This window comes from Podarcis liolepis (assembly GCF_965112155.1).
Source record: "Podarcis liolepis genome assembly, chromosome: Z".
NCBI classification, from domain to species: Eukaryota; Metazoa; Chordata; class Lepidosauria; order Squamata; family Lacertidae; genus Podarcis; species Podarcis liolepis.
Window position 1 is genome coordinate 22,893,336 of NC_139570.1, and position 72,089 is coordinate 22,965,424.

Here is a 72,089-nt window from a genome sequence, read left to right on the forward strand (position 1 = left end):
AACCAATAAAATCTTTAATAAAAACATTTTTTAAAAAATGAATTGTTTGCTCAGAAGTAAGACCTAATTTATACAACTGTACTTACTTCCAAGCAAGTGGGTAGTAAGTTACAAGTTTAGAGCCTGAGCCTGTACAAATTTACCCAGAAACAAGTCCTATTGATTGCAATGGAGCTTCCTTCCAAGAAAGTGTGCAGAGGTTTGCAGTTTCAGCCTATCTCTGAACAAAACCCAGAATTCAGTGTCCTTGGGTTGTATCCAAACTTTGTCATCCTCAGAGTAGACCCACTGAAATTAATGGGGAGCCACTGCAGAGAAGGCCTGTTCTTGTATTGCCACCCTCTGAACCTCTCACGCAGGAACCACACAAAGAAGGGCCTCAGGTGATGAATGCAAGGTTCATATGAGGTTCATATGAGGATAGGTAGTCCTTGAGGTATTGCTGTCCTGAGCCATTTAAGTCTTTATAGGTCAAAAACAGCACTTTGAATTGCATCTGGGAACTACAGTGGTACCTCGCAAGACGAATGCCTCGGAAGACGAAAAACCCGCAAGACAAAAGAGTTTTTCGTTTTTTGAGTTGCTTCGCAAGACGAATTTCCCTATGGGCTTGCTTTGCAAGACGAAAACGTCTTGCAAGTTTGTTTCCTTTTTCTTAAAACTGCTTGAAGAGGTGCAGTTGTGACTTGACTGTGCTTCGCAAGACAAAAAATTCGCAAGACAAAAAAACTTGCAGAACGAATTAATTTCGTCTTGCGAGGCACCACTGTAATTGGCAGCCAGTGTAGTCAGACCAAGGTCGATGAAATATGCTCAACCACTCTGCACCAAATGAAGTTTCTCTAGTCAAGAATACACCCCAGTAGCAGTCATAAACTGTCTCTTGATATTTCCTTCTATATGCTGTGGAGGAGGCAGACTGGGGGGGTGCAGGGAGGGATTAGTATAGACATTCCTTTACTGGAAAAAACTATATCATAATTTACTTAGGAAAATTGCTTTCTTATGATTCCAAACAAATGTAGCAATGTATGCATTGGCTTTACACAGACCACCCACACAAGAATACATACGTGATTTATTGTGAAACAGACAGTCTAATACTCATACTGATATCCCTGCAGGCATGGTTAATTTAACTATATATGCTTTGTAAATATACTGTGGCGTTTGGTGTTGATATTTCTTACTGTATCCTTTATAGCTCAGACGGTAGAGTGAGAGACTCTTAATCTCAAGGTTGTGGGTTCAGTCCCCACGTTGGGTAAAAAGATTTCTGCACTGCGGGGGGTTGGACTAGATGACCCTTGTTGCCCCTTCCAACTCTACCATTCTATGGTTTTACAATAGCAAACCCCTGTATTCTACTTGTGGACTTCCAAAAGGCTTCTGGGTGGCTATGGTGGAAAGCAAGATCCTGGGCTATAAAGGCCTTTGGCTCTTATCTGTCAAGGCTCTTAGGGTCTTATCTGAAATGCTGTGCCCCTTCCTTGAATGTCATGTCCCTGAAAATAATTCAAAGAGATTTTGGGTGCTCTAGATCAGATGGGGGATAACACTTCTTTATAGCTTTTGCTTAGGCGAGGATTAGTGCTGTACCAAAATCAATTTTCCAGTTTCTGAAAAATTGTTCTTCCTCCTTCTTGGATAACTTGAGGATTTCTTTAGAGTTTTAGTTCATACCAGGCAGGGCCTCTTCTTTCTTTTCCAGTTGGAACTCACTGGAACTCAATTCTGGCACCTCTCAGGTGGGCGCCATTGCTATTATAACAGAACAAGGGAGGCGGTCATGGTGAGTTCTGGCCCTCTCTTTTTCTAGAAAAACAGCACCGATGCCAGGTTTCAAACATGCCTTATCATTGCAAGATGACTAAATGCAGTGGGTGTTTCCCATCAAACATTTCTCCGGCATTCTGCAGCTTCATAGACTAACCATGCTTCCTGGTTTCCAAAAGCCCCATGGAAGTAGTAACCTCATGATCCCTTCCCATGGACTTTGATTGAAGTGTCGTCACTCAGAAAGGCTACAGAATGCAGACTATTTATGAGAAAATAGTCTCATAAATGTAGAATGAGAGGATGCTCACAACCATCTTTCACCCCATCTGCAAAAGGCACATCACAAATGATATACCCAACTCTTGAGAATTTCATTCTAATTTTCTCTTCCCCTTGGTAATTTTCTAATGCAATTTCTTTCCTTGTTAATAGATGGAAAATAGGGTTTAAAACACACACAAAAGAGAAGAAGAAGAAGAAGAAGAAGAAGAAGAAGAAGAAGAAGAAGAAGAAGAAGAATCTTTCTCCACCGCTGTTGTAAATACAGTGGTACCTCAGGTTAAGAACTTAATTCATTCTTGAGGTCCATTCTTAACCTGAAACTGTTCTTAACCTGAAGCACCACTTTAGCTAATGGGGCCTCCCGCTGCCGCCGTGCTGCTGGAGCATGATTTCTGTACTCATCCTGAAACAAAGTTCTTAAACCAAGGTACTATTTCTGGGTTAGCAGAGTCTGTAACCTGAAGCATCTGTAACCTGAAGCGTCTGTAACCTGAGGTACCACTGTATTGTGCATTTATTAGTCTTATTCAGCAGCTTTCTTCTTGCCATTTCTGCCCCTATAATTCAGGGGTGGGAAATATTTCTCAGATTGCACTTGCATAAGAACATAATAAGATGATACTGGATCAGGCCAATGACTCATCTAGTCCAGCATCCTGTCCCCACAGTGGCAAAACAGATGCCTGTGGGAAACCAGAAAGCAGAATATGATCACAAGAGAACTCCAGCAACTGGTATTCAGAAGCATTGCTGTCACTGACTGTGGAGGCAGAGCATAGCCACCAAGCCTAGTAGGTATTGATAGCCCTCTCTTCCATGAATTTGTCTAATCCTCTTTTAAAGCCATATGGGTTGGTGGCCGTCACTGCCTGCTGTTGAAGAAGAAGAAGAGTTTGGATTTGATATCCCGCTTTATCACTACCCTAGGGAGTCTCAAAGCGGCTAACATTCTCCTTTCCCTTCCTCCCCCACAACAAACACTCTGTGAGGTGAGCGGGGCTGAGAGACTTCAGAGAAGTGTGACTGGCCCAAGGTCACCCAGCAGCTGCATGTGGAGGAGCGGGGAATTGAACCTGGTTCACCAGATTACGAGTCTACCGCTCTTAACCGCTACACCACACTGGCTCTCCTTCCACTATGTGAATTCCACTATGTTGTGTGAAGATCTGTCCTGAATCTTCCAACACTCAGCTTCATTGGATGTCCACAAGTTCTAGTGTTGAAGAGAGAGGGAGAAAAGCTTTTCTCAATTCACTTTCTCCATGCATACATAATTTGAAAAGACCTTTCCCATGTTGCTTCTGGGCAAGCTTCCAGGAACCATATGCCAGCAGTGGACAGAGAGCCAGAGGCAAAACTCAGTAGAGCAATGAACGCAAATTTTATATTTGTACAATATGTTAGTTTCTACACACATACTCACACACCACTCAGCTACATTAGTCAAAAAAACAGCATTTTAAATGTGTTATAAGCATACAATACCAGATGGAGATGTAAGCACAAAACTTTTCAATGCAATTTTACATAGCCTTTTTTTTTTGCTTTTGTTATAACAATTTAATATATGACTTATTTATAGCTTTCCCCCCTGTGTGTAGATCCACCCTCTATCCCAGATGCACTGATTTACATTATTTTAACAAGGCTGCACATGTTCTGTGGGAGAGCTGAGGAAGGGAGCAGCCACCATTATGGGCAACTAGTTCACCACCTCAGAATACTTTACATGATGCCTGTTGTCTCCTCCCAGAACCCTTTGGAACGTGTTAGTGCAGTCGTACCTTGGAAGTCAAACAGCTTAGTTCCTGAACGTTTTGGCTCCTGAACGTCGCAAACCCCAGAAGTGGCTGTTCCGGTTTGCGGACTATTTTTGGAAGCCGAACATCCAACGGGCCTTCTGTGGCTTCTGATTGGCTGCAGGAGCTTTAGTTTGCAAACATTTTGGAAGTTGAATGAGCTTCCGGAACGGATTCTGTTCACTTTCCAAGGTACGACTGTAATGAGGTTTCCCTAAAGTTTTAAAATAAGTTATGAATTAAGCCAGCAATGTATTTTTCTTGTTTGTTATGTTATATAGAGCCAGTGTGGTCCAGTCATTAGAGTGTCAGACTTGGACCTGTGAGCACAGCATTCAAACTCCCACTTGGTCCTTGGGCCAGGCACTATTTCTCAGCCTAAGGTTGTTGTGAGGATTAAAAAAATGGGAAGGCAGAGAACCATGCATTTGGTTTTATTGGAGAAAAAGGTGGGGTACACAGAAGTTTGGCCAGCCACCCCACCTCCACCCCAGTTCATGGGCATTGCTATTCAAATTGTGTGCGTGCACTGCATCATGTGATTGATTATGCAGGGCTTGGCCTACCTGGCCTCCCCCAATATTTTATTCAATAAAACTCAGGAACCGATTCTTATAATGACAAGCTGTAGGGCCGGCTCAATACAGTGGTGCACATCCCAGGGGCGTGGCGCACCGCCCGCAGGGGCATGGTGTGCGTCCTGGGGGCATGGTGTGCCACCTGTGGGGGCGTGGCACCCAGCACGGGGTGGGGGGCAGCCATGATGGCACCCCACCAGGATTGTGGTGCTGGGGGAGATGCGCTCCCCCCACCCCCTCTTCCTGTCAGGAGCTCGTCCTACACTCGAGTAGGACCCTGGGAGAGACACATGCCTGACTGGCATGTTCTCTCCCTCCTGGTCGATTGTTTGGGAGCTTCAAAAGCTTTATTCTGCCTGAACATCACAGCGACCGATGCCAACAGACACCAACACACTTAGGGATCCTCAGCGTCTTCAAAGCTTGCGTAACAGACCTCAGCAACTCAGCATTTTGGCTAATCTACTTTATTTACATATAAACACACATGGAGCACTGCAACATGGCTCCCTCTCTCTCTAGCATCAGACAACAACAAAACAAAAAAACAAAAACAAAGGACAGTAGTCCTACTTCATGGAACAAAGTAACACAAACATCCTGTCTCCATCACTTCCCAATCTGTGGAGTCAAAACATACACTGCCATGTGATAGACAAAAATCCCATGACTGCAATCACGGAGCAGGAATTCTAACACTTCCTCCACCAGTATCTCAATACCTTCTGACACCTGAGGCAAGATGTATTACAACCCTGCCTGCCTCCTAATGCCCTAGCAAGGTAAGAGTAGACCAGCAGAGTCCTGGCAAAAAGGGAGCATTCCATGAGGTGGTGCTGCTGCTCTCCCTGGCTTCAGCTTTTGGTAAGTTGAGGAAGAGTTTGAAGCCACCACCACCAAGGCCAAACCTGGATCTTGCACCCCCAGTGGGATATGCCAAGCAAAGCCGGTCACCTCAGGTTGCCTTGTTGGTGCACCAACCATGCTAGGGCAGCAAGCTAGCTTGAAGGCCACAGGGCAAGCTAAAATTCTAGCCACTTTCCACTCCTCAGAATTTGCTTCCTGAGGCAGCTACCTCACTCTGCCTCATGGTAGGGCTAGCCCTGACCAGCTGGCATAGTTCAGGGGCAGAAGGTGCCTGATGGAACTGGACTTTCAGCAAAGCTGATGGAAAGAACCCTGCTTTCCATCTCTCCTACTAAGATAGTCTGATGGATGAATGGTACATAGGGACAGAGGAAGCTGCCTTATACCAAGTCAAAATATCAGTCCATCTAGCTCAGTATTGTCTACACTGGTTGACAGGGGCTCTCTAGGGTTTTAGGCAGGGGTCTTTCCCCAGCTCTTCTTGGAGATGCTGGAGATTCAACCTGGGACCTTCTGCATGCAAGGCAGGGGCTTTCCCCCTAATATGTGGCATACAGGGGGCAGTCATCCTTTTCTCTATACCCAGGGAGGGGAAGTGTGTTGTAACATTACCCTGGTTCTAGGAACTTTTTCTTCAGAAGTTTTCAACAAGCATGGCAAGCGCTGCATTTTCTATCTATTTCAAATGGTTAAAGGAAAGGGAAGGGAAAAGGGAATATGAAAAAGCGGAAAGGGGAAGGAAAGATTCAGGGATGCTTTCAGACCACCTCACAAGCAGTTGGAGCCTGGCTGGCTGAGAGAGCTCCAGCCAATGGATTAACTATTGTCTCAGTACTGTATATTGAACCCAAATCTGTTACATGGTGTCAGAAGTGAAGGCCACACATATTACAGAGGTTAACTGTGCAGTCCTATATATGGTACTCCTCAGATGCAAGTCCCAATGAAACCAGTGCAGCCTAAGGGTCAGCTTACACTGCTAGATTTTGCTGTAACTCCTTTACTTTTTTTAATGTACTTTTTCTGTCCATGATTTGGCCTGGGAGAGAGAGGGCACTGTTTTCTTTCTCTGGAAATTCTGGGTTTAAAATATTTTGTTCTGGGAAGGGATTAATTTCCCCATAACTGCCACTTTTCATTTCAAACACTGCTTGCAAAAAGCAGATGGCCAGTATCTCATATTTATTTTTAACTGTTTCTTCCTTTGCACTCAGGAAATCTTAATAATGACCCCCAAAACATCACTATTAGTCAGACCGAAGGGTGGGAGAGTACAGTTTATAAAAGCAGGGGGGGGGGTTGCTCATTACTTTTCTATTTTAAGTGGAAAGAGCATGGGGGGCAGGCTTACATATGATTTATAGACTCAACAAAATACTTTTTCCTCTTTGAAAGAGTATCCATGTGAATGTATGAAAACCTGAAGATCAGGTAGTAGCAGTGCTTTTTTCTAAAAAAAATAGGTTTAGGGGTAGCCCTGCTAGCTGCTATAGACTCTAAGAGGAAGGGAGCTTTGGGGACCATAAAAAGGACAAAAAGCAGTGTTGGAATATATATATATATATATATATATGGGAAAAGCATGTTTTAGGATAATATTAAAATAATAGTCTTAAGGCCCTTCACTCTCATTTTCCTACTCATATTAAAATACTGCCCCTTAATGAGACCAAACTTAGATTCACAAAATGTTTAGGGGTATATGTACCCCTGTGTCCCCCCAGAAAAAAGCACTGGGTAGTGGGGAAATGAATGAGTTATCCTGGAAAAAGCTGACAAGTGGGGTCCTGCAGGATTCTGTCCTGGGCCCATTGTTGTTCATCATCTTTATAAATGCCTTGGATGAAGGAACTGAGGATGAAGGAACTCATCAAAATTGCAGATGACACCAAACTAGGAGGGATAGCTAATGCTACAGAATACAGAATCAGGATTCAAGATGCCCTTAACAGATTGGAGAGCTAGGCCAAAACTAACAAAATGAATTTCAGTAGGGACAAATGTAAGATTCTGCATTTAGGCAGGAATAACCAGCTGCACAAATATAAGATTGGGGACACTTGATTTACCCATAGTACATGTGAAAAGAATCTAGGTTTTTTAATAGACCACAAGCTTAACATGAGTCAACAGTGTGAGGCAGCAGCAAAAAAAAGCAAATGCATCAACAGAAGTATAGTGTCCTGATTAAGGGAAGTAATAGTACCACTCTATTCTGCCTTGCTCAGACCCCTAGATCCTTTTCACATGCACTACTGGCACATCCCTGGCTAGGGTGATCAGTTGACCCATGACTGGAAGGAAGTAATGCTTATTCACCAGCTTGTAGGATGACTTCTGCCTCAGTCATGAAGCAGGGTCAGTATGAAGAAGAAGAAGAGGAGGAGGAGGAAGAGGAGGAGGAGTTTGGATTTGATACCCCACTTTATCACTACCCTAAGGAGTCTCAAAGCGGCTCACAATCTCCTTTCCCTTCCTCCCCCACAACAAACACTCTGTGAGGTGAGTGAGGCTGAGAGACTTCAAAGAAGTGTGACTAGCCCTAGGTCACCCAGCAGCTGCGTGTGGAAGAGCGGGGAAGCGAACCCGGTTCACCAGATTACGAGTCCACCGCTCTTAACCACTACACAACAGGGTGGGAAGAGGGATGGTCCAGTCCAACATCTGTGAGGTGTAAAGTTTTCCCATACCTGACTTAAGGGGACGATTCCAATTTAATTAACTGTACCTGAATATGACAAACCTCTATGTGAGTCTATTATTCTGTCTGAGGAAGGGTCATAACTTATTGGTAGCGCATTTGCTCTGCATGTGGAATATCCCATGTCCGTATGTCTCCTAATAGGTTTCTACCTTTGTATCCTGCAGCTGTTTAAAAGTGTTTTATTGCAGGTGTTTTCTTTCAGGGGTGGTGAAACTCTGGCCTGGGGGGGTGTCAATTTGGCCAGCAAGCCTTTTATCTCAGGTTAAGAACTTAATTCATCCTGGAGGTCCGTTTTTAACCTGAAACTGTTCTTAACCTGAAGCACCAATTTAGCTAATGGGGCCTCCCGCTTCTGCTGCCACAGCACCGCTGTGCAATTTCTGTTCTCATCCTGAAGCAAAGTTCTTAACCCAAGGTACTATTTCTGGGTTAGCAGAGTCTGTAACCTGAAGCGTCTGTAACCTGAGGTACCACTATATTTTTATACCACATCCACCTGCCAATCAGCCAACATCACTCCAATGGACAGGGGAGCTGAATTTGATGTTGTTGGGAACAAATACCGTATTTTTCGTCCCATAGGACGCACCGACCCATAGGACGCACCTAGTTTTTTGGGGGGGGAATAAAGGGGGGGAATTTCCTTTATTTCTCCCCCAAAACCAGGTCAGGGAATCCAAACCAGGTCGGGGAACAGCGGTATGGCGGCGCTCCGCCTCCCCGCTGTCCCCCAAGCTTGTGGAGCTGCCCGATATCTGCCCAAAGCACGGGGCGCTCCGCTTCAGGGTGCCCACGCGCCAGGCAGCAGGCTGCTACCCGCAGCCTAGGGAGCCCTGCAAGAACTCCCGTGGGCTCCCCAGGCTTGCTGATAGCTTCCTGAAGCCTGGAGAGCAAGAGGGGTCGATGCGTACCGACCCCTCTCGCTCTCCAGGCTTCAGCAAAAGCCTGCATTCGCCCCATAGGACGCACACACATTTCCCCTTCATTTTTGGAGGGGAAAAAGTGCGTCCTATAGGGAGAAAAATACGGTACATACAGCCAAAGCAGCAGGATTTAACCCCCACTCATTCGCTGAGGTTCAAAGAGCAGCAAGGGCTGTTTGAAAGCTCTTTTGCAAGCAGCCCCACACAGCTCTTTAAATCTCTGAAAATCTGAGATTCAAAGAGCAGCGCTGGGATATTTGCAAAGGGATTTTCAAACAGCCCTGTGATGCACTTCAAAATCGCAGCAGTTGAGGCTTCCAAGCACAGCATCACCTGAAATCACTGTAATTAACAGCCCTCCGGGGTGGCAAGATAAGCATGTGGCCCACCAACCAGCAAAGTTTCCTCACCCATCATATTAGATTGGCGTGTGGATAATTTGGATGGGTAAGTGGAGCATGTCAATCTCAGAGAATTGGTGTTTCTGGACTGATTGCTGTTTTAAAGGGTCAAATAAAATATATAGTTTTCTGTAACATGTCTAGTGAAGACTGGAAGATGGATTATTATTATTATTATTATTATTATTATCATCATCCCCATCATTTTATTATTGTCCTGATTTATTAGCTCTTCCCAACCCTGGCGCCTCAGTACTTCCTTCTGGACAGCACTACCAATTAGTGCTTTTGCTCCTTAGCCCACAGCCTGACATCAATATCCTCCCGAGTCCATTATGCGGAGGTTTTTTTCCTCCCCTCTGGCCTTTGCTAATTGAATTGCACAATTGCAAAGTCTGAAGATGGAAAAGAAAAGGCTACCCAAACCAAGTCCTTTCCAAGAGATGTTTCGTCCCCATGGTCATGTTTCAAGCAATATCTCTGAGAATCTAATAAGATCTTTATACATTGTGGCTTAGTCCACTCCACAGGGAGGTGAGGAACCTTTTTAGCTCCATAGACAAGATTTGTGACTTGATGTCACAATAATGTCAGATTATTTGGCATTTTGATGTTCCAAAGTTGGGACTCCAAAACACCTGGTGGGCAACACAATGCTACTAAAATGGAACAAACAAAAACATTTTATTTTGGCAGGGGTTTCAGTGTAAACCACCTTGTGATCAGGAAGGGCGTTGCTCATCAGCTGGTTAGTGGGAGGTTAAATTCTGCATGCACACACAGCCAACAGGAAAATTGAACCCCACCCTGTCCCCCAGCTGATGTCAACTGCCCATCAGAGTGATGTCAGCTGATTGACAGGTGGGTGTGGTTTTGGAAAATGGCCTCAGGGCCCAATTGGGACCCCTGGCAAGTTCAAGATTAGCTTGCAGGCTGAAGGCTGCCACCACTTCCTTAGCAGAAAGCATTTCTGCTCATACAAGAAAGCAAGGTATTGAAATGTTGTCAATCTCTCCTATGCACTTATGCCTCCCACCTCTGGGACAGTCTGGGATGTAGTCAAGCACATAGGGGTGGAGGTGATGGGTGAAAATTGGATGCTTTGCTTGGCACAATTGGAAGCACTTTCTGCTAGTACAAATTTGCCACTGGAGACAACCCACTTGTTCGAAACCATGGGTCACTTGTTCTCTTTCTCCCTTGCATGCCACTACTGCTCCACTCTGTTTAGATCTATAGAGCCAGTGTGGTGTAGTGGTTAAGAGCGGTAGTCTCCTAATCTGGGGAACCGGGTTCGCGTCTCCGCTGCTCCACATGCAGCTGCTGGGTGACCTTGGGCTAGTCACACTTCTTTGAAGTCTCTCAGCCCCACTCACCTCACAGAGTGTTTGTTGTGGGGGAGGAAGGGAAAGGAGAATGTTAGCCGCTTTGAGACTCCTGAAGGGGAGTGAAAGGCGGGATATCAAATCCAAACTCTTCTTCTTCTTCTTCTTCTAAAAAGGAGGCATGTTAATTGACCAAGTCTGCCATTGTTGCCACCAGGTAATTGCCCAAGCACTTAAGAAGAGACACCACTTACCTATGAAGTTTACATTTTGTATTATGGTATTTTAATATTTTGTTGGAAGCTGCCCAGAGTGGCTGGGGAAGCCCAGCCAGATGGGCAGGGTATAAATAATAAATTATTATTATTACAGGCCACCTCCTCACCCCATAACTAGTCATCTGCTAGACCAAAGGGCACTCCTAATACTTTCCTGGCTTCTCCCTTTTCCGGAATAGATGTTTGATAGTAGCCAGGCAAGCACTCCTCTTCCACCTCTTGCCTTCTTGCCAGGTTCAAACCTGCCTCAGTTCTTGGAAGGATGAAGATGAATGGAATAGGGTCCAGTTGGGATATGTGGGTTCATCGGGAACTTGGGCACCATGTCCTTGAGGATGAATAAGCTGGGCTGCTGTATGGTGAAAGCAGATTCTTCAGGGCCCCCAGTTGTACCAGAGGTCTTTGCAGGTTCCACAACTCTTCCTCTGTTGAGGGGAGCTTCCAGTCTGTTCCTATTATCTGGTGGGATTCATCTCATACAGGCAAATTCAGGATACACAATTGTTATTGATTAGGATGTTTTGCACAAAATACCTGTGTCCTCAAAGGATCAGGCTTTTTGCAATAAGAGAAGTGAAGAGAAAATGCATTGGAAAGAGTGGGATAGCACCTGCTGTGAAAAAATGTTATCTAATCTGCTTGCAAACAAATCAGGAGAAATGCTCAATAAACTGTCTGGAAGTGGTCATAGACTCCTCAAGATAATGTTTGCACTAGATCCTAACAGTTAGTGGGGCTTGTGAATTTCATTAATTGTCCCTCTACCTCCCCCTCCCATAATCTGAGTTCTGAAATGCTCCACTCATCACAGCACAGAGAATATAAACACACCTTTCTGTTATAACATTCCCTGTACATGTAATTATCTTAGTTATGTTGAAGAATCTAGCCATGAATATCTCTGTGAGAGCTACGTTCTCTTTCTGATTTAACTGACCTTGTTTTTAGGCCAAGATGCTTGGGAATACAATTCTTTTGATCTTCTTTTAGCTTATTTTCTCTGAACTTGAATCACTCTTCCTCTAAATGCCCTCCAACAGCACTGTCGCCTCACTTCTGACTAACTCCAGTGAGAAACTTTTAGCTCTCTTCTTTCCATTCAGAATTGCCAACTGCTTTAAGGGCCAAGTAACAGACAATTATTCCACCACAGTCCTTTTTTAGTCAAGTAGAAGAAACTAAGGCAGATGGCTGTCACCATCCCTAGCTTGTTTATAGAACCATGGTTGATCCAATGGGCTTGTTAAAAATAACTGTTAATATCTCAGATGGTGCTCTCTTCAACTTCACTGAATCTAGTACTGTATTCTCAATTATTCAAGAGTGATTTTTCAAGTAATTCTCCAATGTAATGATTCAATGACGCCAGCTTAGACTGTTCTCATGATCTACTGTAAATAGCACCTGCAATAATTTACAAAATTGCATTATTAGTTCATCTATAGCAACTCCTCAACCTAGTGCCCTCCAGATGTTTTAGACTATAACTCCCATCTTCTCCAGCCATTGGAAATCCTGGTTTAGGCTGATGGGAGTTGGGTGTCCAACGATATCCGAAGGGCATTTTTTAATTATTTATTTATATCCCGCCCGCCGAAGCCGGGCTCAGGGCGGCTAACAACAATAAAACAGTATAAAAGTATAGCATAAACAACACTCTAAAATCATTCATTATAAAATTAATTAATTCAGGCCACTGGCAACCATTGGGCCAGAGCTCCGCGAAGATTGCCGAGGGAGGGAGTCAGGCTGTGCCCTGGCCAAAGGCCTGGTGGAACAGCTCTGTCTTGCAGGCCCTGCGGAAAGATTTTTGGCTCCCCTTCCTTTTTAGAAACAAGCAAACACATAAAAAATTGCCAGCTGCTGTTTCTTACATACTCTTTCAAGCACTTCTGTCTGTCTATCCTTCACTTGCCCATTCTAGGGTCATTCCACAGCTATTAAGAAACTTTATTCCTTTGTAATACTGCAGAGGGTTGGGCTAGATATCCATTGGGGTCACTTCCAACTCTGCAATTCAATGATTTTATTACTCCAGACCAGCCTTCTCAACTCTGGGTCCCCATGTTTCCTTGTACTACAACACCCACAATCCTTGACCACTGGCCTTGCTGGCTCAGAATGATGGGAGTTGTGATTGCAGCCCGACAACATCTAGCAAAACAAGGTTAAGAAAGGCTGCTCTAAACAGTCATTAGGTTAGGCAAAACTTCAACAACCATTTCCTCTCAAAGAAGGTCTGGTCCCCAGAAGAGTTCTATATAGCTTACAGCTATTGCTGAGAATGATGGGGAAAGAATGTAAACAAATGTAATGAGGTCGTTCATCATTCACTATTTACACATTACAAAAGTATATTTCCATGGCTGATACGTGTTTTTCCACCCATAGCTGCTTTAAAAAGCTGCTCCAGCTAAATATTACTGTACCAGTATTACCAAGACAAAGGGCAGTATTTGCTTCTTCATATGCTCCCAGCTACATCTCTAGTCCTATGGAAATAGTAATCGTTTCCATTTCTGAGCTTCTTTTAGGCTGCTCAGATACACAAGATAAAGACACACACATCTAAGGTCCTCTGCTTAAGGATCAGCTTGTCCTTGCTAGTTTTCTTTAACAAATAGCCTGTGTGTAGCAAATAGCATGTGCGCGCGCACACAAACCAGAATGGCCAGAGGGAGGGGCTTTAATCCTTTGGCCCCAGTGTGCTCCTGATTGTAATGGCTGTTTGTCCTACTTTATAGAGCACAGTCCTCTGTTTCATTTCTTTATATATAATTTATTTTTGCATTTTCAATTTTACATACAATAAGCAAAAGAAAAATAAACAAACACAATAAAAACGTGAATTCCCCTTTGTGGATCCTCATATAATGATTTTCCCTAACAAAGCCTTAGAAATAGTGCAGAACAAATTCCTCAGGAAAGTGCTATTGCTCCCCAGCTGCTCTTCTCTGCATGGAAGCGGATGTGACAACAATACAGGCTAGAACTGACTATCTGTGCCTAAACTATGTGAAAATACTTCAATCTCTCTTGGAGGAGAGATTCCCCACCATGTCCCACACAGAACAGGAACAGACCAAATGTTGGAAGGAGGGCATCCAATGTCTCTTCACCCAATATCGATTACAAGATCTTCAGGTGATCATGAAGATGGATAAGAGGCACTTAAGAGATTGTCTCTTCAGGTCCGATGCATAAAGGGATTTAACCACGATTGCCTATATGAAAAGTTCACCATGGTTCCCACTTATCAAAACGGAACACATCTGAGCTAGTTATCTGACAAAGCTCCCATTTGCTGTACTAAGAATCGCTTTTACAGAATTACGATTCCAATCAATGTCCTCGGAGGTGGTGGATGGTTGGTATGGCAAAGTTTAGTACAAGGAGAGACTTTGCCTGTGTGAGCAACCTTGCGTAGAGGACCTGCACCACTATTTACTGCAATGCCCGCTATATATAGAACCAAGAGACTGATTTATAAAACCCCTGCTCACGAATGGAACACACTCAAACCGGGTGGAAAGTGTGAAATGGCTGTTGAGTGATACTGATGACTTCGTAACTTATAAAGTAGCACCATATGCATTGGCAGCTAAGAAGATCAGGAGAAAAGATCTAGATAAAATAGTGGTCAATTGCAAAGGTGATTCAGACATTTAAGCTGGCATATTCTACCTGAGAACCCCCTGCTATTCTATCGTATGCAACAAATAACTTTTAGGAGGGGTAATGGTGGTTTATTGTAATTGCAGTGTCTGATTTTTTATGGTTTTTATTGTTATTGTTGCTTTTTCTTTTGTTCCCTTTGTGAATGTTGCCATGGCCTTTGGCTGGTGCAATAAAGTTTATGATGATGATGATATAATGATTTCCCTCTGCATCTCTTCTGTAACTCTATTGTTATAAATCCTTTGCCAATCCATAATTCAGTTTTTTACTACGTTTTCTGTCAAACCTACCAATGAATGTAAGCGATTACAATATTTTTTTGAATAAATTATGAACTTTCTCCATTCTTTATTAAAACCTGCCTCTTCCTGGTTTCTAATTCTTCCTGTAAGTTTTGCCATTTCAGCATACAGTGGTGCCCCGCAAGACGAATGCCTCGCAAGACGGAAAACTCACTAGACGAAAGAGTTTTCCGTTTTGGAGGTGCTTCGCAAAATGAATCTCCTATGGGCTTGCTTCGCAAGACGAAAATGTCTTGTGAGTTCCTGCGGGGTTTTTTCCCTTCCCCCCTTTTTCTAAGCCGCTAAGCCGCTTATCAGCTGATCCGATCAGCAGATAAGCTGCTAAAATCCGCTAAAAACCGCTAATAGCGCTAATAGCGCTAATCCGCTAATCCGTCAATGGGCTTGCTTTGCAAGACGAAAAAAACGCTAGATGAAGAGAATCACAGAACAGATTATTTTCATCTTGCGAGGCACCACTGTAGTTCATCAATTTTATCTGCTCCTCTTCCTTGGTTTGAATTGTGCCTTCTTTCCATCTCTGGGAAGATGGGAGTATCCGGGCAGCCAAGGTTGTGTACATAAATAGTTTCATCTGAACCTTTGGGATCTCTGCGCCTAGAATTCCTGAAAAAAAAGTTTCTGGTTTCTTAGGAAAAGTTATTTTCAGCAACCCCCCCCCCCAATTCTTTATATATCATTTTTCAGAAATCAGTTTGGAGGGCTGTCTGGTTCAAGTCTGGAATCAATCAGAAGGGAATCAACCAGAAGGGAAAGGAGGAAGGACCTTGTAGTTGGCAGAAAGTGAGGAGGAATTAAAGAACCTCTTAATGAGGGTGAAAGAGGAGAGCGTAAAATATGGACTGAAGCTCAACATAAAAAAAATAAGATCGTGGCCACTGGTCCCATCACCTCCAGGCAAATAGAAGGGGGGGAAATGGAGGCAGTGAGAGATTTTACTTTCTTGGGCTCCATGATCACTGCAGATGGTGACAGCAGTGATGAAATTAAAAGACACCTGCTTCTTGGGAGAAAAGCAATGACAAACCTAGACAGCATCTTAAAAAGCAGAGACATCACCTTGCCGACAAAGGTCCGTATAGTTAAAGCTATGGTTTTCCCAGTAGTGATGTATGGAAATGAGAGTTGGACCATAAAGAAGGCTGATCACTGAAGAATTGATGCTTTTGAATTATGGTGCTGGAGGAGACTCCCATGGACTGCAAGAAGATCAAACCTATCCATTCCGAAGGAAATCAGCCCTGAGTGCTCACTGGAAGGACAGATCCTGAAGCTAAGGCTCCAATACTTTGGCCACCTCATGAGAAGAGAAGACTCCCTGGAAAAGACCCTGATGTTGGGAAAGATGGAGGGCACAAGGAGAAGGATATGACAGAGGACGAGATGGTTGGATAGTGTTCTCAAAGCTACCAGCATGAGTTTGACCAAACTGCGGGAGGCAGTGGAAGACAGGAGTGCCTGGTGTGCTCTGGTCCATGGGGTCATGAAGAATCGGACATGACTAAATGACTAAACAATAACAACAACAGTTAGCAGACAGAGTTTCCCCACTATGCTGAGATGTATTTCTGATATTTCTATTTAAATTATAGTAATGATTTCTAAATTTGCATCAATGCATATAAGTTATCATAAGCAAACATGTGTCCTGGGCAGCAGACTGAGCAGGCTTATACACATGCCCTCTGCCCCATACATTTTAAGTGATATCATACCACTTTAAACAGTCATGACTTTCCCCCGAAAAAATCTTGGGTGCTATAGTTTGCTAAGGGCGCTGGGTGTGGTTAGAAAAACCCCTTACCCCTCACAGACCAGAGTTCCCTGTGAAGAGGGACTGACTGTTAAGCTGCTCTGGGAATTGTAGTTCTTTGATGGAAATGGGGTCTTCTGACAACTCTCAGTGCCCTTAACAGCCTACAGTTCCAAGGATGCTTCGCGGGACTGTTTAAAGGGGTATTATATTGCTTAAAATATATAGTGCAGATGGAGCCTAAGGCACAGACTGCCCCCCACCCCAGTGAGATGTGTTATATTTCTATTTAAATGAAAGTAATTATACTAAATTTGCAACTATACAGAAGATCAGCATAAGCTATTTTTATGCAAATATCCTCCTTTGTCCTCCTCTTTTGGGGGAAGGGGTAGTACATTCTATGTTTTAGTGATGCATAAGTGACCGCCCTGATTGGAACATATATTCACACCCACAGGCCCAAGTCCCCTATTTGCAGTGGGATGCAAGCTACCAATGAAGAACGCAAGTTCATACCCTCCAATGTTTCTCGATAAAAATAGGTATGTCCCATTCCATAATGATAATTTTACTATTTATACCCCACACATCTTAGTGGGTTGCCCTAGTCACCCTGGGAGTTTCCAACATCTATAAAAACATAATAAAACAGTAAACATATTTTTTTAAAAAACAATTCCCTCTACAGGATTGCCTTCAGATGGCTTGAGGATCAGGTAACTCCATAACCTCCAACATTACACCAATGAAAATAGGGACATCCTGAGGAAAAGTTAGTGACATTCTGGAATCAAATAAGATACTGGGATGGCTTCTCTAAATCAGGGATGTCCCTGGAAAATAGGGACACTTGGATGGTCTGCACGTGCAAGAGGTAAAACCACAGGTTGTTTAAGAAAAACAACTAATGAGAGACAAATGTGGGTTGCATATACACCATAATTTAAAGCATATTCACCTCCCAAAAAGAATGCTGGGAACTGTAAGGCAAAGGTAAAGGTAAAGGACCCCTGGATGGTTAAGTCCAATCAAAGGTGACTATGGGGTTGTGGCGCTCATCTCGCTTCAGGCTGAGGGAGCCAGCATTTGATCACAGGCAGCTTTCCGCGTCATGTGGCCAGCATGACTAAACCACTTCTGACACAACGAAACATGGTGATGAGTGCCAGAGTGCACGGAAATGCTGTTTATCTTCCCGCCACAGTGGTACCTATTTATCTACTCACACTGGTATGCTTCTGAACTGCTAGGTTGGCAGGAACTGGGACAGAACAATGGGAGCTCACCCCGTTGCACGGATTCAAACTGCCAACCTTCCAAAGAGATTCAGTGGTTTAGAGTCAGACCACAGTGCCACCCGCTCTACCACTTACATAACTATGACTCCAAACACTCTTAGAAAACTACAGCTCCCGTAATTCTTTTTTTTTTGGGGGGGGGGTAAAATGTATGGCATGTACACAGCCTATGCGATGAGTTTTCCTTTTTGCTTCCAAACACCCCTCAAAGATCTATGCAGTAGCAAATTTTTGCAAATGAATGTATTTCCTATCACCCCAAACTTCTCCAAATGTAAAGGAGTGATTAAAACATCCAGCTCTGGAAACCGCATGGCAACACCCACATTTCCCTTGATGAGCTGTAATTTCTTTTTGCCCTAAGGCTGTGCAGAGGAATTGCAGGTACGGAGGATTCCTGCTTCTTGGCAGATGATGACTAGGTGTATTTCCAAGAAATTCAAATTAAAGCTTCAATCATGCCACAGGCAAAATGAAGTCAGACCGTTTGTTTCTTGCTGGTGCTGACCTGGTTTCAAGAAAAATCTAAGCTGTAAAGATCTAAGACTTGCCACAAATCTTTTTTTCAGGGATCTTGTAGGGATCTAACATTTTGTGAATATTGGGCAGGCAAACGTTGTCCTGATCTACAAAAAAAGGGGGGGCAGAGAAGACTCAGATAACTACTGACTGGTGAGCTTGACATTGATACCAGGAAAGGTCCTAGAACACATCAGTCAATAGCCAGTCTGTGAACACATAGAAAAGGATGTTGTGATTATTAAAACACAGCATGGGTTTCTCAAAAATCTCATTTCTTTTTTCTTTTTATGAAGTTACACTCTTGGTGGATTAGGAGAATGCTGTGGACATAGTGTGTATCTTGATTTCAGTAAGGCTTCTGACAAAAGTCCCCCACGATATTCTTGTAAGGAAGCTGGTAAAATGTGGGTTGAACGAGGTAACTGTTGCTGGTTGACTGACTGGACTCAAAGAGTACTCATTAATGGTTCCTCGTCATCCTGGGGGGAAAGTGACAAGTAGGGTCATGCAGGGTTCTGTCCTGTGCCCATTGTTCAACATCTTTATAAATGACTTGGATGAAGGAATTGAGGGGATGCTCATCAAATTTGCAGATGACACCAAACTTGGAGGGGCAGCAATGCCTCAGAAGACAGAATTGGGATTCAAAATGACTTTAACAGATTGGAGAACTGGGCCCAGACTAACAAAATAAATTTCAATAGGGACAAATGTAAGGTTCTGCACTTAGACAGGAAGACCCAGCTGCATGTTCTATGAACATGAAGTCAAGATTTTAACACATTAACTTGGAGAAGAAGCAGGAAGGAAGCAAAGGCTAGAACACAATCTACATGACAGGTAATTATTGAAGAAGGAATCAGCAAGGGGTGAATAGTTTGCTTTTCTGTCTATCCCTCCTAATTGGTCCAGGTAACTTATTGCAAGCATTTTTCAACACCCAAAACTACTCCTACACTCTAGCCACAACATAATGCATTTGTCTCCTCTTGGCTCCAGGGTGCAAGAAACAGGTTCAGAATACTTAACTTCAATGTTCACATACATAGGTAAATGTAAAGGGACCCCTGACTGTTAAGTCCAGTCACGGACGACTCTGGGGTTGCGGCGCTCATCTTGCTTTACAGGCTGAGGGAGCCGGCGTACAGCTTCTGGGTCAGGTGGCCAACATGACTAAGCCGCTTCTGGCGCCATTTACCTTCCCACTGGAGCATATATATTCATATATCGTCCAAAACCAGTTTGAAGTCCATATCGTGCTGTTTCGTGGTTTTTGACCTGGCAATATGTCACAAATCATTATGTGCATTGGGGCTGGACAATATATCATCCAAAACTGGTTTCAAGTCCATATCATGTTATTAGTTGCATAATTTCTGAACTGTCAATATATTGCAAATCATGATATGTGTGTATGTGTGCTATGCAAAAATCACAATGTGGGAAAAACCATGAAGCCCACCAATGCATCTACATGGCTCCATCCTTATTTGACATTGTGATATATCAGTATATTACGATGTTTAGGTGGTGATATATCAAGTTGAAAACCAGCTCCATCCTTATTTCAAACATCGTGACATAGCAGCATATCACAATGTTTAGCAGGTGATATATCATAAAGTTGAAAACCAGATATCGCCCAGCCCTACTGTTTGCATGGATGGAAAGATGTGTAGGTGCGTCCAAAAAACTATTGATTTCTGGGGGGTTAGAATACAGACTCTTGTGTGATTGTCACATGCATTGCTCTGCCTGGTTCTTGTGTCTGGCTCCTCCCACCACTGACATGTGACCCCCACCCCACCAGTGTATCCCTCCAGCATGCCTCAGTGCAAGACTCTGACCACTTTCGCTTGGATCTCTCCATGGCCAGAAATAGTTGTGCATGAGCTGTTACCGACTGCAGTCACTTAGGAACATCAGAATTCCTTATGGGATAACAGAAGCAAAGGAGCTGACTGCTTTCACTGTGACAGTTAGCCTTTCTGCACATAATTCCTTGGAGTTGTGCCTTCTCTGAACTTGTAAGGCAAATAGACTTGGAATACAATTATAGTCCCACAGAAAATGTTGGAGGACATGGGTTGGGGTCAAAGCTGAACATGTCAGGGATAGAGGAAAAGGATTACATTTTAACTGAGAGCTTATCCTCTTGAAAGGGATCAGGGGGGAAAGTAGTTATGTTCTAATTAAGAGTTTACCCTTCCACTGGGGATAAAAGGACAGCTGTAGAGGTGACAGATTAGGAAAAGATATGGTATTGTACAGGAGAGCTGGAGAGATATATTTTCAGTCTGAGAACCACAGTACCACACAGACAACTTTATTGGGATCACATGTCAGTTGTGGGCAGGGACTAAATTAGAATGCAGGCTAGAAACAGGTGTGACTATAAGCACCAGCCCCTATGCTGCACCAACAAACACAAAACAAGCCCTCTGCAGCACCACAAATCCAACTCAATGGTGTAACGTTGGCAAGTGTCGATCACTTCTGCTACCTGGGCAGTTATCTTTCCACAAGGGCTGACGCTGATACTGAAATCCAGCATCGCCTGAGCTCTGTGAATGCAGCTTTTTCCTAATTGAAGTGCAGAGTGTTTGCGGACTGGGACATTCACAAGGAAATCGAAATACTTGTTACAAAGCTATTGTACTACCAACCTTACTGTATGCTTGTGAAACGTCATCTCCAACTTCTTGAAAGATTCCATCAACGGTGTCTCTGAAAATTTTACACATCACTTGGGAAGACAGGCAAACTAATGCCAGTGTACTAGAAGAAGCAAAGATCACTAGTGTTGAAACAATGACTTCGTTGATCATGTTGTTTAGATGCCTGATTATCATCTTCCAAAGCAACTACTCTATTTATTTTGAACTTAAAAATGGAAAGCGTAATGCTGGTGGTCAACAAAAGAGGTTTAAAGACTGTCTCAAGGCAAATCTTTAAAAATGTAGTTTAAACACCGACAACTGGAAAACACTTGCCTGAGAGCAGTCCAATTGGAGAACAGCCTTTACCAAAGGTGTCATGGACTTTGAAGATGCTCAAGCTCAGGACGAAAGGGAGAAACGTGCTAAGAAGAAGGCATGCTTAGCAAATCCTTAACTTGATCAACTCCCACCTGGAAACCTATGTCTCCACTGTAGCAGGACATGTGGATCCAGAATTGGCCTTCACAGTCACTTATGGACTCACTGTTAAGACAGTGTTCATGGAAGACAATCTTACCCGGCTTTGAGTGATTTCCAAAGAAGAAGAAGACATGCAATTATTATCCCAGACTTCCCATTTCATTTTTCCCATCATTTTTCTTACTGCAAAAACAGATTTGGCAAGAATGCCAAATCAACTTTAATAGCACAACTTGAATTCTGTGGAATTGAATCCTGTTCAAAAATAGCAACTGACTGAAAGTGCTCTATGCAACCTCTGTAGTGTTAAGAACACTAATCAAAATAAACAATGCCTGCAAAAGAACAATGGCTTGATGAGAACAATAATCTTCTAGGCCTCAGATGAGCAAAATGTGGTTTGAAGAGAAGCTGGGGTCAGAATGACAGGGTTCCTGAGACGGTGGAACATTTTGCTTAACTTCCTGACACTTCCCACAAAAAAGCAAAAGCAAACTTTTATTTTTCTAAGGCTTGCATCCATATTTGACTTGCCCCTTTCACTCCAAGCTTCCTGTCATTTGCTTGCTCATTGTGCGTAACAATTGTTTAGCTGGGAAACTTCCTGTAAAGTTTTTTTGTTTTTATTTTAAACCAATTCAAGTACCTTAGTTTGTTAGTAAATTGCAAAACAGAGTTGGCAATGTTGCTTTGTGTTTAATAATTCTGATGTTTATTTCCTTAAAAACATGGAGACACATTCTTAACCATGAGTGCTCTGTTTTCATACCTTAACAAACAACTATATGTCATGCAGATTGCAAAGGGTTAAAGGAAAGAGAGTTTAACCCTACCCCACCATGCCACAATAACAAGGCACTCGTTTGCTGCATCTGGGCACAGCAGCAGGAAAACTTCCCTGCCTAGGCAGGAAAGGCTTCTTCTATATGCCAATAAGCACACCAGTTCTTTGTTTGTATATTTTATTTCTGATTGGAGGCAGCATCCTTTGAGACTGCTCTTTTTGTAAGACCCAAAAGAGGTCTGTGTGTATATGGGAGAGGTCACATCCATACTGTACATTTAAAGCACATTTATAGCATACTCCTCAACTGTCCCAGGACAAATGGGGCATCCCATTCCCCCCCCCCCACGAGAGCACAGCAGCCCATTTTGGGTGCTGCAATTTGGCATCGTGGTCTTACCTGGGGGGGTGAGCACTTTTTCGGGGCCGCAATCTTGCACAGGTCATGTGACTCATGCAAGAGGACAGCCCCATAAGATGCCATCCTGGTTTTTGCATCATGGCATGTTGGAGGGGATGTTATACCATTTTAACAATTATAGCTTCTTTATAAAGAAACCAGAGGCCTTTCTTCTTGGAATAACGGGTTTGGAATTGCCCAAGAAAGATGTTAAATTATTTTTGTATGCCACAACTGCTGCTCGAATATTACTAGCTAAGAAGTGGAAAACGCAAGAACTACCAACTGTGGAAGAATGGCAGATGAAGATGATGGGAGCTAGCCAACCTGACCGGAAGAGTCCGCGCCCAGAATGAGGAGGAGTATCAGGAAGAATGGAAGGAATTTAATGATTATTTAGCTAAATACATTAAGTTAAATTAATTGGAAAAAGCTTGCAATTACCAGCTAGGCCTAGGATTTAAATAAGTAATGCGAGGAATTATTATATTTAATGCTGAACTGGGAAGAATGACTGATGTTAAGTGATTACCTTAAGACTTTAAGTACTTTGATTTGGAAAACCGTTAAAATGATATGCATTGAAATTCAACTAGGGGGATACGAGGAAGTCGCTTAACAATGTTAAGAAGATTAGTTTTAATAAGGTTGTGATTTATGTTTGTCTGTTTATTTGTTAGTGTGTTTTTTAATTTTGTGAAAACCAATATTTTTTTTTTGAAAAAAACAAACAATTATAGCTTCTTCCCCAAAAGAATCCCGAGAACTGTAGTGTACCCTTCACAGCACTACAATCCCCAGCATCCTTAACAAACTACAGTTCCTGGGATTGGGGGGGGGGGCATGTGCTTTAAATGTACTTTAAATGTATGGTGGGGATGTAGAAAGAAAAAGACAGACACAAGAGAGATACAGATGGTAGCTAAACTGCCTTATCCTATAATCCACTGTGCTTGAGCTTGAAATTTGCACTTCTCTGAATTTGGCAGTGCAGTGCAGTTCACCAGCTAAGTAACATGTGCAAAATGCATATACTATATAGTAAAGTGTGCACAAGCATGTATAGATTAGTAAAAATAACATACAGAAAGCTAAAGCAGCCTTTCTCAAGCTTGGGTCCACAGATGTTGAACTACAACGCCCATCATCCCTGACCACTGGTCCTACTAACTAGGAGTGATGGGAGTTTTAGTCCAACAACATATGTGGACCCAAGCTTGAGAAAGGCTACCGTAAAGGATCACAGGATTGCATCCAAACACAGTTAAATTATCTGGAAATTATCTGGTTCCAATTCTTCCTGCATTTTTGTTTCTAAAGACATTTGAATTGTAGCACCAAAATCTTTCAGGCCTTCGTTTTAGATTTTTTCCCCTCTGGTGTCCAAAGAAGCACATATGTTCACTTGTCCCAGCACAGGCCATCTTTGGATTTTATTTTAGTGTGATTACTATCAACAAAAGTAAAAATATGAGCACATTTCACCCTTTAGAGCCATATAAGCCCAAAATACACCAAGAAAAATAATTTGGACATAAAACATCTATTTCTCACACTAGATACATTAACACAACTTCAGCTCTCAGTGTTGCTGCAAATACTTATAACTTTTTCACATAGCAAAATTATATGATAAAATATAAATCACTTTCCCAAAGTCTTGATGTCTTTCCAAAGATATTTCACCTCTTTTTTCCCCCTCTCTATTTTCCTGACAGATCCACATGTCTTTAAAAGTTTTGTGTCTGGCAATTTAAAAAAAAAAAGTGGAGATTTCCCCCATCACCAGATCCCCATGCCATTTAAAAATACAGTGGTACCTCGGGTTACATACGCTTCAGACTACATACACTTCAGGTTACAGACTCCGCTAACCCAGAAATAGTGCTTCAGGTTAAGAACTTTGCTTCAGGATGAGAACAGAAATCGTGCGGCGGCGGCACAGCAGCAGCAGGAGGCCCCATTAGCTAAAGTGGTGCTTCAGGTTAAGAACAGTTTCAGGTTAAGAACAGGCCTCTGGAACAAGGTATCACTGTATTAACAATTGTAAAGAAGTCACACAATCATGAGGGGGCCAACAAGTTATCTGGGTAACTCAGCGTGCATGTCCACAGAATGGAAGATGTCAGGCCAGCATTCCTGCCCTGATTCCTAATGTTCTTTTTACGCTGCATTATTTGCTGTGCTTCGTAATTGTTAATTGTGACATTTGGATCAATACACTGCCATGTCATGCCCCAAATTTCATATTGTAATTTTTCAAGTTAATGGGTTTGCAAATGGATTCCCCACCTCTCTTCTTTGCTGGAAGCAATTAACACAGAAATGAGAACTTCCACTAGATTCTGCTAGATTTCCAGAAATCTAGCACCTGGACATGCAGGCCAACTGGTCAGAGTCTACCCCACCAAGGCAAGATGTGTTGCATCTCTACTTAAATTATAGCACATGCAATTTTTAGGCAAATCTGTTGTCTTGTCCTTTGGCTATCTATCCACAGTGGCATAGTGTGGGTTGCTGGTGCTATGGGTAGGGCAAGTGCTGTGCCCCCTGGTGGCCTGGGCAGCTGGGGTGGGGGCACTCCAAGGGTCACATGAGGGGCACGTGCAGAGGGTGAACAGAGCCCCCCTCCAACAGGCTCCTCACCCACTGCCTCCATCCACCTGCTCACTAGACCTCCACTGCCAGGGTTCCATGTCTGCCATGAGGGTGCCTACTTGCACCCCATCAAAAATGTGCGCCTGGAGCCATGCCCCCCCCCTACTCCTCCATGCTATGCCTCTGGTGATGCATCCCCCCTGAGTGATGCATAAGTGGGCTTTGGAGCAGCAAGCTTCCTTTCCAAAATGCCATCCTCTTCAGCCTCCTGTCTGCTGATGTATCAGTACTCTGCAAGGAGGGGTGAAATTATAATCACCATACAGTGCCAGGAGATTAACTTTGTTTAAAAAAGAAGCAAAGTGAGAGGTCATTCTTCTAATTGCAGCAAGTAAGCAATTTAATGCTATTAGAAGTGCTGTGCGTCTGGGAGGAAGTAGTTTAAACTGTGCTGCTTTGCATTGCAACAAATGGCCTTATCTGGTCATTTAGCACTTTTGAAACACACACTGCGGGTGACCTACAAGCATTGGGGAGAAGCAGAAGAGCTGCTACAAGGCCTTTGGTGCACTAAGCAAAATGACTTGATGGCCAAAAAATGGCATTGATTCAACACATGACCCATGCCGACTCCAAACAGCTGCCGGAGAAGCATAATGGTTTGCAAAAGATAGCACTTGGGTAATGCATGAGGTATAGCTGGCTCTCAATTAGGTTAGGGGAAAGTGCTCTTCAAGCCATTCTTCTTGCCATGTTACTGTAACTGAAACAATGAGCACTCAAGATGATCATCCTTAAAACAATTTATTTGTAAAGAAACCTGTTAACCCTCTGCTGGCTGATTAGGAACATTTTTGTGGAAAGTCAAGCCACTTCTGTTGATTGCATAGGAACCTAGGAAGCTGCCTTATTCTGAGTCAAACCATTGGTCCATCTAACTCTGTATTGCAGACCCACATTCAGTGACCCCTGACCAAGGGAGTGGAGGCCTAGACAAAGATAGGTGTAGCAATTTTTATTGATTACAGATGTAGGTAGGCTTTGGCACAGGCATTAGGTGTCTGTCCATTATTAGCCTCTAGATGGAACGTTCCTGGGATTATGAGACCTCCTCAAGATGCAGGCCTACTGAGGTGCCCTCCCAGGCTACTGCTGGAAGCTCTATCACCTGTCTGCCCCACACTTGACTTCTAGACAGAGACTTCCCACTAGAACCCCCCCCTAACGGAATACCCTAAAATCGCACCTGTTTCAGGTTGGATGATGCACCACCTCATATTAGACTAAAAGATTCCACCCAATGCCTGGCCTGCCAAAAGTTGTGAATACAGTGGTGCCCCGCAAGACGAATGCCTCGCAAGACGAAAAACTCGCTAGACGAAAGGGTTTTTCGGTTTTGCGTTGCTTCGCTAGACGAATTTCCCTATGGGCTTGCTTCGCAAGACGAAAACGTCTTGCACTTTTTTCTTAAAGCCGCTTGAAGAGGCGCAGTTGTGACAGACCGTGCTTCGCAAGACGAAAAACATCGCAAGACGAAAAGACTCGCGGAACGAATTATTTTCGTCTTGCAAGGCACCACTGTATTGCTATGAGGAAAGCAAAACAGGCTTGTTTGCAGGCAAATTCCTTCCTGGCTCTAAATATGGCAACCATCACTAAACCATAGCAAGGTCAAATTGCATGGTGCGGAAGGAAGGTAGGTAGGTAGGAAGGAAGGAAGGAAGGAAGGAAGGGGGAAGGAGGGAGGGAGGTCTAGTTGAGGTTCCTGTATTGCAGGGCGTTGAACTAGATGACTCTTGGCATTCCTTCCAACTCTGCAATTCTATGATTAAATCTTTTTTCCAAAAATGGCCCATGTCCCAAGTCCTTAGGAAAGGCTTTTGAACGAAACTTTTTTTTTTATAATATGTGAAAATATTTCCTCTTACACACCAGTGACTGATAAGAAGTCTTTTAACTAAACAGTTTTATTTTTGTTGAAAGGTGGCTATCTATTTACATAATTATATGTTAGTATGTCACATATTTTCCCTTTTTTGTAGCTGATTAAAAAGGCTATAAACTTACCCAGCATGCAGATGAATTGGTTGAGAATATCCGGTCAGTCATATAAGAGGATTATTGGGACACATTCCCCAAAGAAGATTATTTAGAAGACCTTTCCCAAATACTTGGGACTAATTAGGGCATATTTGAAATGCCTACTCACTGGGTACAGCAGTGGGTGAGGTTTGCAGCTTGGCACGCGGTCCACCATCCTTCCAAAGCCACGCCGTTCTGCTTACCATTGCTCCTCCCCCCTTGGTTGTCATGGTGCCTTCTGGGTTCCTGCCAAACCCAATTTCAAATTGTCCAATCCGTGGCGACCGGGGCTAGAGGAGTGGACTGTGAGTGAGCAGGCTTCACTCTTGTCCCCTGCTGATGCCAGCAGCACAGTCGGCCCCGGAGCATCCAGTCGACCCAGCCCTCCCTCTAACTGTATCATTCCTTACAGGCTAACTTTTCTCCTTTCCAGGTCCATTGGTTTTTGCTACAGTTGGATAATGGTTGCTGTCTTTTCAGAGCCAGGAAGGAATTTTCCCTGCTCTGCAGGTTTTGCCTTCCCTGTAGCAATTGTCACAACTTTGGCAGTTTTAGGCCATGAGCGGAATCCTTTAGTCCAACAATCAAAGAAGGGGTGGTGTCATGACTCACCCCTTTTGTGGAGGTGATATCAGGGTTCCTCGTTAGAGGGATCTTGAGGAGAGTCTCTGACGACCGCGGAAGGGGGCCAGCTGTGTAAACGCATGTTTTGCAGTGTCTCCATATTCCCCATTGACCTTGTCTTGCCTCATTCCCCCAGCGGGGTGCTGAGAAGGATGCATGCCCAATGCCTAAACCAAGGTTTCCTACATTTGAATTTTTAATAAAGTTGTGGCCATTTTAATCCCAAATATGTTGTCATGTGTTTCCCTTGATCTGAGGTCCGGCTCCCGGAATGTGGGGGAGCTGCAACTGGGCACCAAAAAACTTTGGCTGTATACACACCACAAATTTGTAGCAACCACCCTGCTGCAAAAAATATATAATACTAGCAACTAATAGTTTATCCCTCACAGCGCTATTCCCAGCACTCTTGACAGACCACAGTTCCCAGGATTCTTGCAGAGGGTACTTTAAATGTTTGGTGTGTACACAGACTTAATGGTTGGAACCGATCTATAATGGGTTATTCCATAGCATTATTTCTCACTGTGCTATTTGTTTTGTTGTCCATTGCCTTATTCTCATGTGTTTGTTCTTTGAAGCATATTAAAAGTATATGCTATCCTATATATGGATCTTACTGCTGCTTGTGTTTGATACACAGAAATCTTTACTACATATTATTATCTTTATTTTTATTTATGCCTCACTTTTTCCCCTGACAGGGATTCGAGGCAGTTTACAGCTAAAATAGAAACAGCTAAAAACATAGGGAGTGGGGAAGCAATAATTTTAAAAAATTAAACATTAATTAGAATATATATATGAATATTATCTATTAAAACATACAGATAAAATCCTCACAACATCCACCTTTTCCTTAAAAACAATCAGTTCCCAAAGCTTTTCGGAACAAGAAAATCTTCACCTGCTGGTGGAAAGACCAAGGAGTAAGTCAGTCCAGCTTCTCTAGGGAGGCAGTTCCAAAGTTTGACCTTGTGAGGATGGCAGGACTGAGAGAAGGGCCTTCCGTGAAGATGTCAGAGCCTGGAAAAGTTCATATGAGGGAATAAGGTCTTTCAGATAGCTTGTACCTAAGCTGTACAGGGCTTTATGAAGCTCTGTATGTTGAATTGTACTTGGAAATGTTGAATTGTACCTGGAAACAGACCGGTAGCCAGGAAGGTGTTCTAGCAAGGGAATTGTCTGCTCCTTAGAACCAGCCCCAGCTGACAATCTGGCTGCTGCTCTTTGAGCCAGCTGAAGTTTCTGAGCACTTTTCAAAGGTAGCCCCATGCAGAGTGTGTTACAGTAATCCAGACAGAATGTAACTAAGACTTGGGTGACCATGGCCAAATCAGACTGTATCCTAGAGTTCAGCCTTGCCCTGACTTTGAACCTGATATGTTCTCCGAAGAGAAGCAAGGAAAGTGGGACCCTTCGGCACTGGCCCACTGCCAACGATCCTCAGGAGCTTGGCATTCCTGCCTGAGGACTGGAGGTCTCCACACCAGTTTCATAGGCTCTCAGGTTTAGGCTTCTCCCCCTTATCTCTCCAGCAGCAGCAGGAACAGAGGGGACAGCAAACAAGGCAGGAGTGGCAGAGTTATTATTTGTGCCCAGTTACATGCCTTTGAGGCTACACAGGAAGAGAGTGAATACAAGATAAGTGTGTACAGATGGGCAGAAAATGTGGAATTGCAAAAAAATAATAAAGTTGTGCAGTAATGCGCAGCTTGAAAAATTTGGGGGAAATTAGAGATGTTGGACAAAAGTGCTTATTAAGGACTCAAAAGCATGTACCCAAATTATATGAGGGTAGAATGCACTCAGTTTCTATACTTTAAATAAACTGCCCAAATGGTATTAAAACCCTTCATTTGGGCCGGAACCTCCTCTTGCACACCTTCATTATTTTGGGCAGGAAATGCCTTGTTGCATCCTTCTAAATACCCTTAAACCACTCTTGATTTTGTGCCTGTTGGTTACTGAGTGAAGGCAGATTCATAAATGAACCATCGCTGTATAGCAGATAAGAATCACTGATTCCTATGAAGAAACAACCACAGACAGAGCGTGTAAACAAAGAGCAAAACATGCTTTCTCTTCGTTCAGATTTCATTTGGCTTTTTTAAAAACATAGCTTGGGGTGTCTGGTGGGGAATTTGTGGAGTTGGAAAATCTGCTTTGAAAAAGAACAGCCCTAGTTATGCACATGGAAACACTGGTATGGATCAGGCCTGATTGAGAGCCAAGAAGAGGTAGATCCTTCAGCTCATATGCAGGTTCCCAGGCTGAGCTGCTGCTTCTCTGAAGCAATAGCTGTCAATTAAGCTTCAGTCAATCTCTGCCCTGAAAACAAATGCCTTGGAATTCAGGAAATGTGTGTCTCTCTCCTTTCCACAGCATGTTTGAAAGTCTGTCTGTCTTTATTCTAAGGCCCCAAGTCGTGTAAGACTTTGTACATTATTTGTTTTATGAATAATATTTATGTATGTATTATATTTTTATACCAAACCGCCAGTCAGGTTATCCCCGATGGTTTACAAAGACATTTCAGTGCAAAATACCAGTTCACTCTCTCGATATATCTTATTTCGTAGTTACTCACATGTTCCAAAATGGCAGTTTTTAATGTTTGTGTGAGTGAATCAAGTATGTTTCTCAAGCACATTTAACCCAGGGCCTTGAATTGTGTCGGGGGGGGGGGGGGCTGGTTCAGCAGTTCAGGAGCATTACCAGCCTCTTTCTCTTAGCCTGCCTAGCCCAACCCAGAGGGTTGTTGTGAGGGTCAAACCTAAACTCCCTGGAGAAACAGTGCAATTATGAATAACAGGGAAGTAAAAGCGGCTGGAGCAACAATTAGGAAAAGCATGGGAGGGCTGCCTCTTCTGAGGAGTCCTTTTATTGTCTAAAGAAAGATCCTCCCTTCATTTACATGTGAATGGGGCAAGCATGAGATAAATGGCCTGTTATGTCAGGTTTGTCCATTAGAACCAATTCATATGGTCATTCTGTAAAGAGAGCAAAGATTGCAGAAGACCCTTAAGTCTCTAGCGCTTTATCACCAAAAGGCAATCAAACCCAGTCCATGGAACTTTCCACTGCTCAGAGTAATGTGTAGCGCTGGAGTTACTGTGGTGTAGCAATTACCAGGCATAAAACGGTGAGCTGGGGAATGAAACAAGATGGAGTAAATGAGAACATCACAACAGTCTGCAGAAGGGCATAAGAAGCTGCCTTAATGCACATTGGGCTATTGATTCATCTAGCTCATCATTTCTATATCGGGGTTGGGAATCTGTGACCCTCCTCAAAGTTTGTTTTTAAATACTTCCTGCCAGTGGTGAAATGGGCACAGAAAACCCACATAATGGATCCCAATTCTTCTTACAGAGAAGGAACTTATGATGGTAAGTACCAACATTCACATCCCTGCCCATTGGCCATGCTGGTTGAGACTGATGGCAGTTGAACGACGCGTGGAAAGCCACAAGTTCCCATGCTTGGTCTACACTGACTAGCAGCAGCTCTCTAGAGTATCAGGCAGGAGTCCTTTCAACCCCAGGCCTACCAGGAGAAATCAGGGATGGAGCCTGGGACTTTCTGCATGCAAAGCCAGCTGTCTGTCTCTCTCTCTCTCTCTCTCTCTCAGCTATTACCCTTTCCTTGAATATTATTTAAAAGCAAATAGGAAAACAGAACTATGAGTCTTGATCATCAGGAGGATGTGCCTGTGGAGGCGAGAGTCTTGCTAAAGCAGGTCAAGACTGGCCCAGACTCCCAGCTATGGAGCAGCCTGCTAGGACTGGATGAGTTCGATGTGAGCAAACCCAGATCCTGTGATCATCAACTATGGCCCTTCTTCATGTGTCCTTTCACAGAAAGTCTAGAGGATGGCAACACAATTGGCCTTTTCAGTAGTGGCTCCACTCTTGCGGAATCCGTCAGACAAAACATATTTCTTTTTCTGCCAAGCCTGTCACCGGATGCCAGAAGCAGCTTAGTCATGCTGGCCACATGACCTGGAAAAACTGTCTGCGGAAGCGGACAAATGCTGGCTCCCTCAGCCTTTAAAGTGAGATGAGAGCCACAACCCCAGAGTTATTCGTGACTGGACTTAACTGTCAGGGGTCCCTTTACCTTTACCTTTGGGACGCGGGTGGAGCTGTGGTTTAAACCACTGTGCTGCTTGGACTTGCCGATCGGAAGGTTGGCAGTTCGAGGCCCCGCAACAGGGTGAGCTCCCATTGTTCAGTCCCAGCTCCTGCCAACCTCACAGTTCGAAAGCATGCAGTGCAAGTAGATAAATAAGTACCACTTCGGCAGGAAGGTAAACAGTGTTTCTGTGCGCTGCTCTGGCTTTGCCAGAAGCGGCTTAGTCATACTGGCCACATGACCCGGAAAAACTGTCTGTGGAAGCGGACAAATGCCGTCACCCTTGACCTTTAAAGCGAGATGAGTGCCACACCCTGGAGTCATTCGCAACTGGACTTAACTGTCAGGGGTCCCTTTACCTTTACCTTTAAAAACAGGGTTGTCTTTTACATTTTTCTTTGTTTTCCTGTATGCTACTATTAAGGTGTGTGTGTGTGTGTGTGTGTGTGTGTGTGTGTGTGTGTGTGTGTTGTTTGTTTGATTGTTTATATATTGTAAGTATTGTGTATATATTATATATTTGAGCTACTTCAGTAAAAGGGGAAAAAGCGATCAATAAATTTAATAAAATAATAATACAGAATGTGGTGGAGGACCGTACTGGGGGATGTGGCTGTCCACATTCTTAGTCTTTGGGGGAGCCTGTCAGCAAGGATGAGAATGAGATATTAGAGGCAAATTTTCAGGAATGGTAAAGGTGTTAGAAAAAGCAGTTCTGAGAGCTGAAGGATGCAGCCTTGAGAAATAATGTCTTGTAATGTGATACCAAAGAAGAGAGCGCGCAGGAGGAAGCAAGAACAGCCCTGTTGGAAAGCAGTGACCTGGAGGCAGAAAACCCTGGAGTGAAGAAAACCCCTTTGGCCTTCGTGCCAAGTGAAGCTCCGGTGAAGCTCTAAATGCTGTACTCTATCAGCCCCAAGCAGCATGGCCAAGGGCCAAGGATCAGAGAAAAAACTGGGCTTTAAACACTGTTTGGCACACACACCCCATGTGTACACATACACAAGCTGGGAGCCTCAATGATGTCCCTCTGGAGGCTTTACCCAGGGCAAAAATAACCTGGCTAGCCCTCCCCCCATAACTACAGCACTGCCAGGGATGATCGATGTTGCATCTGGAGGATGGTGAGTTCTGTGCCCTTGCTTTACTAGGTAGGACCATGGCCCTATAGCTGGTTTACCCCAGAGGCAGACCCCAATATCAGACGTAACCCCGAAGTTAGAAAGGAAGGGCACTCACTCATGTTTGGGTGAGACGTGAGTACTTGGGGGACTTGGCAGACAGTGAGGGGAAGTGGGTTTTCTGGATGAGACAGAAGGCAATGGGGTTTGGGCAAGCTGGAAGGAGGAGGGATGATATGGGTGAGGTATAAAGGGAGGGGAAGAAGGAGTTGATGAGGTGTAAAAGGAGGGGAGGGACGCGGGTGGCGCTGTGGGTTAAACCACAGAGCCTAGGACTTGCTGATCAGAAGGTCGGCGGTTCAAATCCCCACAACGGGGTGAGCTCCCGTTGCTCAGTCCCTGCTCCTGCCCACCTAGCAGTTCGAAAGCACATCAAAGGGCAAGCTCTGGCGGGAAGGTAAATGGCATTTCCATGCGCTGCTCTGGTTCACCGGAAGTGGCTTAGTCATGCTGGCCACATGACCCGGAAGCTGTACGCCGGCTCCCTCGGCCAATAAAGCGAGATGAGCACTGCAACCCCAGAGTCGGTCATGACTGGACCTAATGGTCAGGGGTCGCTTTACCTTTACATTTTAAAAGGAGGGGAGCTTAGTCATGTGCAAAGGGAGAGGGTTGGCAAGGGACTGGGTAGGTGGGATGGAGAGTGAAGCAAGTGAGAGCAGCATCCTTAGTTCTATATACAGGTGGTGCTCTGGTCTAAACCACTAAGCCTCCTGGACTTGCCGAAGGTCGGTGGTTCGTATCCCTGTGACGGTATGAGCTCCCATTGCTCTGTCCCAGCTCCTGCCAACCTAGCAGTTTGAAAGCATAGCAGTGCAAGTAGATAAATAGTACCAGTAAACGGCGTTATTGTGCGCTCTGGTTTCCGTCATGGTGTTCTGTTGCTCCAGAAGCAGTTTAGTCATGCTGGCCACATAATAGTAATAATAATAATAATAATAATAATAATAATAATAATAATAAATTAATATTAATAACATGACCCGGAAAGCTGTCTGTGGACAAATGCCAGCTCCCTCAGCCTGAAAGCGAGATGAGTGCCACAACCCCATAGTTGCCTTTGACTGGACTTAACCATCCAGAGGTCCTTTACTTTTTTCCTTTTATATGAAAAGAGAATGAGTAAATAGAGCTCCTGAGTCCTAATACTGAAATGGGGGGGGGGTATGAAAGTACATTGTAGAAAGTGTGTGACAAAAAGTATTTAGATTATTATGAACCCTAGCAATTGACATGTTCTTTCATGAGCTGGCTTAACGAGTCTGCCTCAACCCAGATTCTTCTGAGATTTTTCAGTCCTAGCCCACTGGCAGCATTTATCCCCGTATAATCAGTGCTCTCTATCTTAAGATAGCATAACTGTGACCATTTTTGTAACTTCCACACTGTGGAAGTAGTAGCAACCACAAATGGAACAACAATTAAAAGCCAGGAACGAGCATACAATATAAGGCATACAAGCGCAACTGCTTTCTGTTTACTAAGGACACATAGTATTATAATTCCTTTTTTTGAAAAAGAAGAAACAAGGCTTGGTTAATCAAACAGTTCATAGTGGACTTATTTGCATTTTTACCAACTAGGGAGGACTTAGCCCCTCCCTTGCCAAAGAATCTGGGGTGGGACCTTTGCAGGTTTTCTTTTTAAACGTTATGCTCCAGGCAGCGGAGCAGAAAGGGTCTGTTAAGGCAGCTGGGATACAAGCAGCAGCAGAACATCTATTGCATTTCAAATGCTTTTGCTTTCCTGCAAGCCTCAGAGATTTAGTCAACTTTTCATCAGCATTTTTCTTCAGAAGGCAGGATACACCTTTTCCTCTTTCTAAAAGAAGGAACTGATCTGCCTGCAATCAGAAGCAACTGCCTTGAGTATCACAGTTTTTGCTACTTGATTTGTGATACATTTAGCGCAAGAATTCTTCACCGGAATTATCCACTTTCCTTGATGATGAAGAAAAGCTTGTAAGTAGCTAGCCTGATAATTTGCATGTAAGTTTTGGTATGTTAAAAAGTCAAAGAATGTAAATTTATGTGAGCAAATTTGTTGTATAGTCTTCTAAAAGGCTTCACAGCCGGGGCTGATTTGTGCAGTGGTTACGTTGCCTCTCTGTAGTTTGCTCTTGCAATATATATAAACAGACCTGTGCCATAAACCCTTCCTGTCATATGACATCTGATATGTGAAACTCTGAGTGATGCAACAAGCAAGGTATTCATAAAGCAGAAATCTTTTCAATCTTAGCTGACTGACCAAGGCTTTCCCTATATTTGTTTTTTCTCCATGTTCCGAGGAGGAAGAGAAGCTCATTACCAGAACAATTATTAACTGCCATTTCTGACTGAGCTGTGATAAGACAATTGAAATGTGCACCTTTATCATGCTGGGATCTTCATCTTGGCAAAACCATGTGAGCATTTTGGGATTTTCATGCCTATATATCAGAATGTCTGAGATTTACTACAGGATTACAACTATTCACTAGCTTCTCAGCATCAACACCATGCATTTAAGGCATTCAAATGTCACACCAAATATAACACTCATATAACAGTCACACCTTCCCCCAGAGAAGTCAGGGAAATCGCAGCTCTCTGAACAACTCTCTGTGCACTTGACAAACTACATTTCACAGGATTATTTGAAGAAAGTTGTGACTGTTTAAAGTGGTATAGTGGTGCTTTAAATGTACGGTATACTGTCAGTGTGACCCATATTGTTATGGCTTCTGCCCAGCCACTCTTAATGGCTTATCCATGCTTTAAAGCTCTGTGTCCAAGCACTTTTCTTTTTTCTTGCTTACTTTCTTTTTTGCTCTGGAGCCTTCCCCAAGAAAACCCGCTCTTTACTGCTGAATCAGAGCAAACAGCAATCCGTGGAAGACCCAAATTTCCATTTGGTGTGCTTCTGCTTTAAAGACTGTGGTTTTGTGGGGAAAGCGCCATGGTGGGGGGGAAAGAGAGCGCTTAGACACAGAACTTTAAAGTGCAAACCTGTGTCTGGAAAGCACAGGGCGAAGGGTAAGTATGAATAAGCCCTTATATTAAGCACCTTACTGGTCCATAGTCAAGAATGATCATGGGGACGCAGGAAGCTGTCATGATATAGACTTAAGATCATTGGTCCCGAGCACCACCTGGAAATGCAAGGAATTGAACCTGCAAAGCTGTGACACTAGGTGTCTCCAAGGCAAGGCAAGAAGTGAAGTAGCTGCACATAATTGTCAATGGATGTTTCATCAGTGAGTCTTATTAATTAGGACATGGGTTCTTGGAGTTGGGGATCTTGGTGTGTTTGGATGTGGTACCCATGGCACTTGGTTGGATCTATTCCCATATTGATCTTTCTCCAGATCTAATGTGGACCAGTGGATCTGTTGCATAGCAGGACTGCCTTTTTGCACCTACATCTGCTCTATTTGTGGATCCACAAATGAGGCAACTGGAACAAAGCCAGTGTAAGTCTCTCTCACCCAAAGGAAACCAGGCCAGTTAGAATTGGCCCAGAACTTTCCATTGACGGAGGAAGTGAGAAGCACATAACCATCTTTTTCTCTGCATGTACCAATTGCATTAGAGTGCTAATTCCCAGTGGTACTTGCTTAGCAAGCGGACTGTCATTCTTCATTTTTTTTGCTTCACATGAGACTTAACAGAGCTGCTCATGAATAGCAAGGACATCTGTTGTTTTTCTAACAGTGTTGCATCAAATAATCTCACTCAGCTGATGGTAAGGCTTATGTTGAACAATGCCTTCTCCATGCTGTCACCTCACTATCACCCCTAAATTTGCTCTGGAGGGTTCTCTAGTCCTTCTGGGCCAAATTTAGGGAGGGGTTCAAAGGACTGTGGAGGTAAATCACTGAAAACAAGTTCCCAGAATTCTCAGCGAAGAGGGAGTGGTTGTTAAACCGCTCTGCACACTGTAGCTCTGTGAGGGGGACAGGTGTCTCCTAACAACTCTTACCACCTTTAAGAAGCCACAGCTCCCAGAATTCCTTGGGGAACTGATGACTGCTTAAAATGGTATGATACTTCTTTAAATGTAGAGCGTGAATGTACAGTGTGTACAGGCTGCCCAGTGTCTTCCTTCTGTGTGGAGGAGGTGATACAGTTTTGCCTACATAAGCAACAACACTTGGAGAATTTGGTTGTTGTCCTTATTTTTAATGATTTTAATACTGGTTGTTTAAAATATAACACGAGGGGTGTGTGAAAGAAGCAATGTTGGCTCCCATTACCAAGAAGAATATTCCATCAAGAAAAGTTAATAATAATCCAACCATCCTAATTTAAATATATACAAGAATATAAGCTGTCCATAGGTCCAAGATTAATGATTAAAATAAATCCATTCAAATTTAGAAAGAGCAGTGCAATCCGACCTTGAAGTATAAGTCTCTTTGCAACCACAATGGCTCGTTTGTGAGTTCCTACATCATAGGAATGTAGTTTAAAAGTGTGTGAACTTCTGTGGATATCAAAGATATTTCCAAAAGGAAGTTAATACAAAAAGCTGTTTCTGGCCAAAAGTGAGACACCACAGGGCACTGCAACATCATATGTTGCAATGAGACATTATCATCATTACATCACCAGTGTCTGTCTGAACCAACCCTTCCTGTAAAGACACTGCTGAGTTCAGTATACCCAAAATATCATTGTTGTGGTTGCTGAAGAAGTCTCAATTTTAAAACCAACATTAGTGTAGATTCTAATGTTGTTCCTTAAGCACTTTGAGTATCCACTTTAAGACATTCCGATAAATAATTATTTTTTAAAAACCAGCAACTACAGGTTTAACTTTCTGTAATGTAGGGTTGCCATATTTCAAAAAGTGAAAATCTGGACAGAAAAGTTATTGAGCTGTTTTTGCAAAATCACAAAGAAACTGGACATTTTAAAGCTATTTTTGAGGAAAACACAGGGGGAAGGGAGACACTGCCGACATTGGTCGGCATATGTCCGGATTTTCCCAGGCATTTGGCCGATTTCTGCAGTATTCCGTGTATGTCCAGGAAATTCCGGACGTATGGCAACCCTATAATGATCCAATTATTCCCTCCACCAATGCAGCAGATTCTGAAGCTGACAGTCCATAAACAGGCACCAAAAGGTGCTGTCACTGAAGATATTACCATTCAGCCGTGGTTATAGTAGTCCCTTTCTTCTTATATTCGTAGACCTTAGGAACATCAGAAATAGAAAAACAGAGGTGCTTGGAGAATTAAGTTGGAAATAGAAAACAATGATGTCTCCTTTTAGCACTCCTGTAAACATTCTTAAAATAGCAAGGATGTGGAAGGAGATGTGCAGAGGTATCTTTTGTAACACCTGGAGGCTGATTTGTTAGGGCCCATCAATCTCAGTCTGTCCTTAGCCAGCCTCCACCTGTCTGCTGTTCTTACATTCACTCCAGGGGGTGGTACTGAATGTCAACTTCCTCCTCCTAAGTTTCAGCATTCCTGTTTTTGAGCTCAGTAGGACAAAGGCAAAACAAGAGTTAGTTGCCTCTATTTTTCATTAGCACTGTCTCCAGCTACTGTTGGCATCTCTGCTTTCTGCACTACCAGGGCTCAACCACACTTCCACTTGTCCCATTCCTAGAAAGTACAGGTCCAATAAATTTTCCACTTGCCCTGCATCTTTTCCAGGGAAAACCTACCCTTTAGCCCTAAATTGGAGAAAACTCGAATTGCCATTTGCTCCGATTGAGCACTAAAGAGCAGTTTTCCCTGGGGGAAACCAGCAGTATAAGTGGAAGTGTGAATAAGCCCCCCATCTCAATGGGTCCCAGCCACCACTGCCTTTGTTTGGTGGGGGTGTGCATGCATTTTGCATTAAAAGAGCTTTGAAGGGAAGAAGGATCTGGGTAAATAGCTTGCCATCTTTTCATCCATGGAAGCCGCGTGCAGATGGTATAATGAAGTGGGAATGTGGTTGTGCCTGCTAGTCCTGGACCCTTGTATTAAGTTATAGCATCTGTAAGGAGGGCAGATGTACATGGATACCAATGTGCAACGTGATGGATTGTGTGATCTGTACATTGCAAATTATGTGATGTAAAGATCACATCATTCCTTCCAAGTCCCTCCTTTGTGAGGGTTTATAATGAGTTACTGACATTCAGTTAATACAGTATCTGTATTTTTGTTCTATTATGGTACAACTTTAACTGAGTTTGTAGTGCTTTTAATTTTGGTGCATTGGATGCAGAAAAGTATAGATATAGATAAAGAAGCAATGCATGCGAAGTGTTCAAGGAGGTGCGGCTGGCAGACATGATTACTCCTCATATTGATTATGCAGGGCTCTACAGGGGATTAAAATTTGCCCAGGAAGAAATCTTTAGAACAATCCATCCCATAATTTTATATATATATATATATATATATATATATATATATATATATATATATGCACCCATGTTTAACTCTCCCATTGAAACAGCCAATGAGACTTGAGTATGTTGAAATTTAGGCTTGAACTTGTCCCTTTTTTCGGTGATAACTGAGTGCATTTCCCCAAGAAGCAAGTTAGTTCCTCAGAAGGGCATGTGAAGGGCAAGTTCCTCTTACATGAACTTAGGAAACCGTCTTACATAAAGTCTGACCACTAGTCCATCTAGTTCAGTGTTGTTGACACTTGGGCTTATCCACACTTCCTTTTGCCCCACTGCTTTCCCTGGGGGGGAAACAGCACTTTAGCACTCATTCAGAGCAAACAGCAGTTCAGGTTTCCTCCAGATTGACGTTTGCTCCCATTTAGAGCTAAAGATCAGGTTTTCCCTCAGAAAGGAACGGGGCAAGAAGGAAACTGCTTGGATCTGTGCCTAGAAAGCATGGATCAAATGGAAAACCACCGGGCTGTGCTTTCTTGGCATGTGATAAGCAGAAGTGTGGATGAGCCCACTGATTGCCAGAAGAAATTGATAAGATTTCACATAGAGGTCTTTCCAAATCCCACCTTATTGGCAAAAAACTGTGGTATAAACAATAAATCCTGGGAGGATGAATGCTCTTTGATTTGGTGGTTCCCATGTGCTGGAGACAGGCAAGTTACCCATTCTGTATGAGAATGTGCTCCCTCTGAAGGAGCAGGTATGTAGCTTGGGGGTACTCCTATATACGCTCTCTGCCCACATGTCCTCTCTGTCAGGAGCACCTTTTACTATCTTTGTCTGGTTTGCCAGCTGCAGACATATCTGGGCATGGATAGCCTGACCACTGTGGTTTGTGGGCTGCTAATTGCAAGGCTGGAATACTGGAATGTGCTCTATGTGGGACTGCCCTTGGAACAGGTGCAGAAGCACTTGCTGGTGCAGAATGCAGCAGCCATAATGCTGATGGGGTAGCGTGGTCAACAATATGCATCACCATTGTTAAAACATCTGCACTGAGCCAGGTTCAAGAGCCTTGTATTACTATACAAAACCCTAAATAACTTTGGTCCAAGATATCTTAAAAAGGTAAAAGGACCCCTGACCATTAGGTCCAGTTGCGGATGACTCTGGGGTTGCGGCGTTCATCTTGCTTTATTGGCCGAGGGAGCCGGCGTACAGCTTCCAGGTCATGTGGCCAGCATGACTAAGCCGCTTCTGGCGAACCAGAGCAGCACACGGAAAGGCCGTTTACCTTCCCGGTGGAGCGGTACCTATTTATCTACTTGCACTTTGATGTGCTTTCGAACTGCTAGGTGGGCAGGAGCAGGGACCGAGCAACAGGAGCTCACCCCATCGTGGGGATTCGAACTGCCGACTTTCTGATCGGCAAGTCCTAGGCTCTGTGGTTTAACCCACAGTGCCACCCATGTCCTGAAGCCTAATATCCCAGCTCAACCTCTATGAGCTTGTATGGGAGCAATGCTGGCTGTGCACTGAGTTGGTGAGGCTCACATGATACTGACATGAAATTGAGTTTATATGGTCACTGACCCAGCTCTGTGGAATGCTCTTCCAATACAAACTAGGCAGGCATTTTCTGCCTTGACCTTTAAACATTTGCAGAACACTTTTCTTTAGTGCCAGTCTTATGCAGGCAATTCAGGCGGGCACTTCGGTAATAGTTAGTTGGTGATCTGGTTGGTTTTTACGGTATTTGGTTTTTTAAAAGTGGCTTTTGCCATTTGTTCTGGCTCAGCAGTAAACAGCCAGTTTTCCTGAAAGAAAGCGGTGGAATAAGCAGTGTGGACGAGCCCTATAAGTTGGTCAACTCTGGGGAAGTTAGAAATACCAAAAGCAAAGGAATTTCACTACAGATTTGTATAAATATTAAGCTATCTTTAGCTCCGATTCTTGGATTGCAGGGAGTTGGATTAGATGGCTCTTGAGGTCCCTTCCAGTTCTACAATTCTAGGATTCCATAACTAGGCACCCAGTGGAACCAGCATAATAAAACCAGAGGTGACTAACCTGTGACCCTGGATTATAAATTCTGTCATCCCACACCCTGGACCATTCTGGCTGGGTCTGATGGGAGTTGTAGTCGAACAATGTGTGGAGAGCCCCAGGTCCCGTGCCCCCCCCCCCGAGACAGACCCTATCCTCAATCAGTGATTACTCATTATGAGGGCAATTTGGAACTTCCATGTTTGCAGGACTCCACTGTGACACAATACCACTGAATACCAGTTGCTGGCAGGTGCACAATGAGAACAGCTATTGCCTTTAACATAATGATGGGAGACTGGGACACCTATAGTGTTATGTACTGAAGTTCTCACCCTGGGCCAGCAGGGGGATACTGTAGATAGTTCAGGTCCACATATGCAAATAAGGGATCGAAAGTGACATTCAGTGATTGGATAGTTACAGAAAGTTGTTACAGTTGCATTGTAGTGGAGCTCTATATAAGCAGGCTGGCTGAACCCTTCAGTTCTGTTCTGGCCTGTGAATAAACAAGAGCTGTTTGAAGAATCGCTGTGTCGTCTGATATGTTCACCCACAACTTAACATGTAGCCCTCTAGATGATGTTGGATTGCAACCAGTGCTTTTTTCTGGGGATATTCAAAGGTACCCAATACCGACACACACACCCCGTGTTAAAAGTGGCACTTATTGCAATGACTTCATGGTGAGTATTAGCACCTTTTTTTCCCTTTTCCTTTTTAAAAAAGCACTGATTGCAACTCCCATTATCCCTAACCATTGGTCATGCTGGCTGGGACTGATGGAAGTTGGAACCCTCTTCCGAGCTGAAACCTTACAAATCCTCCTAGCCAGTAAAAGCCCTATACGGCCACAGTATCTTTACTGAAAAACTATCTGGAAGAGGAAGGTGTTTGCCTTCACATTAAAACACTTCCTATCACTGCAGCCGAAGAAAAGTTAGCTGTCGTTTGTATGATTTTTTGTTATCATTACCTAGAAATTCCACTGATTTTTATGAGGCCTTAAAAATGGCCTCATATAAATGGAACCAGAGAACATATAATATAGAATAGCTTTCATAGCTCCACCACTGAAGATATCTACCGTATATACTTGAGTATAAGCCAACCCGAATATAAGCCGAGGCACCTAATTTTAGCACAAAAACCTGGGAAAACTTATTGACTCGAGTATAAGCCGGTTCACCACACCACAAACCAGGTGGTGGTGGCAGCAGAGGAGGAAGAACAAGCAGCCTGAAGGGGCTCCTTTCAGGCCGCTTGTCCCTCCACCGCTGCCTCTGCCACTCACAAGAGCAGGCATAGGAGCTACGGTTGGGAGAGGCGCAGTGCAGCACAGTGCCTCTCCCAACTGCGGTGCCTGTGCCTGCCCTTGTGAGAGGAGGGGGCCGCTGGCAGGACCAGCACCAAAAAAGGGCTCCATTCAGGCCACTCATCTCTCCACCGCTGCTGCCTGCCTCACTCGAGTATAAGCTGAGGGAGGCTTTTTCAGCATAAAAAACGTGCTGAAAAAGTCAGCTTATATTCAAGTATATACGGTAAGTTAATACGTGCAGTTAGACACCACCCTTCTAACACTCAAAATGAATATTATTCCCAGATTCATTTGTATCCTGAGAGGACTATAAAAACTGGGTTTTTATATCTGGTTCATATTAAAAAGAAATAAATTCATTTTTTAGGAAAGGAAATGCCTTTGGGGCTCAGGAACACCAAGAATATCCTTGTAGAAAATGAAGCTACAAATTAAAGAAGACAGTTTTGAAATCCCAAATTTGGAATTATATTGCTATGCTTACCTACTGTCAAGTACTAAATTTAGGAATCCCACTGTTGGCCCTAATTTTCCAATGTGGGCAACCCAAAGCGCCACCCGCGTCCCAATATGGAATATATTAGCTAATAAAAACAAATTTGATCCATTTTCACATGCTGAACTTACTCTGTGGTGAAACCCCACACTAAGAATTGCAAAAAAGATGGTGATATGGGAAAATTGGAGGGAAGCAGGTGTATTGGCATTGCACCAACTGATAGATGGGGAAGATGGAATTTTATACTTTTGCTATTTTAAGACAAAAATATTGTCTATCAGATGCAGCCCAATGGCAATATCTTCAATTACAACATCTATTACAACAAGTGTGTTTGAGCCGTTCGAAAGCACGTCAAAGTGCAAATAGATAATTAGGTACCACTCTGGTGGGAAGGTAAACGGTGTTTCCGTGCGCTGCTCTGGTTCACGAGAAGCAGCTTAGTTATGCTGGCCACATGACCTGGAAGCTGTACGCCAGCTGCCTCGGCCAGTAAAGCGAGATGAGCGCCGCAACCCCAGAGTCGGCCACAACTGGACCTTATGGTCAGGGGTCCCTTTACCTTAAGTTCAATATATCTTAAGTTTACCTTAAGTTCAATATACAGACTGTAAAAGATGATTGGAACTTTCATTATTACCCAGATAGTGGGAAAATGTATTAGCTTCAATACCTAAGGTGTAATTAGTTTTAAAATTAGGACTAATGCAATAGAAAATAATATTTAGAGTTTATTGGACCCCTTTATGGTTGTATAAAAAAGGGTTAGCTAAGATAGCTCAGTGTTGGAGATGTGGCAAGGACAATGCCTCTCTGAAACACATGTTCGTACAGTGTTCTTTACTTAACAAGTTTTGAGAGAAAGTGCTGCACTGGGTAACTATGACTGTGCAGAAAAAGTTAAATCTTTCAGCAGAGAATCTTTTATTGAACTATATACCTGCAGTATGGAAATTATCAACGGGACAATGGAAATGGATTTCCCGTGCCCTAATGGTGGCCAAGATATTGATACTGAGGAAGCCAAGATATTGATATTGAGGAACTGGAAAAAGAAAGATATGATACTCCTTCAATCAATGGATTGATATGACATCACTGGCAATTTATGAACGGATTGCTTATTGGTGCAGACTCTGTATGGATAAATACGATAACATTTGGAATGAATTTATACAAAATGTAGTAGGCTATTAGCATTTACATCAGCACTAGGACAATAACACTATACCAATTTATTCAAAAATGCATGGGAATGTTGTATATTGCTCTCTTTTTTGTATATTTTCACTTTTATATGTATCTTTGTTGTTCACTTTTCCTCCTTTTTCTGTATCACTTTATTTCTTTTAATGGAAATCACCTTTAAAAATTATAAATATTAAAAGCATCCTTCAAACACTATGGGATCCATTGGCTGAAATCTCCACAGTGTGAGAGGTTTCACTTAATCTGGAAAATGCAGTTAGTGCACAACGCTGCGCCACGGTTGCTGACAGAAGTAAGAACCTTTCGGCATATAACACCTCTGCTTGGAGATCTGCACTGGTTCCCAATTCATTTCAGGACCACATTCAAGGTGTTGCTGTTGGTATACAAAGCCGTTCATGTGTACTTGCAGGATTGCCTTGCCCCATATGTGCCCACTTGACCCCTTTGATCTGCAAAACTAGACCTGATACAGGTGCCACTCATTCCGTAGTTGTAAGAAATTGGTCTTTTAGTGTGGCCGGTCACACTGCCTGCCTGTAGATGTGAGGCAGGAGCCTTCACTGCACTCTTTTCTGTGCCTGCTTAAAACATTTTGCTTATTCAAGCCTATCCACCCAGGCAGATGTTGGCGTGCTTTAGCCTTTCTTGCTGCTAATTTTATTTATCTTTATTTATCTTTAATTTATTTTCCTTGCTTTTCATGTTGACAGTTTTAATACTTCCTGTAAAGCGCTTAGCAGTTTTACTGCAATCAAGTGGTGTAGCAATTTTGTTAAATAAATAAGCATATATATAATTTGGTTAAATATTGTTGTGGACCAGAGTCCTGGTTTCTCTGTTTCTCTCCCTCTCTCTCTCTCCCTCTCTCTCTCTTCTATGTAGGTAGACAAGAGACATGATCAGAGCAGGGGTGGTAAGGGGTGTGGCTTAGGGAGACGGGTTGTGCTTAGGGAGGGAATGCTGAGGGCTAGATAGAGTAGCTTGAGGGTCCACATTTAGTCCCTGTGCCTGAAGTTGTCCAACCTTGCAACAGGTGGATAGGATTAGGAAAGATAAGTGTGTGCAAAGAATATGTATAAGAGTGTGTGAGAGAGTGGAGTGATGTTAGATGGTGAACAGGACTTCTTTTAGTACTAAGAAGTAGTTATTTCCAATACATTGTTGGTAAGGCCAGGCGCAGATTGGGGGCTGTGCCAGTGGTGTCCATGCACCCAGTTCTGAGCCAAGGGGGCACTGTTTCAAACCCAGGTTAGTGAGGCATTGTGCTTTGGGAAGGAAGTGTGAGGCTCTGACAGAGTCCTAGAAACCTCCTTCCTCCTTCTCAAAGACTAGATCCAGAGGACAGGATCACACTTCAAAATGACCTTGACAGATTAGAGAACTGGGCCAAAACAAACAAGATGAACTTTAACAGGGAGAAATGTAAAGTATTGCACTTGGGCAAAAAAAATGAGAGGCACAAATACAAGATGGGTGACACCTGGCTTGAGAGCAGTACATGTGAAAAGGATCTAGGAGTCTTGGTTGACCACAAACTTGACATGAGCCAACAGTGTGACGCGGCAGCTAAAAAAGCCAATGCAATTCTGGGCTGCATCAATAGGAGTATAGCATCTAGATCAAGGGAAGTAATAGTGCCACTGTATTCTGCTCTGGTCAGACCTCACCTGGAGTACTGTGTCCAGTTCTGGGCACCACAGTTCAAGAAGGACACTGACAAACTGGAACGTGTCCAGAGGAGGGCAACCAAAATGGTCAAAGGCCTGGAAACGATGCCTTATGAGGAACGGCTAAGGGAGCTGGGCATGTTTAGCCTGGAGAAGAGGAGGTTAAGGGGTGATATGATAGCCATGTTCAAATATATAAAAGGATGTCATATAGAGGAGGGAGAAAGGTTGTTTTCTGCTGCTCCAGAGAAGCGGACACGGAGCAATGGATCCAAACTACAAGAAAGAAGATTCCACCTAAACATTAGGAAGAACTTCCTGACAGTAAGAGCTGTTCGACAGTGGAATTTGCTGCCAAGGAGTGTGGTGGAGTCTCCTACTTTGGAGGTCTTTAAGCAGAGGCTTGACAACCATATGTCAGGAGTGCTCTGATGGTGTTTCCTGCTGGGCAGGGGGTTGGACTCGATGGCCCTTGTGGTCTCTTCCAACTCTATGATTCTAGTTAGCACTTTCCCGGCTTTCGGAGGCAGGTGATAGGGCTCTAGGACCCTCCCAGAACCTTGCATCTCCTTCCCAAAACACAGTGCCCCCTTACCTGGCATTGCACAGGGCACCATGGTACTGAAGTCTGCCACCGTAGAGCAGACGGCCTGATCCGCACATAGTATGCTGAGCTACATCCCGTTGGCACCCTGTTACTCAGACTAAGCCCTGACAACAAAGACCAGAATGCCGTTCCCCTCTGAACATCAACTTAAATTTGCTTCTATAGATATAAATTAGCATGTGGAGATTTTATGCAAAATTGTGTCATGAGCTTGCAGCCCAATGTAGGTATTCATGCATCTGCCTCAGAGGCCATCACATGAATTCATTCATTCAGACAAGATTTAAGTGTGGAAAATGAAGCAACTAGCATAGGTCCAAACCTGATGACTTACAGGTTATTTACAACTCTCTAATTCTATATGGGCCACCCAGACAAAGATGCACAGACCATGCCTCCATTTGTTGGGAAGTACTTTGAGAAACAGAATTGCTCTGCCTTTGAACAGCTGAATGTGAACTTCCTGAGTGGTAAAAATGACAACCATCTCAGGCACAAGTGCCTAGTGCCTTTTGGGATTGGTAAAATGCCAAGAGTAGGCGGAGCCGGGGCCAATGACAGGCAGGCCCAACTAATCCTAGTGAATTGTCTCTGTCCATAAAGGCTGGCTGCACAAAGACTACGGAGGAGGAAGCTGGCAGGCAGTACTGGACTGGTTGTAGATAAGGCAAGCAGGTGGGAGGAGCTTGCTGAGGACTAACTGTGGTGTCCCATTCACCCTAATGGATCAGCCTCTACTGCCAAGTAGTGGCTCTTCAGGGTGACTTGCATAGAAGAAGAGACAAGTTTTTAGTCCATTTATCAGCTCTGGCTGCATAAATGTTCCTACTCTCCCACTTCTAAAATTTCTTCCACGTCATATCCCTCTTCTCCTCTCAGAAAGCCTGTTAACCTTCACACGGCCTGTCCTGCTTGCAAATTTATAGGCTGATTGGGAAGAGGTTTCAGAGAGTGCTCAAGTTCTCTGGAATCTCAGGGGCAAAGGGCACATAGCCTACTGAGAGGATGCTTGAAAAGCCTCTGATATATGATTCAGCTTCTATGTTTGTTGGATCCAGGCCACCAAAGACATAAACAGCAACTGAATTTCACATCATAGGCATGGACAGTTATAGATATGAGGGGAGGCTACACATGTTTCTGGGCATGCTTTCCCACTGAAAGGATTTACAGTTGTTGCAAGTTATTTTCTCAAGTAAACATTTTCAAGAACAGCTCCAGGGACATTTCCTTCCCTCTGTCATTTTGGCCAGAACTTTGCATACCTTGAGCCACAGAACCACTCTCCTAACATGGGCATCACTGCAGCTTACCTGAATGGGGCTTAAGTGGGACAGATTGGGGCAATCTCAAATCATGCAGCTGATCCAGTAGGAACACTGGATTCTATACACCAGTGCATCCACACTGGACCCAACTTCTCACCTGTCTGTCACCTCTCTCCCACTCCCCAGCTCAGTGCAATCTAATATTTATATTAGAAGTCACTTTGACCACCCATAAAGATGGTTCTTTTTATTGTTCTGCTCTTAGTTATACTGTAATTCTTCTCCTTCATTTCTATTCTTTGTATAAATCACCAAATACTTTATTATTAACCACTGGTATGAAAATTGTTTTAGCTTCATTGTAAAAGATATTTATTATACTCTGCTTCAAAGTGAAGAACACAGTGGGCTTATATCAGAGTTTAAAACTAAGTTACAAAAATAAAATCAGGCTGCAGATAACAACAATAATAATGACCAGATGATATCAGTTAACAAGTGGAAATTAACTAGCAGAAATAAATTATGATATGGTAAAATGCTCCACTTAGTGAGTGGAGCCAGGAAGGTTTTTAAAACTACCAGGAAATGTTTTGTAGCTTTCCCCCCCTAGATAAGTTCCTGATAAAAACTAGGGTGGTTTATGCAAATTTACTGAATCTCAGACTTAATTTGAGTCATATCTTGTCACAGTTCAGACCTGTATCATTTTAACAGCCCCAGGACTCGACTGGGGGTGGGGGCATCTGTCCTACTTTACATAAGAACATTTGTTGTTGTTGTTTAGTCGTTTAGTCGTGTCCGACTCTTTGTGACCCCATGGACCAGAGCACGCCAGGCACTCCTGTCTTCCACTGCCTCCCGCAGTTTGGTCAAACTCATGCTGGTAGCTTCGAGAACACTATCCTACTATCTTGTCCTCTGTCGTCCCCTTATCCTTGTGCCCTCCATCTTTCCCAACATCAGGGTCTTTTCCAGGGAGTCTTCTCTTCTCATGAGGTGGCCAAAGTATTGGAGCCTTAGCTTCATGATCTGTCCTTCCAGTGAGCACTCAGGGCTGATTTCCTTCAGCATGGATAGGTTTGATCTTCTTGCAGTCCATGGGACTCTCAAGAGTCTCCTCCAGCACCATAATTCAAAAGCATCAATTCTTCGGTGATCAGCCTTCTTTATGGTCCAGCTCTCACTTCCATACATCACTACTGGGAAAACCATAGCTTTTACTATACTGACCTTTGTTGGCAAGGTGATGTCTCTACTTTTCAAGATGCTGTCTAGGTTTGTCATTGCACATAAGAACATAGGAAGCTGCTATAGACCATTTTAGACTTTGGGTCCATCTAGCTTAGTATTCTCTGCACTGACTGGCAGAAGCTGTCCAGGATTTCAGGCAGGGTTCACTCCTGGCCCTACCTGGAGATGTCAGGGATTAAACTGGGGGGGGGGGTCTTCTGCATGCAACACAGGTGCTCTACCACTGAGCTATGCTCCTTTCCCCTACTTCAGAGACAGCAATGCTCTGGAATAGCTGTCAAAGTCCAGGTCCAAATATAAAGAACCCTAAATAATGAGAACAGAAGCCTTGAAGTTACCCATCACCTGAACAGCAGACTGAATAGGCACACAGCTCACCTGGCTACAGCCTTCCTCAGCCTAACTAGGGTATGATACAATCCCATTGAGCCTCTGCGTGACCCCCACCCCAGTCATCACTCAATATTTCTAGGATTGGGCGGGTGATCTTTCAGACCAAATGATATGACTTCTGGGGGGCGGGGGATGACTAGGTTCCAGCACCACTCCTTTTCAAAGTAATGCTCTGGGTATCCTCCAAGAAATGCATAACTACAAGCAGAAACAGGAATTCCAGCGAGGAATTCCCTGGTTGCATTGTGGTCAGAGCAATTGTTTCCTCTCTTTCAAAAAGGCAGATTTTTGTTTTACTTTGGGTACACACTCTGAAATTTTGCAACAAGGCCTCTCCAGACATCCTTTTTTTTTTTTTAACTGCACACTCATGATGATTTGTGTCCGTGATGCTCTTGGGGTGGCCACATGCAACTCTGCTTTCAATACTTCCTGCAGAAATCCCATAACTTTTTATATCACAAACGAGATGGTCCATCCTGTTTAGCCGCCTGAGGCGGAACAGGAAGGCGCTGCCCTGCCTCTGCTGAAGCCTCACGTACTGGGGTTGTACAGTGGTGGCTTCTGGTGAGGTCTCATGAGATTTCCACAAGACCTTGCCAGTAGCTGCTGCCATGCAACCCCAGCAGCTGCAAGGGCGGGGTGTGCCCACGGAATCCTGCCCCCCAAGGTGACTGCTTCAGTCCCCCTCACAGGCCACAAACATTCTGATTTATTTCTAATCTGCTCTGGTTGTGCTATAACCTCTCCACACTGTAATCATAGAATTGTGAAGTTGGAAGGGACCCTGAGGATCTTCTAGTCCAACTCCCTGCAATGCAATAATATGCAGCTGACCCATATGGGGATCAAACCTGCAACCTTGGTGTTATCAGCACCGTACTCTAACCAACTGAGCTATCAGGAGTAGCATTGGGGAAGCATCACAGAACAAAGCAGAATAAATCCACTGCCAGTGCACTATCATTATGTCAAGAACATGATGCAATAAAACACCAGTCTGGAAGGGCCCAAAGTGGTGGTGCAGAGTAATTGTACCTCTATGATGTGTGACCATTCTAGGACTGGTGCAGGCAAATGCATCTCAGATGATGCTACCTCTTTCCCTCTGTCAAAACCTAGTTCTCCCTTTGAGAATGTGTGTTGTGTTGAGAACACAAAGAATCAGAGTGCCCAGCTGCCTTCCCTTCATGGGCAGCAATGGGGAGAAATCACATTGAACTTGATAGGACGTACTTCTGAGAAAGCCTGTACAGGATCACTATTTTCATTTCCCCAAGTAGAATAACAATTAGAAATAAATACCTTGGGTTGTGTCTAAGTAGATGCGCCCTTACTTCTAATGGCAGGTTGTGGTTTTGGTTTGGCTTCTGCCTGTGCAAGCCTTCATCTGATTTCTTTGAAATGGTGCATAAAGTCTGGAGTAAGAGGGGGCGTTATTGGTAGTGCCTTATTTCTATGAAAAATTGTGTCGCTACACACCGTGCCCCCCATCTCCCCCACCATTGCGTCGCTGTTTGCTTGTACTCCCTCTGCCACTATCCCACCACCACTGCTTCTCCACCTCCTCCCTTCCCCCTGCTTTGACCACTACCGCCGCTTCCCAGAGCCTCCCAGAGCTGATTTGGTGTGACCCTTTTACAATCGCCAAAACACCTTCCAAGAAGGTGCCTGGCAATTGTAAAAAGGTCGTGCCAAAGCACCTCTGCTCCCTTTCTGTGATGTTTTCAGATCACTTCCAGGTTCACTGTGATGTGCACGTTTGCACACATATCAGATGCACCTCAAATAGTTTCTGCATGTATCAGTAACTCTCAGTAATAAGAGGGTCAATGGTCTCAGGTTGCACAGTCTAAAAGTCTCAACATAAAAGAAATGGAAATTGGGAGGGAGGTGGAAAAATTCGAGGAACCAGCTCTTAGTCACCAAATTCTTACAAGTGTTCTGTCTGGCAAGGGGTGAGGGAGCGAGCTCTTTGGTGCTGGTGCTTCTTTGGCCAATAGCTGGGCCCAGGCTGATCTTCCCCTTGCTGCGATATTCTTCCTGGGAGGCAGGGGGTTTAACTCTCCAGTGGCCTTTTGCCCCCTGGATGACGGCACAGGCCAGTGTGTTCTGATTTTCAGTTCTGCAATGCCAACTGGTGCACATGGATAACAGCTTTCCAATAAAGCCTTAAACATCTTTATGCAGAAGTGAGTCCTGCTATTTTCAATGCAGCTTACTCCCCGCCCCCCCCCCGCACCCCCTGTAAACTGTGATGGAAAAAAACTGTGCACAAGGCAAAATCAGACACTGTTTTATCCGTTTTCCATTTGATCAGGTTCCCAGTTTGGCAGTGCAGGAGAGCTAGCTGCTAGTATTAAAGCCTTCCCAACAGAGCCAGCCACTCACCGAAAAAGGATACAGTAAGTTCTTTTCATTGGTAAAGCAGTCCTCTCCTTAAGCAGGATCGCCCCCTTCTGGTAATCACATCATCTGCCATGCCAACAGAAATAGTGAATAGGCAGATAACTGCGTAGGATACAAGGCTGAATGCATGAGCTTCTGTCCAGGGAATCTTCTGGGATAGATGAATATGTAAGTTCTGGCCTCTGTCCATTTAAATTTCTCTCAATTTCTCATTTTCCCAGTCTCAAGTTCGGTTTGCTAGATTTCATTATGGAAACTCATGAGCATTTTAGCATGCATCTCTCCCCATATGCACATTTTTGTATGCAATTTTGTATAATATACACCTTTTTGCAAATAATATTTTCCCTAATACAATGCATTTTTGAAAGTTAAGCAAAGTGTGTGTTGTTAATATACACTTTCCCCTATTTTTGTACATTTTGCATTTAGAGGTCTGCATTGCAAAATTGAGAGATGTGCAAATTCTGATGGATAGCTGTGCTTAACTTTGTGTATTTTAAAAACTATTTCTTTAAGAAAATGTGAATTGTGTAGGTTTCCATTAAAATGTAAAAATTTCCCTTTCCCAGCTTGTTGGACAATTGCTCAAACTCGCTTAGCAGATTTGCAACTCAGAACAGAACCAGTATTGGTATAATTCACTGGTCCAAAAGCAGGTTTCAGAGAGCAATTCAGCCCTGCCCTGTGACCATTCATCATCAATAAAATGCCTGAACTTTGCTCAATTAATTATTAAATTAATAATTAAATACGGACACCTTCACATCTTACAGAAGCAATAGTTTGAAATGGAAGACTAAGCTTGATTTTGAATTAAATTTATTCTCCACATATGGAAGAAAATGCTTCTTTTAAGGTGGAGCTTGTATAAGGACATGTGCTCAAGTAATTAAAATTATTTTAATTTGCTGCATTTTCTTAAGTGCATAGCTTAAGGGGATAGCTTTTGAAACCACCAGATGTTTATTTGATTGATCGATCTGATTATTCAGCTTGTTGTTGAATAATGGTTTCACAATTCTCCCTAACTTCTTCACATCCAGAGGTCACTGAAATAATATCTCTACCAGCTTGCTCAAATAACTGATGTCTCAGATCCGATTATTAATTTGCAGCTTACTAGCTCACTGGGAGCCCTGTAAAGCCATCTCTTTCAGCAGTTGCAAAAGTTGTATAAAAACACCCCACTAATGCTGTTTCCCTTTCCTTTTCTCCCACCCCAACCCCACTGCAGGATCTGAGTTCAATTTGATGACTCGTGGCGAAAATATGCAGAGCAACGTGACGACATGCAGTGCCACCATTGATGAATTCCGGAGTCAAGTGTACACTACGACGTACTCTATAATCTCAGTGCTGGGCTTATTAGGAAACGGCTTTGTGCTGTGTGTCCTTATAAGAACATTCCAGGAGAAAACAGCCTTCCAGATATACATGCTCAACCTTGCTACTTCAGACCTGTTGTTTGTGTGCACACTGCCTCTGCGGGTGGTATACTATGTCCACAAGGGCGACTGGTTCTTTGGTGACTTCCTATGCCGGATCAGCTCCTATGCCATGTACGTCAACTTGTACTGCAGCATCATGTTCATGACGGCCATGAGCTTCTTCCGCTGCATTGCCATAGTTTTCCCCATGCAGAACCTCAGGTTTGTAACTCGGAAGAAAGCCGTGCTGGTATGCGGAGCCATTTGGATCTTCGTGACACTGACGAGCATGCCATTTCTGCTGAGTGGCTCATACCTGGACAGTTCGAGCAACAAGACTAAGTGCTTTGAGCCCCCGCCAGTAGATCAGATGCTGAAGCTGGTGGTCCTCCATTATATTGCATTATTTATTGGCTTCATCATTCCCTTCACCACCATCGCCGCCTGCTACACCATGATCATAAGAACCTTGCTGAAAAATTCCCTGCAAAAAAAGGAAGCAGCCCGCCGGAAAGCCATCTGGATGATTGTCATTGTCACCTTGACCTTCCTCTTGAGCTTCGCTCCCTATCATGTCCAACGCACGGTCCACATTCATTTCATGATGGAAGGGGGTTCGCGTTGTGAGGATACCCTCTACATGCAGAAATCTGTGGTGATAACGCTTTCCCTGGCAGCTTTCAATTGCTGCTTCGACCCACTTCTCTATTTCTTCTCTGGAGGCAACTTTCGCAAAAGGCTTTCTACCTTCCGAAAGGGGTCGGCCTCCAGTGTGTCGCAGGCACACAAGTTCAAGATGTCCTTAAAGAACTTTGAGGAGGAGCCAGCTAATGGGAAGGCACGAGAAGAGATGGGCTTATAGCCTTTGCAGAAGCTACCAGAAAATCATGACAGGGTGGGAAGCCAAAAGACCTGGCACACTGCTATCTCTTAAGTTATGAACACAATGGTGCAAGGCAACCTGGAACTGGCATGACCTCTGGTGTCATTCAGATACCTCTGTAGCAGTCGTACCAATCTGAGGTGCATTATCCCGTGTGTGTTGGTGGTTTAGCAGATGTGTGGGATGATTTGTCATATTTATTTGCCACATTCATGTCCCACCTTTTCTCCAAGCTCAAGGAAGTGTACATGGTTCTCTCTCCTCCTTCTGTTTTATCTACAGACCAAACCTCCAAGGCATAGCTGTCAACTTTTCCCTTTTCTTGCGAGGAATCCTATTCAGAATAAGGGAATTTCCCTTTAAAAAAGGGAAACGTTGACAGCTATGTGAGTCCAAGGTAGATTAGGCTGAAAGATAGTGGCTGTCTCACAGTTGCCCAGTAACTTTGCATTGCAAGTAAGCAATCAATCAATCAATCAATCAATACATCCTGGACTGCTTGTGCATTTGTGTCTTTTACAGCTTGACTTGCAAACATGTAGCCTTGTGGAGGCTATGCTAAAGAGGAAACAATGGCTAGATACTGCTTGATCTAAGATAAAGGGACACACAGCACTTTTGAAGCACACACATCCCACCCACTCCCCAAAAATCTGGTCACTGTAGTTTACCCCTCACTGAGTTACAATTCCCAGTAACACTTAACCAACCACAAGATCCTCTCCAAATTAAGGGAAATGAATTAATTCTTAAGTGTTGCAAAGTCACTATCACATCCTAGTGATCTGATTCTCAGAAAGATCATAGCTATAATTGGGTGAAGAAGGGTGAAGGTCCTCTGGAGAGTGGGAAAGGGAATAGGTATAGGAACCTAAGACCCCTGTTGGATAAGGCCAGTGGCCCATCTAGGCCAGCATCCTGTCCTCATTGTGGCCAACCAGATGCCTGAAAGAAGGACCTGAACACAACAGCAGTCTCCACTGCTTATGAGTCCTATGAACAGGCATTCAGGAACACACTGCCATCATGGTTAGTAGTCAGTGATAGCCTTGTCCTCCATGAAATTCTCTAATCCTCTTCTGAAGTCATCGAGATTGGTGACCATCACTACCTTAAATATGTGATGTGTGAAGAAGTACAGTGGTACCTCAGTTTACAAACATAATCTGTTCCAGAAGTCCGTTCTTAAACTGAGGCGCACTTTCCCTAATGAGGCCTCCTGCCGCCGGTGCCCTTCCACTGTTCAGATTCTGTTCTTAGACTGAGGTAAAGTTCTCAAACTGGGACACTATTTCAGGTTTTGCGGAGTTTGGAAACCAAATCGTTCTTAAACTGGACTGTTCTTAAACCGAGGTACCACTGTACTTTGTTTCAGAGGTGCCATCTTTTCAAGATGATTGAGAGGGCCCCATGTGATGTCCTGGCGTCATGCATGTGACACCGCAAGTGGCCAGAGCCAAATGCCCTCTGAACACTGAGGGGGCCTGGCCCCCTCAAAAACAAAATAAACATTAGGGAGCCCCTGAAAGTGCCTCAACCTCCAGGAACTGGTGCTTATGCTTTGTTTAGTTTGTCCTGAATTGCCAGCATCAGTGGATGTTCCCAAGTTCTAGAGTTAAGAGAGAGAGGTAAAAACCTTTCCTTATCCATTTTCTTTCCCTTTTCTACCTCCAGAGCATATATAGCAGGAAAGGGTTGTTTTAGATACACACATCAGTTTTAATCCCACCTTCCAGCATACTTAGTATAAGATGTAAAGGACTTAAGTGGGGAACCTTTGGCCCTCAAGATTTTACTGAACTACAGCTCCCAACATCCCTGGCCATTGGCCATGCTTGCTGGGGCTGATGGGAGTTGTAGTTCAACAGGATCCAGAGGGCTAAACATTCCCCACACCTGTCTTCGGTAGTCCAGTTTCCTCTTCTCACCTACACCATCTTTCCCCTCCCTTTCAACAGGCACTTTGACATTCCATTATATCCTGGAGGCTAACAGAGCTTTCTCAGGTCATCAGTTTGTTTGTTTTTAAAAACGTTCTTATTAAATTTTAATTTACAAATGTATATGCTTCTGCATATCTAGAATTTCCACCGAGTATGTGAGAACCACTGTCTTATTTCTTGAGTTGGTGTCAATGAGACTGCTTGCCAAGAAACTGATTAAACTGGCTTACATTGTATATCAGGGCCGACCCACCCATCAGGCAAGGTGAGGTGACTGCAGATCCTGATTTAAATCTTTTCCCCTTCCTTGTTCCTGATGTAGATTTCCCTGGTGGGGAGGGGTTTGCCATTTTGGGGGTCCATCTCAGCTGCCAAAATGTCTTGGGCCAGCCCTGGCTGAAATGCATGCACCACAAAGCAGGGACCACGAAGCTATAGTGAGCTCTGATACTAGTGCAGAAAAGAGAACTGGGAGGGCATGTTTAGAGTTTTGAGCTATGACTAAGAAGGCTCATGTTAGCAACATAGAATCACACTGAATCAGACCTTAAGTCCATCTAGTTAAGTATTGTCCCTCAAAGAACTCTGCAGGCTACTAGGGATTTACTACAGAGTAAACTACAGACTTTACTAGGGATTGTAAACTCTGTGAGGGGTGAACTAAAGTGCCCACAATTCTGTAATGGAATGTATGCACTTAAAATGCGCTTTAGTTATAGTGTGCACTAGACCTGGTCTGAAACCCTGAAAAGCTTCTGCCAATCAGTGTTGATAATGCAAAGATAAATGAGCTATGTTTGAATCCTCTTCCCACACCCAAAGTTTAGTTGGCAAGGTTCTGCAGAATTTTCAGCATCCTTGTAAAATCTCAAGAGAGAGCAGGGGAGGAAAATGTCAGAGTGACCTAAATCTGAGTGAAGTGGGGCTGCTGGGGCGGGGGTGGGGGGAGAGAAAGAGACAGAAGAGAAACAGCCGGTAGGGAAATGCACACATTCCTTCAGCACTCAGGAGGTTATGGTGGAGCCGCAGCAGAAAATACAGCTCTGCTGGTGGACCAAAGTAAACAGGATTGGAAACTCCAGCAAGACCATTGCGCAAACTTTCAAGACATTAATCACAGTGCCAGTGGGAAATGTAAACATTTGTCATGGTGGGAATTAATGCAGCTGGGGAGCTGATGAGTATGTGCCCTGAATTCCCAAAGAGGCAGGGAATTCAGAACTGCGTCAGGGCCAATGAGACCCTTAAGCCTACTTCCTAAATAGTGCTATGGCAAAAATGCAAAATATTATTTGGTATAAAGGCTCCAGGGAGATCAAGGCAGGGCTCATCTCCCTTCAACATGCCAGAGTCAATGCCTATCCAATCAAGCAGCGTAGGAGTAATCTGTTCCTCATGGTGCCAAACTAGATAGACATACTAACTCTGTATCTTTATCCTTGAGGGCAGAGAAGGGGAGGTAGGATGAATTTGAGTCAGTTCACATTTAAAAGCAAACCTACCTAATTAACACTTTCCAAGACAGAATGAGAAGTGAAACACTGCCATTTGCACTTCGAAATTTGCACTTATCTGAACTTTGCAATGCAGTTCTCCAAACAGCGTTGACAAAAATACATATATTAGATATATAAAAATGTATATGGTTGTGAAAATGTGTGCCGTAGTCCATATTGCATAGAAAATGTATTTAGCAGGAGAAAATTGTACAATGATGCTGGGGAGAAGGGATTAATTTTTTCCCTTTTTTATTAGAAAGCAAATTGCTGCAGGACTGTAGATAATTGAATTTCAGACTGGGGGGAAATGAAAAACTGAGAGAACAAAAATTGACAGAAATTTCTATCTCTAGCACAAGGTTTCATTTATTTATTTATTTTTCAAGAAAACATGAATGATTGTTTTGGTGGCTCTGATCTGGATCAGAAAACCTAGCTTTGGAGTTGAAACTTTAACTGTTCATTGTCCCAACTATGATTACAATCTGAATCAACATCCCCATTTGCCACCAACTGGCACAAGGTGGGGATGGGCCTTCCATCGAACTAAACTGGAGTTTTGTTCCATATGCAAACTGCCAGCAGAGGGGAGCCCAATCCAAATTGGGGCTACAGTGAAGGGCAATGGGTTAAAGCTCTCCTAATGCTAAGAAGGGATTGTTCAGTCAGTAGAGCCTGAGATATCTGATCTCAGGATTGTGGTTTGAGCCCCACATTGGGCAAAAAATTCCTGCATTGCAGGAAATTAAACTAGATGTTCCTTGTGGTCTCTTCCAACTGTACAATTCTATGATTCTAACCCCCATTCTAGAGTTAAGGGCACTTAACTTTAAATCATAGAAAAACTAAACAATGGTTTAAAGGCAAATGCACTGGACACCTCCTGCAAAGAAATGAACAAGGAAACCTCAGCAAGGTAGCAATTGCAGAAAGTATTAAATTTCAAAAGTGATTTTCTAATTGCCAGTGTAGTTATTAGAAACTGTGGCCTATGTGGAGTGTATTGCCAAGAGTAACATGCATGTAATATATATATCGTGTCAATTTTGTCTTTGTGCTGAATGTAAATATACGTATGCAGACCCTCCTTTTTTTTGCTTCCCTTGAGGTGGGGCTTGTAAAATGAGCACAAATTACACGAGTGGCCACGAAAATTCTGTAGTTTGTAGCTCTTTGTATTTATCCAGTGAGGTCTGTGATGGCTAACTGCAAAAAAAGGTTAGAAGGAAAGACTGCAAAAATGGCTAGACCAGTTTACTTCCAGAAAAGGTAGCAGAAATATCAGGAGCTGCTGAGGCTAGGAGCAAGATCAAATGGATCTTTATCGGGGATGGGGCACTTCAGGCCTAGAGGTGAAAAGTGGCCCTTCAGACCTCTATACCTGGTTCTTGGGGGTCTCCTCTAGCCGCAACCCTCGCTGCTGACCCTGTTCCACAACCTCCTCAAGTGAAAATCTTTCCTGGATGGTAGATGGAGACACGTGTGGGTGTGGATGGGTGTGCACGCAGAAACCTTTGGCTTTTGTGTGGCAGGAAAGTAGCCAACAATACAAAAGTAAGTCACATCCATTGCTGTGCCCACTTTTGCCTCTAGTCTTTTACGCCTGGCCCTGCCCACTACAGCCTCCAGAAGGTTGGTCCCAAAGGCAATGCAGCCCTTGGTCTGAAAAAGCTTCCTCACCCCTGAGCTGCATAGAGATGGTGCTCTTGACCCATCACCAGATTTTGGCAGGAGGAACCTTGGCATTCCCTCCAAATTGACCCCTGTCATGATCATCACCAAGGGAAGGTAAGTACGCTTGGCACTAAGGAGCTTGAGAGCAGCAGCTCGTGGCATGGTAGAGCTGCACCCCTCACCTGACCTCTTGCCAGTTGATTCACTGCAACTTATCAAGAAGGTGAAGTGGGGAGAAAAGGCAGAGGGAGGTTGGTGTGGTGCAAACACTGGCAGGAGTACCAGATTGGTTCTGCCAAAGCATTTGCACCATGCCCCTGCCCCTATTGGGAAGTCATATGAGCACACACATACCCCGGCAATGCTGTCCATTACTGCTCATTAAGGAGCTGTTAGCTCAACAACGGTCCAGAAGAGACCAAGAAATGTATTTCATTATTGCCTGCTCCTCCTCTTTAATATGAAACTGCCTTATACCACACTGAACCATCTCATTCAGTATTGACTGGCAGTTGTTCTCCAGAGTTTCACAAAACCTGTAGTGAGCTATGGTCCTTTACAAATGGATCTACATTGAACATACGAAGCTGACTTTTTTGTGTCAGACCAGTAATCCATCTAGGTCAGTGTTGCCGACACTAACCGGCAGCTGCTCTCCTGGGTTTCGGGCAGGAGCATTTCCCAACCCAGCTTGAAGATGCTGGGGATTGAGCCTTTTCTACCTGATCATCAGCTGGATCGTTGTTTGCAGTGGGATCTTCTTCCTCCTCCCAAGGAGACCTTGGGTGATAGAGCCTCCTGGCAACCAAATGGGCACTCCTACGCCAACTCTGGGCTTCCCACAAATTCTGCTGCTGCCCTCATTCTTGAGACTAGGCTGATGAAGAGGTACAACTGGGCATCAAGTAGGACTCTTGGGCTGTGGGCAGGTGGGACATTGATGAGGCACTTCTGGCTGCCTTGGAACAATCACAAGTTATTTCAGGTCCCCAGGTGATCAGTGAAAGCCCCTTTCATCCAAGCCCCACCCTCGTCCAAGTCTCACCTTTACCAAATCAGCCTTGAGGTCAACTGGGAAGGCCTGGCAAGGCCTAATTAGGCCTCTGGTCTTGAATGATTGGGATTTCCCCTCACTGTGGTGGTCCCACTCACTGCTGCTCCCTCCCCTTGATAACAGCAGGGTGGGTACAGCACCAGCTAAAAAGAAAAAGCTAATCACAATAATACAAACACAACACGTAGGCTAATAGTTAGTAGAGAATATATAACAGAATAATTGTAGGAATAAGCCAATCAAAGTTAATAGGTACAATATAACAGAGTGGTAGCGAGGACCGTCAAGCCGTGTGCTCAAAACATATCTAAGGACAATCTCACAATAGTCTTTCAAAAGTCTCAACAGAAGATGTCTCAAAAGTTTCAGAAGTAAAGTCTCTCAATAGCCTTTCAAAAGTTTCAATGGAAGATGTCTCAAAAGCCTCAAAAGGACAGTGTCTCCAGAATGATACTACTGTTTCATAATAATCTTCATCAGCTGGGAATAAGATACAAGACATACAACCGATGAAGCACTCTGGGCAGCTTCCAATATATATAAAAACAAAATAAAACATTAAACATTAAAAAAAACCTACCTTCCCTATATAGGATTGCCTTCTGCTGGCTCAGGGTTCGGATAATTTCATACCCTCCAACATTTCTCCAATGAAAATAGGGACATCCTAAGGAAAAGCGGAGCAGTCTGGGATCAAATCAGAAACTGAGACGGCTACTCTAAATCAGGGGTGTCCCTGAAAAATAGGGACACTTGGAGGGTCTGCCATCAGCAACTTGTCTGACAGTGCATCGATGCCAACCTGCATTACACTTCTGCCATATCCTAGAATAATAACATCCCTTCAATCCATGCCAGCACCCTATCACTGGCACAACTTTATACCAGGATCTGGCAGGAGAAATTGCCCTGCCATTGATTTCAAGTTCACGAGGGCAAATCGTTTAAAATAACTATCCCCTGAGTCAATGGCTGCCCTGCCCTGCTCATGCAACCGCAAGAGAGCATGGAATGCAGACCACATTCACACTTCACCTTTGTGGCACTGTAGTGCTACTTTAAACAGACATGGCTCCTCCCCCCCCCCAAAAAAAATAATTATGGGAGCAGAGCTGGTTAAGGGTGCTGAGAGTTGTTAGGAGACGGCTATTCTCCTGAAAGAGTTCCCTGTGAAGTGGGATTGACTGATAAACCACTTGAGAACTGTAGCTCCGTGAGAGGAATAGGGGCATCCTAAGAACTCTCATACCCTTAAAGGTAAAGGTAAAGGTAAAGGTACCCCTGCCCCTACGGGCCAGTCTTGCCAGACTCTGGTGTTGTGCGCCCATCTCACTCAAGAGGCCGGGGGCCAGCGCTGTCCGGAGACACTTCCGGGTCACGTGGCCAGCGTGACAAAGCTACTCTGGCGAGCCTGCACCAGCGCAGCACACGGAAACGCCGTTTACCTTCCCGCTAGAAAGCGGTCCCTATTTATCTACTTGCACCCGGGGGTGCTTTCGAACTGCTAGGTGGGCAGGCGCTGGGACCGAAAGACGGGAGCGCACCCCGCCACGGGGATTCGAACCGCCGACCTTTTGATCGGCAAGCCCTAGGCGCTGAGGCTTTTACCCACAGCACCACCCACGTCCCTTCTCAGCACCCTTAACCAGCTACAACTCCTATAATTTTGGAGGGGGAAGCCATGACAGTTTTAAGTAGATTCATAGCACTTTAACTGAGCACCGAATCACAGCTAAGAGTGGGCAGCTGTGACAGTTTTTAGTTTTCTCAGTTTCTAATTTTCCCCATCTTAAGTTTATTTATCTACAGTTCTCTATCAGTCTGAAATTCTTTTAAGTCCTCATGAAAACATGTCATCATTTTAGTGGAAACTTCTCCTAATAGGCACATTTTTCTCAAGCAGTTTCCACTAACGTGTTATCTGTTATTGTCACAAATGCATGCAATTTTATGCACACTTTCCCCTGATGGACTCAGAAGCTAAACCTTGACTCATTGGTAGCTGCTGAGGAATTTCATCTGGGATCAAATCTTGTTCCAGCAGCTTAAGCTCCCCAACTGCAAAAGCCCTTGCAACCAGAAAATGAGAAGCAACCAGGTATTTTTGCCCAAGCTCCAAGCAACTTGCTGTACTTCTTCTCTGTGTAAGGGAATGTGATTTTTGTTGCTGTTATCCGATATGGGTTTTATCTCATTAAAGAGCTTAAAATGCTCAGAAATATTAACAAAATTATCAAAAAGCTACAGTTCAGTGATGCACCAGGGATCATGTGTAAAACTAATGTTAGAAATGGAGACAAAGTTAGTAAGGCATTCTGAGTGAATACTTTTAGGGTGAAAGCCTGCTGGCTTCTGCAGGCAGTACTGTGCTCTGTCTGGTTGCTAGATGGCACTGCAGTGTAACTGGAATTGTGTTTTATTTATCCCCAAGGGCAGTCAGGTTTTCTAAGGATTGCCCTTTGTTCCAGTTCAGTGATAAAATTCAAGGGAAGTGCTGGGACAAACAAAAAAAAAAAAAAACCCCTGCTTGGACACTGAGTTTTAAAGTGTGGACCTGTACTTGAAAAACATGGTGCAAAAGGAAATCTGAATGAGCCCTACATGGTGTTTGCACCTCAAATATTAATTGTATTGGTTTGTACTGTATTCAGAGAGACTACATCCACGAAAGCAGGATATTTCTGACTGATAGCCATTCAGGACTGGATAACATCTTGGAACAAGAAGTAATGTTAACTTGGAACATCTACCCATGTTTCAGTGTTGGATAACCAACATCCTTTGCGGCGACTGTGCCAACTATTTCAGAAGGACATGTGAAAAGCATAGAAACCAGTTAGTCTGTTCAGAATATGCCATAATTCTCAGTTAAAACTTTCTTAGACTTTGGCTCAGTGTTGTCCCAGCTACGATATACATTTAAAGCACCATCATTTAGAAGAGTTGTGGCTCCCCACCACCCAAAATATCTAGGAACTGTGGTTTGTTAAGGATGCCAAGACATGCTAGGACACTCTCGTATCCTGTCACAGAGCTGCTATTCCCAGAGCAGTTTAACAGTCAATCCCTCTTCTCGGGGCACTCTAGGAATCAGAACTCTGTGAGGGGAATAGGGATCTCCTAACAATTCCCAGCATCCTTTAAAAAACCACAGGTGGGGCCAAAGGTTGCCTTTATACTCAGCCTTCAGATGGAGTGTTGGAGGAAATTTGCAGAAGGGGAGTGCATATGTGTGCTGTCAATCAATTAAAGACTGTAGCTTCCCACTTTTTATCAATCACTTGGTTAATGTTAGCTAGATTCACCTATTTCCCAAACCTCAGGATAATCACAGGTCTTTTAAGAATATTAGAAAATGGACAGTGTTTCTCTCTAGTGTGGCATAATTCACAATGTTGACAAATATAAGCTACAACCCATCATTAGAATAATAATTCCCAGCTTTTTTGTGTTTGTCATGTTTTTATCCCACCTTTCTTTCAAGGTGGTGTGCATAGTTCTCCTCTTCCCCATTTTTACCTTCACAACAGCCCTGTTAGGTAGGTTAGGCTAGCCCAGGATCACTCAGTGAGCATTATGACTGAGTGCAGGATTTGAACAGGGTCCAGCACTCCAACCAGTGGCCAGTACTATTGTCCCCATACCTATGGGTGAGCAATCTGTGGGCACCTAGGTATTACACATCACATCACATTATTGGCCATGCTGAGGCTGATGGGAGGTGGAGTCCAGCAACACCTGCAGGTGCACAGATTCCTTAATCTTGCCACACACACATTTTTCCTACTCCTGGTGCTAAACCTGGTGGCTTCTCCTTCTGGTTTGTGCAGATAGCACTATGGCTTTCCACTTTCTAGTGAAATAAAACACCCCCATACACAGGCAACTAAAGGTTGCAGTTCTGACATGTCAGTGCATATTTTCAACTGTTTACAGTGGAACATCGGGTTACGTATCGTCCTCCTTACGAACGCTTCAGGTAATGAGCTCCGCTAACCTGGAAGTAGATTCTCCTGGTTGGAAACTTTGCCCTGGGATGTGAGAGGAAGTCACATGCTCGTGGCGCAGCAGGCCCCATTAGTGAAAGCGTGCCTCATGTTAAGAACAGTTTCGGGTTAAGAACGGATCTCCGGAATGAATTAAGTTCATAACCAGAGGTACTGGTGGATTTGACCTTGTTTCCTTTTGTTTGCCTATGATACTCTAACGGTGCCTTCATAGTGCCATTATCCTGCTGGAGGGATTCAGTTTGAGGTCTGCAAGAGTGAACTGGGTTACAGGGCTCAATTGCACTAGCACAAGAGTGTGGGCTAGTCTTTAACCTGGTCCGAGTGCACGGGAGAGCTTAGTGCAGGAGACTCTCTCACACACCCAAACCTACTCAGTTTAGCCGGGCTTTCAAAGCACATAAGCAGGCAGCAAGGCACAGCTAGCAGCCAGTTTCTCCCCCTTCATTTCAGCAGCTGCTCTATAGAATAGGGGTCTTAGCAGTCCTTGCTGCCTGCTATGTGCTTTGAAGTCGTGACTTTGGGACTTCAAAGAACAAAAAACCCTGCCGGTCAGCTTCCTCCTCCTTAGCATGGAGGAAGAGGATGGGGAGGAAACTAGAAATAGTCAGCTCCACCTGTCAGTGGTTTTGGCACCACCTACTGTTGGCCTCCTTGTCTTCTGCCCTGCCAGTCCCAATAGAACTTCTGAGGAAGATATGCATGAGATTACTATATATACCTGAAGAAGCGTCTCCACAAGCAACATTCAGCCCTGACACTGAGATCCAGAACCGAGGGCCTTCTGGCAGTTCCCTCACTGCGAGAAGAGAGGTTACAGGGAACCAGACTGAGGGCCTTCTCAGTAGTGGCTCCCACCCTGTGGAACGCCCTGTTTTCAGATGTCAAGGAAATAAACAACTATCAAAACATCTGAAGGCAGCCCTGTATAGGGAAGTTTTTAATGTTTGATGTTTTAATGTTTAATGTGTTTGTTTTAATTTGCTGGAAGCTGCACAGAGTGGCTGGGGAAACCCATTCAGATGGGCAGCATATAATTATTTTTTGTTGTTGTTTTGTTGTCGTTCCCCAACTGACATAAAAGACTGCTGCTTAATTAGGTTTTTGATGCTGTTCTGATCATTTTTCAGTCTGAGAAATGTCATGACTATTACTCACATGTTGGTTTCAGCCTAAAGTTGTGAAAATGACACCTGCTATCGGAAAACAGCTTTTTTTGCATAGCAGCAAACTAGACTTCATGTCCCAACCCTTTTATCAAAAGTTCCACTTTTTTATATAAATTTTGTATCACCCGATATATTTTTTAAAGTTTATTTTAGACTATCATGTAACCTATATACTGTATGTGTCTGTCTCATTGCCTCTGATCCAAAAGGATTAAAGAAAAAACACAAAAAAACCCTAACCTATGGTGTGAGACCAGGGCTCAGCAATTTTTTTCAGCAGGAGTCCACTGTCCTTCAGACCTTGTGGGGGGCTGGACCATATTTTTGGGGGGAGGGGATAAATGAATTCCTATGCCCCACAAATAACCCAGAGGTGCGTTTTAAATAAAGGGACACATGTAAAGGGACACATCTACTCATGTAAAAACATGCTGATTCCTGGACCATCCGCAGGCCAGATTAAGAAGGTGATTGGGCCGGGGCCGGCCCCCGGGCCTTAGTTTGCCTACCCAAGGTTTGCGTGATAAGCTCCCCTGAATCCTCCATTTTTTAAAACACACACAAGCCCTTCAAGAAAAGGGAGTTAATCTGATGTTTCCCAATATGACCTTGGTTGAAAATGAACGAAAACAGAAACTAAGCTTCCCCCACAAAATGTTGCTTTTCATTGAAACTCAAGAGTCTCAACGGGCAAATATAGCAAGTTATAATTTCTATCTCACCAACTGTATTTTCTTATATGTGTCAGAAGTCTTTTTGGACAGTCCTGCTCCACACAAGCCTCGACTGCAAGATTTCAAGTTGGCAAAATATTAAATAGGATTGGAGGCAGGCCAGAATAGCCTACTCACCAGCAATTCCCTGATTAATACAGAAGATGTATACAGTGCTTAGAATGCCCTTTTCTTCCTACCACCATTTTAGGCTCATGGGCACATTTTTATTTTTAAGTGAGTGTCATAGGTGGCACCAAATCTGGTTACTTCTCTCTCTGCTTTTCCCCAGATCAGATCTCCACATAGAGAGAGAAGAAAGTGTGTGCTTTCTTCCTTTCTTTGCTTTACCAAGGCATTTGTATCCTGTTGCAGCAGCATTGGGTTGTTTGTTGGCACCAGGGTGTGAGCCCGTGCACACACTGGGTGGGTACTGGGCATGAAGGTGAACAGAACTCACCATGCCCGCCATGCCAGCCCAGCCCTAGCCACCAGAGCCAAGCAGGGCCACACTGTGCTGCCTGGCTGCCCATGCATGAGAGAACCCAGGCAGCCAATGAGTCCCTTGGCAAGTGAATCCCCCTGCTGCTGCCCTCTGCTGGCCAGGTGGCCATTCAGCAAGGAGGGCGGGGATGCAGCAGTGATGTCAGGCTGGGCACCAGGGCGTAGGGACCACGGCAGCAGGCAGGGCGTGATGGGGATCCTTGGGGGGGTGCCTAGTTCACGCCCCATCATAATTTTGTGCCCAGGACTATGCCCCCCAGGCCCCCCAATGCTATGCCCCTGTCTTGTAGAGCAGTGGTTCCCAATTAGCTAAGTACTGAGACCCTTGTTTTTCAAAAACCAAGCCATGGACCCCTTGCTTTTGAAAAGTTTGGTATTTCTGTGGTCAATTTTGTTATGTGCCATGGACCCCATGGGTGGATTACTGGGGTCCCTGGACCACCAATTGGGAACCAATTCTGTAGAGCAACTATCAGCCTTAAAAAGCACACATATTTGAAAGGAAGTGGGAAAGCATCTTACTCCTACTCCATACTTTGCTAGGGAGAAAAAAGTAAACCATATTTGCGTGTTGAGGACCCCCAGGACACCCTCAAATAAAGACACAGTTCACACAAAATTTTTGTTTTGGTTTTTTGGCCACAACTTTATTGATTACAGAATGTGAGTGGTTGCTTAGGCGTTGGTTAGCGACCATCTGTTCCCTCTTAGAGGTAGGAACAGAACTGACAACCGCAGGCCTGTGAAAGTCAGTAAGGGTAAATATTTGGGGGGGGGGAGAATAGAGCTGGGCACCAGGCTCTCTCCTCTCCCCAAATGCTCCCAGGGGCTCTTGCGTGGCCCTAGCCCCTTGCCAGGGGTTCGGAAAAGAGCATGTTGAGCCCCTAGATTCCTTTAACGGAATTCCCTTGCAGCAGCAGCATTGGAGGGGCAGGCACTGCCAATCCATGCCCCACAACCAACCAAACCATAAACCAATACCTAACCACAACCTTACAAGTTGTGACGATTTGCTACGCAGTAGGCCAAAAACCAAATGGCACCAGCCAATCAGCCAAATGGTAAAAATTCCTACCAGGCCCCTGCCCCAAAGCAGACAACCCCATGACAGGCATAGCAAGGTCAGCACGAGCAAGCCTAAATACAGTGGTGCCTCGCAAGACAAAATTAATTCGTTCCGCAAGTCTCTTCGTCTTGTGGTTTTTTCGTCTTGCGATGCACGGTTTCCCATAGGAATGCATTGAAAATCAATTAATGCGTTCCTAGGGAAACCGCCTTCAGACCAGGTCCGGGGACAGTCTGTCCCCGGACCTCTTCTGAAGGCTGGGGGGGGGACAAGGGCTTTTCTTCCCACCCCCAGCATTTTAAAAAACCCCGGGACAGCGGAGGACTTCTCCGCTGTCCGGGCAATCTTAAAATGCTGGCGGGCGGCATTTTAAAATCGCCCCGGACAGCGGAGGACTTCTCCGCTGTCCGGGGCGATTTAAAAGCCTCTGGGAAGGCAGGCAGGGGGGACAAAGACTTTTGTCCCCCGCCAGCCTTCAGAAGAGGTCCTGGATCTCTTCTGAAGGCGGGCGGGGGGCGAAAGTCTTTGCTCCCCCCGCCTGCCTTCAAAAGGTGTCCCCGCGGCGGCGGGAGGTGTCCCCTGCCCCCCGCCCGGCTTCGGAGCACCGGGAGAAGCGATCTCCCCGCAGCCCCTTGCTGCAAAAGACGTCCGGGGGCAGCGGGAAGCGAAGCGCTTCGCTTCCCGCTGCCCCCGGACCTCTTTTGAAGCAAGGGGCTGCGGGGAGATAGCGATCTCCCCGCAGCCCCTTGCTTCAAAAGACGTCCGGGGGCAGCGGGGAAGAAGCGCTTCGCTTCCCGCTGTCCCCGGACCTCTTTTGAAGCAAGGGGCGGTGGGGAGAAGCGATCTCCCCGCAGCCCCTTGCTTCAAAAGAGAAGACCCGCTGTCCCCGGGGCAAGCTTCGTTTTGTGAAGCAAGCCCATAGGGAAATTCGTCTTGCGAGGCAACTCGAAAACGAAAAAACCTTTCATTTTGCGAGTTTTTCGTCTCGCGAGGCGTTCGTCTTGCGGGGTACCACTGTATAGGGAGGGTGGGCAAGTGATCCAGTGCGTGCAGCAAAAAGAGGAAGCTCAATGCTGCGCACAGGGAATAAATAGCACCCCAGCAGTCAATCAACTTTGCAACATTGAATTCTCCACAGCAACAATTGGAGGTGCCCTATCAAATTTGTGGCCAGCCATACTAACCCGCCCAGCAACAGGGGGATGCCATGGTTTCCCCCACCGCAACACGTGCTCTCCATGAAGGAGAACCCACTTTGCCATGTCATGGGGGGGTATTTTCCACTGCTTTACATATTCCAATTCCAGCTTATTACAAAACTCTGTGGTGAAGAAATAGTGTCCATCCTTTCTTCTTTTGTGTTGCGTCTATTAAAGTCTGAAAGCAGGCGCTATCTTATCACCAAGATTTCTACGTCATTCCTAGCTTGTTAGCCACCCAGGAATTGACCAGACCCTGACCCTCTTAGCAGCAGGAACTGGAGAAATAATATTTCTATGCTTGCTCTGTTTCTCCAAGAGGTTTAATGGGTCAAGCAGTACCCGGTTTGGCTTCACTTGCAATGAAGAGGATCAGTGCAGGTTTATTGCCTTTTGCTGATATTTGTGCTTATTTACAAATCTGCAGGTTGAGTGTTAGTGGAGGCACATCATTAAACTCTTGCTTTGTTTCATTTATATACCACAGTTCCTCATAAGAACTCAAAGTGTTGTACATGGTTCTCCCCCTCTCCATTTTATCCTCTCAACCACCCCAGAAGAAAGCTGAGGCTGAGAGTCACTGAGTGGCCCACTGGCCTTTGTGGCTGAGTGGCAATTTGAACCCCCGTCTCCAAACTCCTAAATCCTCATCCAACACTCTATCCACTACACCAAACTGGCTCTCCAGTTTCTAGAATAACAAATCCCAACCTTGTGAGGGACACCTGGATTCACTCCTCTCTGAGTGAGCAAGCGCAACCTCCCCCCGCCCAATTCCAGCCCTTCTTCTCTATGGATAGAAGAGGTACCCCATGAGTTCTAGGCTTCCTGCCACAACCTGCGCTCTGTCACACTGGTTAAGTGAGGTCTCTGAAATTAGATGGACAGCCTGTCCCAAAGCAAGGCTGCATGTTCTCAATAGTGATGTGCCAAGGACCTCACCTGTTGTCCAAGAATTCTCAAAGGTTATAAACAGAGGCTCTGAGACTACATCCGCAAGCTCCTTTAGTACCCTTGGAAGTAGCTTTGTGTTCTCTTTACCTCCTCTTTTCCTGTCTTGGGCTGCAGCTTTCATCGTTTTTTATGTTATCACCAGGTTGGGCATTGCTTTCTTTTTTGGCGAAAGCAGAGGCAAAGTAGGTGTTGAGCGGTTTCGCCTTCTCTCTGTCTCCCACTAGCATTTATCCATCTTCTCCACACAGAGGACCTACCACTTGCTTGTTTTTCCTTTTGCTTTGAACATAGCTGAAGAAATCTTTATTATTATTTTAAACCTCTCTTGCAAGCCTGAGCTCATTCCTGAGTTTTGGCCCGTCTGACCTTCTGCCTACAACTGTTGGATACTCATGGATATTCCTTTGAGATTCCCACTTCCCTCCAACTTTTATACATGCCTTTCTTAAATCTCAGCTCATCTGTAAGCTCTTTATGCAGCCACACTAGTTTCTTTAGATGCCTCCCACTTTTCTTTCATATTGGAATTGTCTGCATTTGGGCCTTCAATATTTCATCTTTAAGAAATTCCAAGCCATCATGGATTCCCTTCTCTTTGAGTATTTCTAACCATGGGATCTCACCCAGTAACTCCTTTTAAGGTTTATGAAATTGACCTTCTTAAAGTCCGGAGTGCCTGTCTGACTATACTCAGATTTCCCTTGCCTCTGTATCATGAAACCCAGGAGGACATGATCACTTCCTCCCAAGGTTCCCAGTACTTCCACTTCATTGATCAGTTCCCCCCTGTTGGTGAGGTCCAGGTCCAAGACAGATGACCCCTTGTTGCTTCTTCTACCTTCTGGGAAATGAACTTGTTCTCAAGTCAATAGAAGAATTTGTTGGACCTTACATTCTTGGCAGAGTTTGAGTTCCAACAGATATTGGGAAAACTGAAGTCTCTCATGACTATTATATCTCTCCTTTTTGCATGCTTGGTAATCTGCTCTAGGAAGGCCTCAGCCAAGTCTTCAGTCTGGCTTGGTGGTCTAAAGCAGACACGCACAGTAAGGTCATTGTTATTTCTCCTACAGTTTTTACTCATATATCCTCAATCTGCTTTCTGTGCTCCGGGGTCATGGATTTCTTCATAAGCGTACGCATCCTTTACATGTAATGCTACTCCTCCTACCTTCCTGTTTGGTCTATTCCTTTTGAACAGGTTATAGCCCTCAATTCCTGCATTCCATTCATGAGTCTCATCCCACTTTTTTAATAAAAAAACCAACAACCCTGAGATTGGAAGTTGTTGTGCAAGTAGAAGCCTTTTGCAAGTCTTATAATTCTCATACTCTTGTTGCATGCCACCTCAGCCTCCCAGTGGTATGAGATTCCAGGGGTTCCAGGCACTTACCCAGGGGTTGATTTCCTTGGAATGAGGGGAAGTGGAGACTGTGGTAGAATACGTGGTCTATTTACACATTTATATACAACCAAAGCCTATGAAGAAGGGGGCTCATGACATTAAGCCCCAGAAGGTTTCTCCTCCCATAATAGCAGCCTTGGAA

At 44.2% G+C, this 72,089-nt stretch overlaps 1 protein-coding gene across 4 annotated transcripts; it reads left to right on the forward strand.

The window, feature by feature from the left end:
• The first annotated feature begins 34,928 nt into the window (after positions 1-34,928).
• CYSLTR1 (cysteinyl leukotriene receptor 1) lies at positions 34,929-59,359 on the forward strand. Of its 4 annotated transcripts, XM_083484802.1 has the most exons (4): positions 34,947-35,399; positions 36,788-36,892; positions 52,359-52,443; positions 53,685-59,359. In XM_083484802.1, exon 4 carries the CDS (start codon positions 53,702-53,704, stop codon positions 54,737-54,739), a length of 1,038 nt encoding a protein of 345 aa, XP_083340928.1. In that variant the 5' UTR covers positions 34,947-35,399; positions 36,788-36,892; positions 52,359-52,443; positions 53,685-53,701; the 3' UTR covers positions 54,740-59,359. The 4 variants fall into 4 exon arrangements, with proteins under 4 accessions (XP_083340930.1, XP_083340928.1, XP_083340929.1 ...); XM_083484803.1 differs by lacking the exon at positions 36,788-36,892 and having other exon boundaries at positions 34,947-35,426; XM_083484801.1 differs by lacking the exon at positions 36,788-36,892 and having other exon boundaries at positions 34,949-35,399.
• Positions 59,360-72,089: the final 12,730 nt, after the last annotated feature.

Coding starts and splice junctions, on each gene's coding strand:
- CYSLTR1 (XM_083484804.1), top strand. CDS start 53,702: ATGACTCGTGGCGAAAATATGCAGAGCAACGTGACGACATGCAGTGCC.